The sequence below is a fragment of the Pinus tabuliformis genome, chromosome 7 (assembly GCF_031772625.1).
Source record: "Pinus tabuliformis cultivar Carrire ecotype Pingquan chromosome 7, CPIR1, whole genome shotgun sequence".
NCBI lineage: Eukaryota > Viridiplantae > Streptophyta > Pinopsida > Pinales > Pinaceae > Pinus > Pinus tabuliformis.
The window spans coordinates 656,673,319-656,745,407 of NC_142293.1; the positions used below are offsets into that span (position 1 = coordinate 656,673,319).

Genomic DNA, 72,089 nt, shown 5'->3' on the forward strand with positions numbered 1-72,089 from the left:
TGTCCCTGCTTTTATTTATTTTGGCTATGAATTCCCTCAGTCTTCATATCAACAAGGCTGTAAAAGAAAATAGGTGTCTCCCGATGAAAATATGCAGGAACATTTCACTCTCTCACAATCTTTTCGTAGATGATGTTATAATTTTTGGCATTTTATGCAAATTCACATGGTTGTGTTACTATGAAATTCTTCAAAATTTCCAAAAGGCATCTAGTTTGCAGATAAATAGCTCGAAGTCTATTATTTATCACATTGATATAAACCAGGAAGAGCTGGCCTGGTTATCTGATCTCTTCGGTATTGAGGTGCAATCCATCAGTAATGGAATCAAGTACCTGGGTTTTATGTTAAAAGCAAACAGATACTCAAAGATGGATTGGCAATGGATACCTGAGAGATACTTCAAGAAGATATAAGCTTGGGAGTATAGATGCCTTTCTTTGGCGGGGAGAGTTATTTTGGCGCAATCAGTTCTAAATCAGTTGGGAGTTTACTGGGCACATCTGTTTTTCCTCCCCGCGAGAATAATTCAATCAATGAACAACCTCACCACAAACTTTATCTGGGGTGGACAAGTGGGAAAAAGGAAATATCACCTCTCGAAGCTATCCTTCATTTCTTTGCCAAAAAGCATGGGTGGATGGGGTCTGTTAGACCTGAGGACTTGGCCCTTCTATGCAAGACTATGTGGAGGGGGATATATGAGGAAGGGATTTGGAGCAACACAATACAAGAAAAGTATCTGGGCAAAAAGAACATATCCTTTTGGTTCAAAAAAGGAAGGATAGGATCCTCTCATGGATCTTCAATTTGGTTAAGCCTCTGTAAAATTGAAAGACTGTTCCTGAAGAATCTAATATGGCGCTTTCAATCGGGAAAAAAGATTATTATAGGAAAAGACAATTTTCTGAGTGGCACAGAGGAGATCAGCGTTCCTGAATCCTTTCTGACTTTTCTTGGCAGGAAAGGCATCTTCTTTTGGGATGGTCTGATCACAAGATGGCAAGGCCCAATCCCTATCTGGTGTGATGCTAAATGTTTACAAATGCCGGCTGAAATCGCTCTGATATGGGATCATATCAGGACAAGGCTCCGGAACTGTGGCATATTCTGCTCGTCCGAGCACGACTGTCTTATATGGAGAAACTAAAATGGGATGGGTTCCATTCGGGTAAAAGACATTTATCAGAATTTGATTAGTCGTAATCTGTCCTCATGCAATATCTCCTTCCCGTGTATCTTCTGGAAATCTGGGTGTCCATCCAAAATGGTCTTTTTTGCATGGCTGTCCTTCCATAATAAGAATCTCTCATGGGAGAATCTAAAAAAGTGTGGATGGCAAGGTCCGAGAATATGCCCCATTTGCATAACAGCAGAGGAAGATAACTTTCACTTATTTCTAAATTGCAAGGGCTCTCGTCAATTATGGTTGCTCTTGGAGAAATGTTTTGGTATCCAGCACATGTCTCATGTTTCGATAAATGAAGCATTTCTATGGTGCAGCAAACAAAATGCCTCATGGAGAACAATTTTTATCATTACTTTCTGGTGCATTTGGAAGTGGCAGAACAACTATATCTTCAATGAAAAAAGGGTCCCTTTTATGGAAATCTTTTTCATCATTAATGCTCACTATGATGAAATTCCGCATTCCTCTCCCAAGCAGAGGGAGCAGGTTGGTAAAAATCTTTCACAGGTATCTTCTTCTTTGCCTAGGGCGTTTTTTGATGGTGCTGAGCAGAGTAGGTTATGTGGCTGTGGTTTTCATATTTTAGCAACGAAGACAATCTTTTCTCTATTCATTGGAATGGGGGGAGGGGTACAAATATGTTGGCTGAGGCGATGGCTCTCGCAGGTCTCTTGAGCTTCTGTCTCTTTTTAAATTTTCAAGATGTTTCTATTTTTGGTGACTCAAAAGTCTTGGTGGATTATGTCTCTGGGAAAAATTCCATCTCCAGGCCTCATCTTGTGGGGTGGCTAGATCGGATCAGTTTTTTTGGAACTCTCGAAAATGTGGCACAGTGAATTACATCTACAGGGATCAAAATCAAAAGGCTGACTCCTTATCTAAAATGGGTCTCCAAGCAGCTCCGGGGTTTTGGCATCTTCAGGTTTCCTCTGGTGGAAATACCTTTCCCATACAGGAATTCTTCCCTCCTGACATCTAGCTTTCTCTATTGCAGATCGTTGGTTTCTCTCGGGTCTTCTCTTCTATTTCATTTTTCTCCTTGACTTTTCTACTTTTGCTATATATGATGATGCTTCTATGTTTCGTGTTTCGGCTGAGCAGGCTTCATCTCAATCTCTCGGCGCATCATGGTTGCATATGTTTCTCCCTGAAAGCAGGCTGTGGGATACTATGTCCAGTTCTTGTTTTTTTGTTTACCGTTTTCTCTTGATATGGTCTCATCATGGCGAAATGTTTTTTTGCTCTATCTCCGCGGTTTTTATAGGCTTGATCTCGCTTTTTCTAAATATGGATCTTTTTATGCACAGTTTCAGATCTTTTAGGACATATTCTAAGTTCGAATGAATGTACATTTTGACTCTTTTATATTTCTTATATAAATACAATTATGTTTTTTTCTGTCCTGAAAACAAATATGAACATTGAACTCTAATTCAAATGCAAAACCAATAATTATATAAGTGTAAAGTCTTATCTGTTTGATAGCCAAAAGAAAATTTATAGATAATTTTTTTCTAAAAGTTAGATAGTAAGAATGTTTGAATCCTATTTTTGACTATGGAAATGATTTCAATAACCCTTAAGACATCAAAAATATTAAAACTGAACCAGAATTTCCAAAAAAATATCAAAATTATGTTAACATGTGCATTGTTTTACCCTTGGGCTTTAAATTTTCATCTTTAATTAGGATGTGGACCGCCTTTGCGCCTTTTCCAAGGCAGATTCAAGTTGGAAAAAATATGGCGTCCCTACCTACACGAAATTCCTCTATTATTGCTTTTACTCCTCATAGTGTCAAAGCAAAGGGAAAAAAAAGAGCAGGATTAAAAAAAATGTTTTCATATTTAATTAGGATGTGGACGGTCTTAGTATGTGATTGTGTTGATTTTTAAAGATTCGTGCTTTTTCCAGGTAGGATTCAACTTGATTTCTTGAAAAAAAATATAGCGTCTCTACCCTGCACGGAATTCATCCTTTGCTTGTTCTCCTCAAAAGGGAAAAGAAAAGAGCACGGCAAAAAAACAGTTTTCATCTTTAATTAGGATGTGGTCGTCTTTTCGCATGTCTAAGTAGATTCAAGTTTATTTCTTGAAAAAAATATAGTGTCTCTGCCCTACACGGAATTCACCACTTGCTCTTCGTCCTCAAAGTCTAAAAGCAAGGGAAAAAAAGAGCACGGCTAAAAAACTGTTTTCATCTTTAATTAGGATGTGGACGGCCTTCGTATGTGATTGTGTTGAATTTTAAAGATTCACGCTTTTTCCTAGCAGATTCAACTTTATTTCTTGAAAAGAAATAAAGTATAGCGTCTCTGCCCTACGCGAAATTCATCTTTTAATTCATCTTTTGTTTTTTCTCCTCAAAGTCTCAAAGCATGAAAAAAAAGAAAAGAGCACGGCTGTGGACGTCTTCTCGTATGTCATTGTGTTCAATTTTAAAGATTCGTGCCTTTTCTACGTAGATTCGACTTTATTCCTTGAAGAAAATATAGTGTCTCCACCCTACACGGAATTCATCTTTTCCTTTTTCTCCTCAAAGTCTCAAAGCAAGGGAAAAAAAGAGCACGGCTAAAAAACTGTTTTCATCTTTAATTAGGATGTGGACGGCCTCCGTATGTGATTGGGCAAGCAATATTTCTTATGCTATTGGGTATTCAATGCAGTTTAAGAGTACCATGATGAGACTTCAAGTTGGCCAGCGATCGCCTAGCAACTTCACCATACATGCATGGGTATGTAATGGGACAGCTCTCCGGCCGGGAAAGGGCTTCAGCTTCCACTGGAAAACAGTGGATCAGATATCTCAAAATGCAAACATTTTTAAATGTAAAATTCAAGGAAAATTTTGCACCTTTAGAGATTTTATTCCTTTGGACTAGTATTGGTAGATCCATAGTTAAATGGATTGAGGTTGGTTTTGAGCAACACACTAAAAAAAGTTTTAATTATAATATTTTTTATTTTTGCTTGTTTTATATAATTTATAAGTAGTTGACATTGAAATATTTTACTTATGATTCATATTTTCCACATTAAAATGTTAATACAAAGAGAAAACATCTGTAAAATTCTATACATTTCTATTTCTCTCTATATATACATTGAATATTTATTTTTCTATATATGTATATTTTATTATTTTCATTATTATTAATTTTAAAATACTATATATCAAATACATATTAAACATGGAAAGAATTACAAATCTCCTTCATACCTTGAATATTAAAGTCCCTATAAGTACCTATAACTAGCACAACCACATTTACGTAATGTGGTTGATATATACTATACATCTACAACCACATTTACCAATGAGTTTTATATATATCTATAGGTTTATATCCACCATCCACCACATTAATAACTATTCGGTATATAAACATTATTTTGTATATTAATATAATATTAGTCATTACATAATTCTGTTAATATATTAAATAATTATATTTAAAACTATAATATAATTCACTTACTTATAACATAATAATAAATATGTATTTATTGCCACCATTATATTATCATCAATAATTATTATATATTTATGAATATAATTGTCAATTTTTTTATATAATTACTTAGTGTATATTAATAATATACACAGTAAATATGTAATAATAACATATTATAAAATTTCGTTAATATATCAATGGTTATAACTCAAACTATAATACAATTCACATATAATAGTATTTCATCATTATTTATAATATGTATTTATCTCCCATCAATAAGTGAATAATTATTATATATTTATTAATATAACTATTAATATCTTTCATATATTTATTTAAAGTAAATTAAAAATATCAAATATATAGATTATATATTAAACTAAAAAAATATTATACTATTACTTACAAATAATAAACTAAAGGGATTAATAATATTATAAATCCAAGGGATCCAAAATCCAATAGACTAATATTATAAATCGAAAGGATTAGTAAACCCAAGGGATTAAATTATAAACTCAACGAATTATTAATATTATAAACCCAAGGGACTAATATTATAAACCCAAGTGATCAAAAAACCCAAGAGATTAATATTAAAAACACAAGGGATTAATAAACCTTAGAAATTAATTAAACCCAAGTGATTAATAAAGGCACATAATTATTAATATTATAAACCGAAGCCATTAATAAACCCAAAATTTTAATATTATAAACCAAAGGGATAAATATTATAAACATAAAGGATCAACAAACCAAAGGAATCAATATTAAAAACACATGGGATTAATAAACTATATGAAAATTAACATTTTAGACCTAAGGGATTAATAAATTCATGGGATTATTAATATTATAAAACCAATGAGTTAGTAAACCCAAGGGATAAATATTATGAACCTAAGGGATCAACAAACCCAAGGGATCAATATTAAAAACGAAGGGATTAATAAATCCTAGGAATTAATATTTTAAACTCAATGGATTAATAAACCCACGGTATCAATAAACCCTAGGGATTGTAAATATTATAAACCCAACGAATTAATAAACAGAAGGGATAAACATTATAAACCTAAGGGATTAATATTAAACCCTAGAACTAATATTTAACCCTTAATATTAGGGTTTAATAAACCCAAGAGAATATTAATATTATAAACCCAAAGGATTAATATTATCAATCCAAAGAATTAGAGAACTCAATTAATGTTAAAACCCAATGGATTATTAATATTATAAACCCAATGGATTAATATTATAAATACAAATGATTAATAAACCAAAGGAATTGATAAACTCAACAAACTGATATTACAAACCGAAGTGATTAATAAACATTCGGAGTTAATGTTTTAAACTCAGAGGATTAAGAAACATAGAGGATTAAATTATAAACCCAAGGAATTATTAATATTATAAACAGAAGTGACTAATAAACCTAAGGGTTTAATATTATAAACCCAATGAACTAGTAAACATAAGGGATAAATATTATAAACCTAAATGATCGACAAAGGAATCAATATTAAAAACAAATGGGATCAATAAACCCTAGGAATTAACATTTTAAACCCAAGATATTAATATACCCAGGGGATTGATATTATAAACCCAATGGAATAATAAACCTAAGGGATTAATCCTAAAACCCCAAGTTATTATAAATCCAAGGCAATAATATTAAACCCAAGGGATTAATATTATAAACCCAAAGCATATAAACTGAAATATAAATATTATAAACCCTAAAATAAATATGGTTGACTGTGGTTGACCATGGTTCATTTTCATATCGAGAAAATATTTGTCACAATGTGGCGTTCGACCATGGTTGACCATTCTTGAGCATGATTGATTTTCAAATCGAGCCAATCTTTGTGACAATGTGACGTTGGGCCATGGTTAATTTTCATATTGAGAAAATCTTAGTCACAATGTGACATTATGTTGAAAAAGGTGTAACTAGGTTCAGTCTTCATAATGAAATGATCTTTGTAAATGATGAAATAAAAGAAATGAAATTATTTTTGTATGCCTTGTTGCGTTGGTTTCATTAGCAATAGGTTTATTTGTTAGTGGCTCCCATTGAGAGCCTTAGGATTTATTATTAAGTCAAAGAGTCAATGTCATGTATGAAGAAGCTCTTCTTGAGCTTATGTTTAATGTATACAAGTCTATAGAAATGTCAAGAAGCCCTCCAAATGATAAGCACAATCCTATTCGCCATGTCGGCCTGTAAAATGAATAAAAAACAGTCATGTCGGCTCAAATGAAGAGACACAATGGTTCCCTCTCTCATGTCGGCTTATATACAAGGCTAACCACTATATATAGGCGTGAAAAGTATCTGTATTATAGGAAGGATAGGAACTCGGATCCTTTGAAATCTTGGAAAAGTACAGTGGTTCAGAAATATCGGATGAGTACAGTAGTTCAATGTTGTGGATGAATAAGGATCTATGTGTTTCTCGGTGATGTCTTGGTGTAGGGTAAACCCGACATATACCCATACTTAGCCAAACTGATGCCAGGTTACCCAACATATACCCATAATATACATATTAACAATGCATACACACCTTTGTACCAGGTATTTAACTCTTCATGGAGTCAAATATTCAACCATCACTGGTTACGACCCATTTATCAGTTCCTGTGCATAGGAACTTCAATCACCCCACCTGAAACCTCCTATCGGGAATTAAAAACCCATGAACCATAGTCCATATATATATATATATATATATATATATATATATATATAACCATACTCCTTTCATATGCCTTGGTTACATATATATTATCGCATGAAAGCTTTATCGTGCTTTTCCTTATAAAATCCCTTTATAAAGGAAAAATGCCCCAAAATATGTCTTCCTCTACCTTCTGTATGACTATCGCACAAAACCCAAGGTAAAACCTCATCGCAATCGGCCATCGCAATGTCCAACGGTCATACACATATGTACCATCACCCCTCCTCTGACTTCGATATGACTATCGGATCATTTAAGCCTTAAAAGGCTCAGCAACGCTTTATCGCAATAACAAAGAATACACAGGAAATACACGAAGGACTCTGCTTCGAAACCTTATAGTGGATTTCAAATAATATTTAGTTGCATTCATATATCGTTGGGTCTGCTCATCGTTGGACTCTCCACCACGCCATTCTCCATTCTCCGATGCTGATACCTCCGATCACCGATTATTGCATATTGGTGATATCACTATCGGTATATCGCAACGCTCCATTCCATTGCCAGCCTTACTCCTTTGATTGTGATTTAGTGATCCAATCGTGTCCATTGATCTTTGAAGATCCAACGGCTGCTGAGCATCAATTCTTTATTTCTCTGCTCATCCCTTTACTTAGAATTTACACCATTTTAAATGGTTTCTGCGGCTCTTTTGGGTTTTTCAGAAGTTCTTCCTCCTTCGCTATTCACTGCAACTCTTCCTTCTAAGCTTCCTTTGGCTGGACTCCTTAGCGAATTCTTGCTTTGCAACTCCTCTCCAAAGAAAACTCTGCCTTTCACTTGGATTCAATGATCGCTATATGATTCCTTTGAATAATCTTCGTTCCTCTGCGTCCTTCAGAATTCTGCCTGCAACCTGTTGCAGAGCCTACAAATTCACAAGTAATTCATACATGAAATACTTCTTAAGCATACTGACACAGACAGGAACCAATCTTGCATATATTAATATAAAAGCACAGATTACATTCGAGACACCTTAGTCTCACGCATGCCTGATTCTCACATTAGTGGCCTCTTCTTACTCTGCCGGTAGCCTTACATATATTTATATGGAAACTTTGGATTAGATTACTATGAAGGACCTGATCAATCCTCTAACAAAATCCCTAAAACTCGCTACATGCATACATATGTGGCAGATAAATAAATCTCCTCGAGACTTTATCCATTCCATCTTTTTCTCTGTTTTAAAACAGAAAAGTCCCCTTATCGGCTCAATGGTCCACTTCTACTCTAATTAATTCCTAAAAACTCTCTCTTGCTCCTGGAGACTTGGATTTGACTTCTACCACTCATGTTCTCATTTATTTATTTTGAGAGCATTTACATATTCTCCCATTATCTAATTAAATCACACTTAAAGGCCTAAATATTGCATTACTTGATACTTAGGAAAACTATTTCCTAAAATGCATGACCCCCTATGTTTACTATTTACAATGATTTTCCTTGGGTTGAATGCTCCTGCATCATGTCTCAGCCTCCTCATAGTCTTAATGAAGTAATGTCTTGACATACTAAGATGTAGTCCCATTTTCCACATATGTGTTATGAAGATCTCTCAGTAATATACTCTTGGCATACCTTTGTCTCAACATACAGTCTCGACATTCTTGTGAAGAGGAGGATCTTAAACTATCACTCTCTGTCTCAGCATACATTTAAGATGCAACTATAATTTGAGCATAGAAGTAATCATAGTTAATACATAGTCATAAGCATGATGAAGATCTCGGTATATATACATATCTTAGTATAAATATCTCGATGTTATGGTGAAAGTCTCAATGGAGGAGCATCAATGATCTTAGTGGAAGAGTAGCAATGATCTCAATAAAGGTGTTGCAATGGTGCAACTATAATGATCTATGCGGTGCAATAATGATGACCTCAGTGAAGCAACAGTGATGATGATGATCTCAGCAACGATAAAGAAGAGGATTGGTGTCTTGGTCTTGGAGTGGCCTAGTAGGTCAAGGGTAATTGTCTTGGTTTTCATCAATTGGAATCTCTATAAGAAAAATTTTGTGTATTGGGTTTTCCTCTCAAAGAGTGAGAGGTTTTAGCCCTAGCAGAAAGCCAACATCTTGTGTCCTTGTCTCTTTTGTTTTGGTAACTATTTGATGAACTAATAGTACACTCTAATAATAAAAAGCGAAGATTTCGCTAATAAGAAAAAGTTAAAAATACCTCACAAATAATTATCCTAGTGAGAAGAATCTTATTAACATAATTTGCCCTAGATTCTTCAACATGGTATCAGAGCTAAGGTGCTGAAGTCAAAGGAAGGGAGGCAAAAAGAGATATTCAAGGATCATTTTTCAAGAAGGGCATCAAAGAAAGTTGAAGGGTTTTGTGTTTCAAAACCTACTTCAAGGATTGAAGGATCAGTCTACAACAACAGTATACAATGGCAAGGGCTTTTGTCTATATAATTAAGGAGAAAGTCTATAACAACAAGACAATTTAGTCCTACAGCAAGGTTGATTTGGATCCTTATCTAGAGTTCTAGGATCAAGTAATCTCAGTCAAAAGATGAAGCGTTTAGAACTCGAGTACATATCAACAATTTTGGTGTCTCCCACAGTTTCGATCTATGTCATACAATGATCTCAATAATAACATGATGGCATCATACTAGTGACAATCACTACCTCAGATTGAATCATTTTCTATAAAGAATACAGTCTTGACAACTCATATTCATGATACTCGATGGCATATTGAAGTAGATCATCTACAACATAGCGCTCAGAAATAGGTCTAGGTACTATAAGGTGATCATAGAAAGTAAATTTGATATTCTATGATTCTACATGATGATGAATACTACAAGGTGCACATGTGTGACAACAAGAATTCCTGGATGTCTTTCCGAAAAAATTATTGGGCTTCCCCAAAAAGAGAAATTGATTTCAATATAGAGCTAGTTCCAGGAGCTACCCCAGTGTCAAAATCCCCTTATCGAATGAGTATGCCTGAATTAACAGAGCTTAAGATGCAGTTACAAGAGTTGCTAGATAAAGGGTACATTCGCCCAAGTGTATCAACTTGGGGAGCCCCATTGTTGTTTGTGAGAAAGAAAGATGGGACCCTGCACCTATGTATCGATTATAGGCAACTAAATAAATTAACTATTAAAAACAAGTACCTGTTTCCAAGAATCGATGATTTATTTGATTAAGTCAAGGAAGCGACTAGGTTTTCTAAAATTGTTCTACAGTCAAAATATCATCAAATCAAAATAAAAGTGTGAGTAATATGCAAGACAACATTTTGAACCCATTATGGTCATTATGAATTTGTTGTCTTACCGTTCGGGCTTACTAATTCCCCGACAACTTTCATGAGTTTAATGAATGGTATTTTCACCCTTACCTAGATAAATTTGTTTTGAGTTTTACTAACGACATTATTATATACTCAAGGAACTTAGAGGAGCATAAGGAGCACCTTCGAATAATGTTGAAAACCTTAAGAGAAAATTAACATTATGCTAAGTACAACAAATACGGCTTTTGTGAGGATCAAATTCAATATTTGGGACGAAACAAGTGAGTGAACACAAGCTATTAAGTGACAGATAAAAACAAATAAACATAAGTACCTTATCATTGTAGGATAGCTGCTATGATTTCGAGGAGGGAGGCTCCAAAATGAAGCTAAGGAAAATTTTTGGAGGGTGATTGTAGCTGCTACAATAGGACTTTATAATAGGCTTGTCCAAATCCCGAAAGAAAAATTATTCTATCATGGTAGTGGTGGATAAGTTGAGAGAAAAAAACTCATTTTATCCCTATCAAATACACTTACAAAATTGTTGAAATTGTAGATATATTCATGAGGGAGATATTTCGGTCATATGGCATGCCAAAAGTAGTTAATTCCAACCAGGATGTAAAATTTACTTCTGAATTTTGGAAAACCCTTTTACTGGGTTAGGCACTCATATTCAATTCAATACAACATACCATCCACAAATAGATGGGCAGACCAAACGAGTTAATCAAGTCCTAGAACATATGCTATGAATGTATGTGATGTAATAACCAACCAAATGGGAGGAATACCTTCATTTGGTTGAATTTTCATACAACAACAATTATCATGAATCTTTGAAAATGAGCCCTTATGAAGTGTTTTAGGGAAAAAGGTGCAGAACACCTACAAATTGGAACAACCTTGAAGATCAGTTAATCCTAGGGCCTGATATGCTTGTGGAAATGGAAAAAAGAGTGAAGAAAGTTTGATAGAATCTGAAGGTTGCCCAAGATAGGCAAAAAACATATGTTGATTAAAAAAAAAACTTATAAAGAGTTTCACGTAGGAGAGCATGTATACATGCAAATTAAACCCAAGAAAAGTAGCTTAATATGGGGTGGAAGTGCACAGTTAGCGGATCAATATTTGTGTATATGAAGTGTGGGTGTAAATTTACGAATAATGAGAGTAAAGGTGTGCATTTGTGTACCTTCATCCAGACTCAATTGTATATAAAGAGAGAACTATGATATTTCAAAAATTGTAGGTAAAAGAAGTGACTTCAATTTTTTATGCAACGAATTTCTAGGAGGGATAAAGAATCACACTTGCAATGGGCCCTATCATGGTACTAATCATGACTTCAAGGCATGTAACACAAATTATCATTTTGAATGGGCTATATCATGGTACTAGGTGTATCAAGTTACTATTATAAGACAACACAATTATTATGATTATTAACTCTCTTTCTTCAAGTCTTTTTTTTAATTATTAGCCATTCTCATAATTTTGATTTGTTGGAAGTAAAATTATTTAAGCTTGCTATTAGTTCATTTTCTTTACATTAATTTTTTATATAGTTTTGAAAATTATATATATATATATATATATGAGTCCTGTTATTAAAGAACCCATGTTATTGAGATGTCACTTGTCCAATTCTTTCAGCATTCTCGAGGTCAAGCTCTGCAGTTGATCCGACAAGAAGTGATCCCTTTGGGTGGATTTTCCTATTCCAAATATTCCATGGACGTAGCATTCACTGATCTCCACGGTTCATCAATTCTTTCTTGCCATTGTTGGAAGAGTATATTGATGGGATGTAAATCCTTAATGTTCTTACAAGTTTCTTTGTGGCCTTGATAACTTCCATGGATTTGTGGAATACCTTTTATTAAGGGTAAAGTAAACAACCAAAGATGAGAGCTAGGGTATCCCACTAGGCATAGAGTAAACAGTGACACAGTGCTATGTTAAGGCACTCCATGGTGTAAGGTCATTGGTTTGAAACTCTGTGGGTAAAAGTCCATACATGCTAAGGGTTGGTGAGGCCCAAGCCACGTGTGATCCCTTAGTAAATTTGATGACTTAGATGCCCCTAGGTTGAGGCTACTCAAGCCATAGGTTAGTCAGGCCAGTCACAAAAACTAGCAAACAAAAAGTTGAGAGCTAGAGTGTACTAAGATTGTCATTGGCAATGTCAAAGCCAATATGGGAATCAATTTAGGCATCATTGATATGGGCATAGCTCATAATGTTGGTGGAAAAGTAAATTTCATTTATAAGGAGTTGTTGATGATTTTCAATTATGGGTGAACACTTTCTTAGTTTGAGTTTTCCTTTTTTTCTTGCTCATGTATTTTGGTATCTACCTTTGTTATTTTACATAACCTATTTTTTTTATATTGTGGGGTTTAAACATCTTCCGTATATGTTTGTAGTAAATTATGAATCAATATTGTCCTTGTTTTATGATATGAGCATTGTTGGATTGTTTATTTCAAAATAAGAGAGAATAGACATTTAAAACGTTCAATCAATTAAAAAATTCCTTACCAAAGAACTAGCTTAAAGCTATTTATTTTTTTTCATTTGAGTAACAAGAATGCATGATCAAATTAACTAGAATTCAAACCTTCTAGATCCATCTTTGGTTCCAGTCCCTTATCGCATCATAATATCCTTTGCCCTTATATATTATTATAGGGTCATATTGTTATTGCACAATCAACTTTGTTCAATAAAATTAGGGCATTGTAATTTCTAGCACTCCTAAAAATTATATAGCATACATTGCATCAAGATCTATATAAATCTAAACATGAAGTGTGATGTGTAACTCTCACCCTAGCCACTTACCTTTTCATTATGATGCACCCATTGAGGCAATAAGCTGAAATATCCAAAATAAAATAAAATTAGTGAAGTGCTTTTTCAAAAAGGCCAAAAGTCTTGCTTCTCATACAATTGGACAATCAAAATTCTTGTTTTGGATATAATTGGACAATGGAATTTTACTTTAGTATCTACAACATGTTGGAGGAGGATTTGCTAAGGGTTAAGGAAAGATAATGGAATTTTATTTGGTATCTATAACATGTATTTTAGTAGCATAGATCTATCTTAAGTATGAATCTAACATGCGCTGAGAGGGGTCAAATTTCTTTAGGTGCAAACTTATTTTAGAATGTAAAAAACAATGTGTAACATTTCATTGTCTAATTGTATTTTTGAATGCTATAGAGATTACATAACTTAAACTTGTATGTCCAAAAAATCTTTATTGGATTTGAACAAAAATATATATATACACTAAATTGTAAAATACTAACACCATACCACTTCAAACTTTTTATTTTTAAGTATAGTTCAATATTAATTCATATTAAAATATTATTTTCATAACTCATATTAGATATTTTATTGTATACAATAGTAAAGTATTTTCTTTTAACATTTTTTTTTTCATATACAGATATCTATGAAGTTTCAAATACCATGGGTTGTCAAAACTTGGAACCCAATAACGAAGGTTAAAATTTCATATATATATATATATATATAATGTTAAAAAAATTATTTTAATGTTGTGTATAATAAATATCTAATGTGAGTTACTAATAAAATATTTTAATATGAATTAATATTCAAGTATGCTTAAAAATATATTAATATCTATATTCAGGTTTCTGTGATCCATAATAAATTAAGCAAAGTCTTTCGGTAGAAATCACATAAGAGAAATTTTTGGCACTTTGCTTCACACTGGTTGTAAAATGAAGATATTTTGTGAATTTTATGAATTAATATTCCCTTAGACTTAAGAATATATTAATAACAAACAAAAACCATTTTAATGTATGTTGGTCTATGTTGGTTATAGCCAACATTGCTTTTCTATTTAGAGAATATTTTATTTTTATTTTAAGAGGGACACGCGTCAACTCCAAATTGAGCTCAGACATACTTACACATAGCCCCTTGTTAGAGGAAGATTTGTTAACGGTTAAGGAAAGATAATGTTAGTTTATTTGGGTTTCTATAACATGTTGGAAGAGGATTCATTGGGGGGTAAGAAAAAATGATGGAATTTTATTTGGAAAAGATAATGGAATTTTCTCTAGGTTTTTATAACATATTGGAAGAGGATTTGTTGAGGGGTAAGGAAAGATGATGGAATTTTATTTGGGTTTCTATAACATCTTGGAAGAGGATTTGTTGAGGGGTAAGGAAAGGTGATGGAATTTTATTTGGGTTTCTATAACATGTTCAACTAGGATTTGTTGGGAGTTAAAGAAAGAGGCAAAGGTTTTTCTTCAAACACAGTTGGACAATGAAATTTATTGGGGTATCTATCACATGTTGGAAGAAGATTTCTTGAGGGTGAAGAAAAGATAATGGAATTTTATATGGGTTTCTATAAAATTTTGTTGGAGACTGATTTGTTGAGAGTTAATTAAAGAATCCAGAAACCCTAAATGTGACATTTAAAGCACTAATTCTAAAGAAAAATCCTTTGGAATCTTTCGAGGACTATAAACTAATTTCTTAATTACTCAATTTATAAGATCATCACAAATATCCTAACAAATAGCTTGAAGAATGTATTATCATAGTTCATCTTGGAAGAATAATTTGGATTTCTCTTCAACCAAGAAATTCAAAATGTTATAGGGTCATCTTAAGATGCTATAGAGTCATCTTAGGAAATGAGAAACTATGTGGTAGGAATGATCCTTAAATGAGATGCTCTATACAATGGAAGTTTCATGAATCTTAGAAAATGACACTTTGTCAAAATCAAGATATTTTCAAATTTGTATATGTAAATGAAAATGACATTTTGTCAAAATCAATATATTTTCAAATTTATACATGTAAATGCTTAGTGTTTAAATTCATAATATATATATATTTAATTTTAAGCTAAAAATATTTTGTAGAAGACCAATAATAAGATGTTATTTTTTCTTCATTATTCTTTTAATTCAAAATCAACAACTTAATAATAAAAAATTTCACTTATATTTTTTAAATATTACATCTTATTTTTTATTTTATTTTTAAATAATTATAATACTTTAATCTAATTTGTATGGTTTTCACCTTCTCACATAATTGTTTTTTTTTGTCTAATTTTTATTTTCGCTGATTTATCTTCTTCCACTTTTATCTTAATATATAAATTAAAAATAAAAATTATAACCCATTTTGAAATTAAAATTTAATATTAAATACATATCAAATACAACATCTCTATATACGACTTTAAAAGCATAGAGACATACAATACTTTGCTTCACAATGATCATCATTTCTCTCTCTTTTTTATTATCGATTACCATCTGTTTTAATTTTCTTAAGCCTTCATAAGCGAAACCGTTTCTCTCACTACTTATCCATAATAATCTATTTTAAATATGTTCAACTATTATCTCTGATCAAAGTATAATTTCTTTTAAACTGGTCAGAGATTCCATAAGCCAAACGCTGCAATTTTTGTTAAACTCCAAATTTACAATGCCGTTTGAAGGATGTTCAACTATCAACTCTGAACTTTTCTTAAATCAAACTTACCTATACTTTCTACTTTACAAAGTATCATAAAAAGCACACTGGCTCCATCGATTCAAAATGCCCAACACTTTTCTAGTATGATTGTCAACCTGTGTCTTACTGCAAAAATATAAATAAATGCTAAAGAGAAACCGAAATAAGATCCCTCCAAGAATAAAATAGGCCAGTAATTCCATGTGATTCTGTCTTGTTCCTTGATTTTGATGATCAGAGATGGCAGATGGTCAGTGGAAAGAGAGCGCCAGCGGTGAACGTGAAAGGATGGCGTGAGGTAGGTTAATGAATTAGGGCCAAAAGTGGGCGTAGAAGCCATGCCATCTGAGATCTGCAAGAAGCTTTTTCGCATTTTGCCTGGCGATCTTACCAAATCTGAACCAGTGGTAGTTCCACATGGATGGGTGATTGTAGTGAACCTCCACAAAGAGCTCGTCCACAATGAGAGGCATCTCTGGATCACTGAGCCATCACCTCAGAATCAGCCACTCACTTCCCTCGATGTCCATCTTTACAACCACTGTATCAGTTGCTTTCAATCGAAACTCCTCTTTCATAAACCTCATTATATTTATGACATTGTTGGCTTTATCATCTCAGTTTGACACAAAGTTGTAGTGTAGCTGGATTCGATCCACCATCCACTGTAGAGGTTGGGGAGAGGACTTTACAGTGAAGGAGGAGAGATTCGTTTGTGCCACGTTACTCTCTTCGTCAAAACCAAGCGGCCTCGTCTTTTGCAGGAGCTTGGATTCGACTTCGAAGGCGTGAATCTCAATGAAATCGAAGGGGTACATGCGAAGAAACCAGGGTAGGCTGGTGCTGAATGCATTAACACCCAGATCCAGTAGAACCCGTCGCTGTCTGCGTTGGAGATCGATCGCCTTGGAAGGTAGAAGCCATGGCAAGATGTGCATTTTGTCCTCCACATCGTTGGATAATCGGAGGGCAACCAATAAATCCCATGCTATAGGGCCTTTATTAGTCTTTAAGAGTACTTTTTTCTCTGCAGGGTCAGTGTGAAGTACACCTCTGCATCTGCGGATCATTATGCATGGGGACTCCCGTCTCTTCTGTTTGTCGGCAAAAAAATAACGCGACCAAATTATTTCCGGTGACTGCTCCATGACCATACAATACCGACGAGAACGCGGCTCATGGCCATAGCATACATGATACTGCCCATAAATACCAGGGTATACAATACAATATACGCATTAATGACAGGCTAATTTGAAATTTGATTTTGAATTTATTTACCCGCTCATTCGATGTTCGAATTTGAATTTATCTACCCGCTCAACCGATGTTCTTAGCAGCTACTGCAAGGAGAACATGTTGTTTATAATCTACACAGAAAGTTTCTTTGGCATCTGCGTGTCTTTTTAAAGCACTCGGCACTCTGGTTTCTCATTTTTACGATAATAGCGGTTATGAATTCTAACGTTGTTCATGAGAAGGTGTTGAAGCTTCTGTGTGGACTCCAACGAATTTTAAGGCGGATAGCCAGACCGTCTATTGGTTGCCCAGGCGGATAGCCAGACCGTCTCGCCAGTGGAATCGATCTCGGGTCTGAGTCTTTTGATGTTGAAAGGCGTGTTGACTATCGTGATGGCGAATTCGGTTCGTTTGGCAAGCAGCGTTGCGAGCTCCAGGAAGGGGATTATGTGGCCTTGAGCCATGAACGGGAACATCACCACATGGTGCTTCAACTCTTTGTTCGTGCTTCTGGTCAAATTCTCAGTAGGGGAAGGTGTGGCAAAGTCCATTGCAGGTAGGAGATAGAGGAAGGAAAATAGAATCCGTCGGCTGTGCAGGCAGGTGGGAGAGCTTGCAGCTCCTGCTCAATTATTAAAATCCACAAACGTGACGGAGTGCGAGGAAAGAAATCATAGTTGAGCGAAACGGTAAGGTCGTCACTAGAGTTTGTGGTTGGGCAAATAATAGGTACCACATAGAGAGTAACAGCTCTCTCATCAACGGGGGCGGAAGAAGGCGTTTATTCAGTCGATGGCCCCTCAGAGTTTCGTCGTCTCCTATTATTGGATCTTGAGCCTGTAATCTGACGTTACACATTATTTTCCTTCTATTACGCTTAAAACTTCTAGCTCTCACTTGAACTTATCCAGCAATAACCGGCATTTCAAGTTTGGTAAATTTTTAAGTCTTTTGGTGGACTAAAGTTTTTCTTCTCCGCTAATTTATGGGGATTATCATAATAACGCATTCATTCATGGTCCAGATTAACTTTCTTTATTATTCTTAACACTTATTTTATTTAATATAAAATAATAAATATGGAAGGTCATTTCTAGTAGAAAACTCTAACTTTCTTTATCATTCTTAACCATTTTTAATTATATAAAATATAAAAGTGTGGAAGCTCAATTGTAATAGAAGACGTTCTCTATGTTTATTGTTTCGAAGTCTTTTTAATATATCTATATATATATATATATATATATATATATATATATATATATATATATATATATATATATATATATATATATTATATATATATATATATATATATATATATATATATATATATATATATCTTATCGTTATTTGTATTTTTAAGTTATTATTTTAATTTATAATAAAAAATTGCAATAACCTTAGGTGTCTTCTAATTGTTTTAATTCACATCACTAAACTTTTTTATATCTAAATTATATGATTAAACTTTGTTTAAATTAATTTTTTATAAAGTTTGATTAAAAATTTACCATGTCATTTGTTAATTGACACTTATGAGGATTAACGAGAATGAGAAGACTACAAAACGTTACACATACACTTGTCATGGTAGTGGAAATGTGTATTTTGGAATAAGTTGTTGTGGTAGTGAAAATGTGTATTTTGGAATAAGATGATTATGAGTTTCAAAACATTGATAACCCGTGTCCAATTCCAAATAACAGAGGTCAGTTTCATTAGTGTGTCCATCAATTTCACCCCTTCATTATGTTTTATCTACTAGAGCTTAGCTCAAACCCCAATCAATCAAAACCCAAATTCTCTTTGCTATTAAACAGCGAGGTATTTTTTCCATGTGAGAAATTTGAAAATATGAACACTCACTTTTGTAGAGTAAAAAAGATTATATGAAACCCTGAATTAAAATATCATCAACCTATGATGATGAAAACCTTTAATTTTTTCCCTAGATATTGCAAATGTCAATTTGCATAAAGTAAAGATACATATACGATGCAATGTAAAATGTTCTAATAAAAGTAAAATAACTTTAGAATTTTTCTGCAATAAAGATGTACATATTGTGAAAAGTAATTTGAATCAATGAAAAATATAAAAACATGAATATAATCAATGAATATGAATATAAACAACTAACATGAATATAATCAATAAATAGATATTGACGAATAAAAATATATATATATCATTAGTAAAATTTAAATATAATCAATAAATAGATATTGACGAATAAAAAAATATATATCATTAGTAAAATTTATTTTGTCCATGAGTACTATGATACAAGCAGATTAGATCCTTTTAATTTGTAAATTAAATACAAAATACATATTTGAATATGAATTATCGCCCAAAACATAATATTAAAAAAATTGTAAAAAAAATCTAACACACTTTAAAAAAAAAAAATATCTAATAAAAAAAATTAGATTAGCTTTTACAATTCTATGTTATATATATATATATATATATATATATATATATATATATATAATAACAAGTTCATTATTTAAATAGTTTTGAGCTTTCTTAGTCATTTTAAGACTAATACTAAGATGTTTTTTTTTCACTATTGTTAGTTTTTAAAGCATCTAGAGCCCGTCTAAAAAAATTGTACAGGTTATTAAGTAGAAATCAATTCCTCAGCTTCATTTAATTTTATGTTATTAAATATTAAAATAAAAATATATATATATATATATATATATAGATAGATATATATATATATATATATTTGGGTTTTATAATTTTCAATGATTTAGATGCTATATTATTTAGGTTTTTTCCTTATGTGTTTTCTATAAATTTAAGTTTTTATATTTTTATAATATTAATTTTTTATAATTTCATTTTATTTATGTTAATCTTAGGTTTTAACAAATATTAAAAAAAACGCTTTAGGTTTTAATACATATTATATAAAACAAAATATTATTAAAAATATGTTTATAATCAGATAATTTATAAATAGTTTATTTTATATTTTTTATATTAATTTATAAATAATTTACAATTAGTATTTCATAATTTTATAATATTCATTATCATAAATAATAATATTTAAAACATTATTAGTACTAATATTATTAATAAAAAATATTAATAATATCTTTAATACAATATTAATTATGTTTAAAAATAATCATGTTTTAAATATGTTTAATAGAATATTAATTTTAAACATGTTCTAATCATGTTTAATATATGTTTTAATCATATTTAATACAATTTTAATTTATAATCATGTTTAATCGCTTTAATCGTGTTTTAATTTTTGGTTAATACATGTTTTAAACATATTTAATACAATACTAATTTTTTTAAATTACTAATATTTAATATTATTAACATAATAACATTAAAATCATTAATAATATTTAAATTCTAACACTAATATTAATTATATTAGTAGTTATATATATATATATATATATATATATATATATATATATATATATATATATATTATAAATATTAAATATTAGAAAAATGCATTTTTTATTTGATTAATATTATAAAACTAAGAGATTAATACTATAAACCTAAGCGATTAATATGAAAACCCAAAGATTTGATCCTTTACGTTTATAATGTTAATCCTTTAGACATATAATGTTAATCCCAAAAATTTATAATATTAATGCCTTAGATTTATAATATTATTAATAAACTTTTAAAATAGTTTATAAAAAATTTATATTTTTATAATAGTTATTATGATAAACAAATAATATCTTTTGAAAAAAACATAAATAAGGCCATCCTTCTGCAAATGCAACCAGACTTTGTCACCCACCTAAAACTTGTATGGAACCCGATGTTGATCATGTCGCTGCTTGTACATGGTATTTGATTTCTCCAGAATGTCATGGACCTGCTAGCAGATATGTTGGATGTGCTCAATGAAGTTGTTTGCCTTATTGGCTTCCGACTGGACATGAGCCGAATCTACCTAAGTAGCTGCAAATGGTGTGGCCGCATCAATGGGACATAGTGGCTGGAATCCGAAGCCCACCTAAAAAGGGTTGTGGCCAGTCGAACTATGGAGAGCCCGGTTATAGCTGTGCTATACAAAGGGGAGGCTCTCATCCCATGTGCGTGGATGCTTTGAGTTGTACATGCACATAATGTGTATGATCATCATGTTGAAGACCTTTGTCTGGTCACCAGTTTGGGGATGGAAAGTTGTGGACTTAGTGAGCTTGGTGTCCACCATCGACCAGGGACTGGACCAAAATGTATTAAGGAACCTATTGTCCCAATCTGAGATGATAGACTATGGGATCCAAAGTGTACCCATACTCGTTCAAAGAAGGGTTTAGTAGTGGCTTCTGCTATGATATTCTTCTTGTAGGTCGCCATAGTGGTCATCTTCGAGAAACTGTCGACGACCACAAAAACACAGTCATTGCCATGCTTAGTAGAAGGAAGGACCAACATGTAATCCATGGAGATGGATTCCCAAGGTCGACTTGTAGTAGGCAGCAAAGTATAGAGGCCTTGCTTCTTGATGGTCGGTTTGGAAATGGAGGAGGCAGTGCAAGATCTGATGTACTTCCTGACATCCTATCGAAGATTCGGCCAATAGAAATACTTTTGCAATACTGCTATCGTTTTCTCAACCCCGAAATGCCCAGCGGCCTGACTATAGTGCGCTTCCCAAATCAGCTTGGCTCGCTCGCTTGAAGGAACATAAAGGTGTCCCAGGTGGCATAACAGGGCATCTTGGAGGTGAAAATATGGAACTTTTTGACCCTTCAAGAGCATCTGGTATGTGTGGCTGAATTTTTTGTCGCTTTTGTAGAGAAGTGGCCAATCATAAGTCTCGTGCCCACAAGACTCGAGCACGTTGGTTAATGCCATGAACGGTGGTCGATTGAGCCAGTCTGCAATATTATTGGTGTCGCCCTTCTTATAATTGATATTCAAATGGAACTGTTGCAGGTATGGGGACTACTTCAAATGAAGATCATTCTGCAACTTCCCTTGTGTCTATATGAACTGCAGGGGTCGCTGGTCTGTGTGGATGATCGTTTCCTTCCCTAAAATGTAATGCTTCCATTGTCGGCAGGCTTGCACAATGGAATACACCTCTTTCTCATAAGTGGGATACTTCTGGACTATGTCTGAAAGTGTCTCACTGTGATATGCCATTGGATGCCCTCGTTGAGTAAAGACTACCCCAATAGCATAGTCAAAGGCATCTGTCGCGATCTAAAATGGTTGTTGCAAGTCTGGTAAAGTGAGCACTGGTGCAGAGAAGAGGCGATGTTTCAAGTCTGTGAATGCCTTCTGTTGAGATTCAGACCAAAATAATTTTGCTTTCGCTCCTCCCTTGGTGACTTGATTCAAGGGCCAAGTGATATGAGAGAATCCCAACATGAACCTGCGGTAGAAATTGGCAAGACATAGAAAGTTGCGGAGCTATGTCAGAGTGGTTGGGGCTAGCCAATCACGAATGACTTGGATCTTGGCTAGATCCACATGCACCCCTTGTTCATAAATAATGTATCCCAGATACTGAACCTGGGTCATGCCAAAAGTACATTTCTCCAAATTGGCACACAGCTTGTGTTGCCGCAGTGTTTGGAGAACCTGTCGAATGTGGTGGAAGTGCTCTTCCCAACTCCGACTGAAGATCAGGATGTCATCCAAGTATACCACCATAAATGAGTTGGTGAATGACCGCAAGATGTCATCCATCAGCCTCATGAAGGTTGCAGGAGCATTCGTCAACCTAAAAGGCATAACCAACCATTCGAAAAGGCCCTCGTTGGCTTTGAAGGCAGTTTTCCACACATCGGAGGGTTCGATTAGTACCTAGTGACATCCAGACTTCAAGTCGATCTTGTTGAAATATTTTTCCCCCTTGAGTTGGTGCAGAAGGTCATCAATCCATGGGATCGGGTACCTATTTCGTACAAATATCTTGTTCAGCGCTCGATAGCCAATACATAGTCTCCAAGTCCCATCCTTCTTCTGTACCAAAACGATCGGGCTCCCACAGGGTGATGAACTCGGTCGGATGTGACCTTTTTGCAGTAGCTCCTGACTCTGCCTCGTGATTTCATCATTCTCCATAACGGATCATCGATAGATTGGTCCATTGGGCAACAATGCACCTGGGGTCAGATCGATGGAGTGCTTGATGTGACAGTGCAGAGGCATCCTTATAGGGGAGGTGAAGATGTCCTCGTACTCTTCCATGACCTTGTCCATCTGTTGTTGTCGTGCGAAGGGGCATTTTCTGGAGGTCGTGGCCACTATCTTCTTCTTTCCCGAAGGATGTATCATTAGGAAAACAAATTTCTCGGTTTTGGAAATGAGCTTACTGCATTGTTTTACAGTAACGAAAGAGATGGTGGTAGGTGGTGCTACCTCCGGTATCCTGTACAACTTATTTCCCAAAGTAACAATAACAGCGCAAGGCCTTGACTCATACATAGCATGTCACTTCCACAAGTATGGTTGGTCTAATAATACATCACAAACATCAAGGGGAGGAATGTCACATAATACCTCATCCGTGAAGGGTTTGATGTTGTATGGAAGGTGACACTGCTAGATCACGCGAAGATCCAGTCCTTGGTGAAGCCACCCGATGGTGTATGGTTGTGGGAGTACTATGGTCTGTAAGCCCAGCTGCCTCACGACCTCTACCGAAATGAGGTTCTTTTGGCTCCCGTTGTCGACAATGAACTATAACAAGGAAACCTTTACCCACATGTGGGAGTGGAAGAGGCATTCCTCCTCCTCTGGATCTTCGGGTTCCTCCTTTTGGATCTTCATGGTGGCAACGATGGTGTTGGGCTCTGCATCGATAATCTGCTTCCCTTTCTCATTCCCCTTGTCACGTTCTGACTCAGAGTCGGAACATGCAACCGATTATGAAGCCTTCAGCTCGGCCACCAGTGACTGCTTGGCCCAACACTCGCTTGTGTTGTGATTGGAGCTCTTATGGAACTCGCGCAATTTTCCTGTGTCCTTCTTCAACTTCACAGTGTTGTTCTTTGCTTGTGGCTTTGGAGGGTTGTCCTAGGCCACCCCACCTTGGCTTTGTCCTTTGTTCTGCAGTTTGGGGGCACCTTTCTCTTGCTTCGGATTCGTAGATCCAAAGTCTCGCTTCTTCTATTTAAACTTCTGCTTGATATTGACGGCATATCGATACGTTGTGCCAAGCGAGGAGATGTCTAGGAACTCCATATCATTCTGTATGTACCTGTGTAGGAAGTCGTGGTACTTGAGTACCAAATGTTTCTCAGAATCCTTGATACCAAACTTCGTGCGAAGGGTATGAAAAACATTGGTAAAATCTGGCACATCTTGGTCCCTTCCCTGTTGCAGCGTTATCCACTTTTTGTATATATCCTCATAGCTCCCGACAGGGTAGTACACCTCCTTGATGGCATCCCAAAACGAATTCCAAGTGGGTGCGGCTGAAAAAAGTGAGGTCTTATTTTAATCCACTTCTCACTGTAGGTTTCCCACCAGTCCTTGACGTGGGGGGCGACTTTGAGAAGAAAAAAAGTAATCTTTTTCCGGCTGGAAAAATCATGAATAGAAAAATATCCTTCTAGCAGATTTAACCATTTATCTATAATGTCTGCATCTATTTGACCCTCAAATATGGGAATTCCAAAGTTTACTTGTACCTTAAAAGGAGTGGAGCCTCCAGAGTGGCTGCTGGATATGGATACGCCACCGGTGGGCAACCGTTGAAGGATCTGGGCAAAGTTATCCATCATCACTTTCCTTTGTTTCTCGAGGGCCTCCTCAAGCAATATTTTGATAGGATCTTCTGCCCCCTCGTCTTTCTTTTATTCCCCCATGGGCGGCCATTGGGGTTTGCGAGGTTGATCTTGCAAAGGTTCAACCAGATCGAGCCCTAACTCCTTATATCTCGACCTCGTTGGGGACATGGAAAGAAAAAAACAGAGAAAGTGTAGACCGTTATGATACCATTGATCCAAATTTAAACAGGAATGCAAAAATTACAAATATAACCATAAATACAAATATGCAGTAGAAATAACACTTCATTTCATTAATATCAAATACTGAAATATGCTTACAAACCAAATGGAAATAAGACAAGCTCGAGCGATGGTAGCTTATCTTTGAGAAGAGATGTGGCGACTACATGCCTCTGAACTGTGTTAAAATGAGGCTCAAAGGCCTATTTATTATTGAGAAACAATGGAAAACCTTAAACAACCAAAAACCTAACCATAGCAGATGAAGCACCAAACTATGGGCCCCGACTGGGTAAATTGGTACATCAACTTCCCGGGGTCATACCTTTGGCATACGATCTCTGTTTGACGCACCTAATACCTCGTTAGAAAGATCTATCCTAGGAATACAACTTTTGAATGACCAACATCAACCTATGACCGATGTTGGTCCCAGTTTTCTAAAAAAACATCGTTTAGGGCCTCAAAGCGGCTCCGGAAGTTCAGGACCCGAAAAACTGCCAAAAATAGTAAATTGTGCTACAAATAAGGAAACTGAAAAACTGAAATAAATAATGGTGGGGGTCCAAGTGGAATAGGTGGGTGGCCACCAATATTGATCCAAAATGGATCTAGTTTTTCGTCCATATCAAAGTCTTTAAATGCAGATGAAAGTGGGATCAAGTGGAAGTTCTCATCGATACGATTCCAACGGTGCATAAATCCGAGTCCAGATGGAGAAGTTAGAGCCAGTCAACGTTTATGGAGAATTAGGGCAAAAAAGTCAAAAGTCAAAGGTCAACCAGGTCAACGGTCAACGGTCAACCAAGTTAATGCCTACGTCAGTAGGGACACGTGTCAACGTGGGAATGAGCCAACAAGGACACGTGTCAACCCGGGAATGAGCCACGAGTCCTGGATGATGTCAGCAGAGGAGGTGACGTGGAAAATTGTGATTGGTTCATATGGGCCAATCCAGTGCTGACACATGGCAGCCCGAATTTTTCCCAATTTGGCCTCATTTCCAAAATTTTGGGGATCAGGGAGGATCGAACCCCTGACCTCCTAGAGTGGCAACGACTTCACCGGAATTAGCTCACCGGTTGGGCTATCACAGGCCTTGGTAACAGAAGCGATGAGTTTACATTTATTGTGTATCGGATAAGGGTGTTGGAAAAAGGTCAGACAGTCGGGGTCAACCCCACGACCATCGGACCTTTGATTTAATGTTATCGCATATATCCCACATTCACTGAAAATATCAACCACATATGGTATATTAATAGTATTAATATAATACCATATAAAACATGTATAACCAACGGAACAACGGAGTAATATATCGCATATCCAATGTATAACGTATCCAATGGCGGAATGGTCGTGCATGGGTTTCGAACCCTCAACCTTCCAAAATTATATATATATGCAACACTTTAACACACCTCCACTAACCATCATGTCAACAATTCGGGCTTGAAACAAAGTCGAACTAATTTTTTAATAAACAATGCAGGTGCTGAACCTGCCATACCACTAGCGTGCAGTCTGAGGTGGTTTTGCACAGGCCAAGGTGGTTTTTGCCAAACAGAGGGTGGTTTTGCAGGGACAAAGGTGGTTTTGGACCATCCCAGGGGGTTTGGAGGTCACATTGGCCAAATATGGTCGATTTTATACTCGTTTGACTCGAAATTTCAAGTTGAATGCAGTGGCGAGGTCCATTTTCTCATTTGAGACTTTGTTTTTGAGCTCATACCCGTAACGACATTTCGAAGACAAAATAAAGAGGTTAGCATTGGAAGCTAAGGGACCAGGAGATGTAGCCAGAAAGTCTGGTGAACTCCTTTATTAAATTTCGTTGTGTTGATGTGTTTGAATGTGTTTTAAAATTGTGTATGTGTTTATGTTATTTGCAATATTTTCGATCCGTTGCACTAAGTAACATAAGCAAATTCACACATAGTATATGTAGGTTTTAACCCCATATAGAAATTACCTACATACGAATTCTAAAACATAGAAAATAAACAATGCGAGAGCATAACACATAAAAGACATATACACAGAGATTTTTCCCCTGGATCCCAAAACCGGGACTACCAGCTTGATTCTTCATTATGTTCCTTTCAATGTTATAATACATATTTATAAATGTCGAAGCATCCAATACCATGGACCAAAAACCATCGCGTCCAAAACCATGGACCAAAAATCATGCACAAAACCATAGGTAGATCCGCCCAACCTAATATAGGGTCAAAAAAAAATCTTGGGGCGCTGCCCCAGACCCTGTAGAGGGGGGCTCCGCCCACCCTCTAACCCCCCGGTTCACTACGTGCGCTAGTTGTGGAAAGAATAACACAACCCAATAGTCTATAATACCTTTTTCATTAACGGATCAAGTGGTGTAAGAGCAACAAGGTTTTTAAGGTTTGAAAAATTTGTGTGAAGATTTGAATGCTTACTAGGTTGAGGTTTGGACGAGGTGAAGGTGAGCTTGTTGAGGCAAATCCAGAGATTGGAAGGGTCTTTTCACATAGAAGGATGGCAGAAGAAACTCCACTTGGATCAGAATCTCAATTCTTGGATAGTTTCATGACGATACATGCAATGGTAGAAGAGATGTATCGCGAGTTTAAGAAGAATAAAGATGAAGGCACTTCATCACCTAAAGATCAAGAAGATAAGGGAAAGGGAGGAATGCTTCCTCCACCATCTCCTCCATCATCACCATCATCGTCATCATCATCCTCTTCTTCTCATAAATCTAGTCCTTCTAAGAAGAAAAAGAAGAAATCCTCTTTGATCAAATTAGATGTAAAATTTGATTTGCCAATTTATGATGGAGAACTTAACACTGAAAAGCTTGATAATTGGATAAGACAAATTGAAGTGTATTGCAGGGTGCAAAAAGTTGTTTCAAAAAGGAAGAAGATCCAACTTGCTAGTCTTCGATTTGGAGGAACCGCACTTGTATGGTGGGAAGGCAAGATGTTAGGGTCCCACCCTAACCCCCTTATTTATGTCATGGGATCACGTCATAGTCACGAGTCAATAAAGGCCATATTAATATTTGTAAGTGGTTAACCCGCAATTAATGATGGGACCACAGTTAGTTGCAAATGGGCGGTAGTATTAGATAGATGGTATTAATAAAACCCACGGTATTGGCCCGTGGTATCGCATGTATGAGTCATATATAAAGGATAGAGACTCCCTGCGAGGAGTGTCGTGTCTTGTTTTTGTAATCGAGCTCTGCTCTTTGATCGAGTTCCATGCCAGACTTTAGAGTGAGAAGAAGCTTGATTCTTTGATGGAAGAAGAGTAAATTTATTCTAAGGGAGCTACTCTATTGCAGTAATGAGGAAAACAACATGTAATTCTAAATCACACCATATCCTAATTAACCATTTAAACATCTATGCTAAGCAGAATTGCTAAATCAACACTAACCTAATGTTGCTATCTAAGTTACAGAAGTAAAGAGCATCAAACCATACTAATGTGTAGGTAAGAAAACCAAACTAAATCTGTTTTCACTTTTTTTTGTTTTCTTTGGTAAAATCAAGCATGCAATTTAATTGTTCTTGTGGATGTGATAGGTGGATGGGAGGTGGTTGAGGATGGCTAGAAGGTTTAGGTTGTGGTTGGATGGTGTGGAAGGGTCCTAGGAGGCTTTTGTGACTTCCTAGAGGTTCCCCATCAATTCGGCCTCAAAACATGTCGGTTCAGGAAAACCTACAAGATGTACTAGAAACCTACAGGATGATCCTATAGGAATTACAGGACCGAGAGCTAATTGTGAGGTGTTGGGAAGCTTGGAAAGGGTGTGTGATGAATGGGATAGGGTGTTAGAAGGTCTAGGAACACTCATGAGTCAATATCCAAGAGAAGAGATGGCTAGATTCACTCAATGTTTCTAGGGAAATTTCAATAAAAAAGGACAAAAAACTAGTGAGGGTGATGGTGGAACAAGAGATGGTTGAGGTGGATGAGGTGGGAGATGGATGTTGGTGATGAAGTCTAGACCTCCTGCTGAAGTACCTGCAGTGCTTAAAACATGTGTGTCTTCCAAGAACTATACAACAAGATACATTTTCATAAACTAGAAAAGCATGAATCAATTGCCCACATGATGCATGAAGAAAGTGCTGAAGGAAATGAGAACATGAGTGAGATTGTATTGTAGAAATAGAGTAATGGAAAAAGATGACAATGAAATGAACCAAGTACTGAATCAAGATAACAAACTCCAAAGCTGATGCAAGAACTAGAAATCTATGTTTTTGGGGTTGCTGAAGGGTCTCTTCCTCGAGTCATGGTCCCAGAGGGAGGAGGTGGGGCCGAGACACCTGTTGATAACCTTACGGTGATTTTTTACACATCCTCTTCTCCTATTCTATCCTCTCCCATTTTGTATCTATACCCTCTCCTACATCTCCACTTTTGAATTCGACTGTTAACTCTGATGGCTCTAATGGTGACACTGTCCCCTTATCCAGTTCAGATCCTAATCTGGTTCAACATACATCCCCTTTGGTTTCTCCTCTTCCTGGGTCATCCATTCCTCCTACTCTGAATCTCCAGTTCATATCTTCTTCTCCCGCATCCCCTATTTCCCCGGACTGAGAGTTGGAGGTACTGTCATTCTCTGATTCTGTCATTCTAGAACCATTGTCCTGATTTCCTTTGGACAATTCATCTTCTTCAACCCCTATGGTTGCTCCATCACAATCCCAGAAGAAGAAATCTGTTAAATTTAAGAAGTTGTCGTCTTGTCTATACTCAGACACACCTCTGAACGGTTCTGTCCCATCATCTTCACACTCTCGGATCCTTGGAGCGGACGAGCCCGTTTCTCGTTCCCCTTGATGATTATTCTATCCTTCAATATTAAGGGACTGGGGCCTGAGCATAAATCTCTCTCATTGAAAGGCCTCATTCATAGAATCCAACTAGATTTGATTCTTCTGCAAGAAACCATGATTATTTTTAAACATAATTAATATTGTATTAAAGATATTATTAATATTTTTTATTAATAATATTACTACTAATAATGTTTTAAATATTATTATTTATGATAATGAATATTATAAAATTATGAAATACTAATTATAAATTATTTATAAATTAATATAAAAATATAAAATAAACTATTTATAAATTATCTGATTATAAACATATTTTTAATAATATTTTGTTTTATATAATATGTATTAAAACCTAAAGCATTTTTTTTTAATATTTGTTAAAACCTAAGATTAACATAAATAAAATGAAATTATGAAAAACTAATATTATAAAAATATAAAAACTTAAATTTATAGAAAACACATAAGGAAAAAACCTAAATAATATAGCATCTAAATCATTGAAAATTATAAAACCCAAATATATATATATATATATATATATATATATATATTATTTTAATATTTAATAACATAAAATTAAATGAAGCTGAGGAATTGATTTCTACTTAATAACCTGCACAATTTTTTTAGACGGGCTCTAGATGCTTTAAAAACTAACAATAGTGAAAAAAAAACATCTTAGTATTAGTCTTAAAATGACTAAGAAAGCTCAAAACTATTTAAATAATGAACTTGTTATTTTATATATATATATATATATATATATATATATATATATATATATATATATATATATATATATAACATAGAATTGTAAAAGCTAATCTAATTTTTTTTACTAGATATTAATATTTTTTTAAAGTGTGTTAGATTTTTTTTTACAGTTTTTTTAATATTATGTTTTGGGCTATAATTCATATTTAAATATCTATTTTGTATTTAATTTACAAATTAAAAGGATTAATCTGCTTGTATCATAATACTCATGAATAAAATAAATTTTACTAATGATATATATATTTTTTATTTGTCAATATCTATTTATTGATTATATTTAAATTTTACTAATGATATATATTTTTTTTATTCGTCAATATTATATTCATGTTAGTTGTTTATATTCATATTCATTGATTATATTCATGTTTTTATATTTTTCATTGATTCAAATTACTTTTCACAATATGTACATCTTTATTGCAGAAAAATTCTAAAGTTATTTTACTTTTATTAGAACATTTTACATTGCATCGTATATGTATCTTTACTTTATGCAAATTGACATTTGCAATATCTAGGGAAAAAATTAAAGGTTTTCATCATCATAGGTTGATAATATTTTAATTCAGGGTTTCATATAATCTTTTTTACTCTACAAAGGTGAGTGTTCATATTTTCAAATTTCTCACATGAAAAAAAAAACCTTGCTGTTTAATAGCAAAGAGAATTTGGATTTTGATTGATTGGGGTTTGAGCTAAGCTCTAGTAGATAAAACATAATGAAGGGGTGAAATTGATGGACACGCTAATGAAACTGACCTCTGTTATTTGGAATTGGACACGGGTTATCAATGGTTTGAAACTGGTAATCATCTTATTCCAAAATACACATTTTCACTACCACGACAACTTATTCCAAAATACACATTTCCACTACCATGACAAGTGTATGTGTAACGTTTTGTAGGGTTATCAATGGTTTGAAACTGATAATCATCTTATTCCAAAATACACATTTTCACTACCACGACAACTTATTCCAAAATACACATTTCCACTACCATGACAAGTGTATGTGTAACGTTTTGTAATCTTCTCATTCTCGTTAATCCTCATAAGTGTCAATTAACAAATGACATGGTAAATTTTTAATCAAACTTTATAAAAAATTAATTTAAACAAAGTTTAATCATATAATTTAGATATAAAAAAGGTTAGTGATGTGAATTAAAACAATTAGAAGACACCTAAGGTTATTGCAATTTTTTATTATAAATTAAAATAATAACTTAAAAATACAAATAACAATAATACAAATACAAATATATATATATTAAAAAGACTTCGGAACAATAAACATAGAGAACTCTTCTATTACAATTGAGCTTCCACACTTTTATATTTTATATAATTAAAAATGGTTAAGAATGATAAAGAAAGTTAGAGTTCTCTACTAGAAATGACCTTCCATATTTATTATTTTATATTAAATAAAATAAGTGTTAAGAATAATAAAGAAAGTTAATCTGGACCATGAATGCATTATTATGATAATCCCCATAAATTAGCGGAGAAGAAAAACTTTAGTCCACCAAAAGACTTAAAAATTTACCAAACTTGAAATGCCGGTTATTGCTGGATAAGTTCAAGTGAGAGCCAGAAGTTTGAAGTGTAATAGAAGGAAAATAATGTGTAACACCAGATTACAGGCTCAAGATCCAATACTAGAGACGACGAAACTCTCAGGGGCCATCGACTCAATAAACGCCTTCTGCCGCCCGCGTTGATGAGAGAGCTGTTACTCTCTGTGTGGTACCTGTTATTTGCCCAACCACAAACTCTGGTGACGACATTACCGTTTCACTCAATTATGATTTCTTTCCTGGCACTCCGTGGCGTTTGTGGATTTTAATAATTGAGCAGGAGCTGCAAGCTCTCCCACCTGCCTGCACAGCCGACGGATTCTATTTTCCTTCTTCTATCTCCTACCTGCAATGGACTTTGCCATGCCTTCCCCTGCTGAGAATTTGACCAGAAGCACGAACAGAGAGTTGAAGCACCATGTGGTGATGTTCCCGTTCATGGCTCAAGGCCACGTAATCCCCTTCTTGGAGCTTGCAACACTGCTTGCCAAACGAACTGGATTCGCCATCACGATAGTCAACACGCCTTTCAACATCAAAAGACTCAGACCCGAGATCGATTCCACTGGCGAGACGGTCTGGCTATCCGCCTGGGCAACCAATAGACGGTCTGGCTATCCGCCTTAGAATTCGTTGGAGTCCACACAGAAGCTTCAACACCTTCTCATGAACAGCGTTAGAATTCATAACCGCTATTATCGTAAAAATGAGAAACCAGAGTGCCGAGTGCTTTAAAAAGACATGCATCTGCCTTAGAATTCGTTGGAGTCCACACAGAAGCTTCAACACCTTCTCATGAACAGCGTTAGAATTCATAACCGCTATTATCGTAAAAATGAGAAACCAGAGTGCCGAGTGCTTTAAAAAGACACGCAGATGCCGAAGAAACTTTCTGTGTAGATTATAAACAACATGTTCTCCTTGCAGTAGCTGCTAAGAACATCGGTTGAGCGGGTAGATAAATTCAAATTCGAACATCGAATGAGCGGGTAAATAAATTCAAAATCAAATTTCAAATTACCCTGTCATTAATGCGTATATTGTATTGTATACCCTGGTATTTACGGGCAGTATCATGTATGCTATGGCCATGAGCCGCGTTCTCGTCAGTATTGCATGGTCATGGAGCAGTCACTGGAAATAATTTGGTCGCGTTATTTTTTTGCCGACAAACAGAAGAGACGGGAGTCCCCATGCATAATGATCTGCAGATGCAGAGGTGTACTTCACACTGACCCTGCAGAGAAAAAAGTACTTTTAAAGACTAATAAAGGCCCTATAGCATGGGATTTATTGGTTGCCATCGAAGCGCGAAACCTCTGCGGAAATTGTTACGATTGTCGAGCTTCTCAATGAGATGACCTTTTACAGGACAGGCAGCAGCCTCCTATCCACTTCATCTGCCGCCATGGATTCTCAACCTGATCTTCATCTTTGTCCAAGAATCCTTCTCTCGTCCCGCACAACTCATCGCTGTTTCTGGCCATGGCTTCCCATTCATTATGCTTAAACACTTGCGCAGTGAAGCCTTGGCGTTTGCAAGCCACAGAAACGCCAAACTCAATGCCAAGAAAGCCAAATCTATGCTTGTGGTTCACATAAATATCAAGAAAAATATATGTGGACAGTGTGAGGACCAAGGCATAGAGCAGCCACAGATGAATCATTTTCCTTTTTCTGGTGTCTCTGAGAAAGAGAAAAACAGATACATTGCAAATTTTCACAATGAATGCAGATAAATTCAAATTTCAAATTGATCTACTGGTTGGCACCCACCCATCCAATTCGTCTGACATTCGAGGCCCTGCAGGTCGCGTCAGTATTTTCCGGTGGAGGCTGGAGTCCTTTCCCGGCCAGAGAGTTGTCCCGTTACATGCCATGCATGTATGGTGAAGTTGCTCAGCGATTGCTGGCTGACTTGAGGTCCCATCATAGTACTCTTTAAACCGCATTGAATACCCAATAGCATAGGGAATATTGCTTGCCGAATCCGCCGGCGAGAGAGATGTCATAGACTCATAGCTGTTTGATGTTGGGGATTTGATTGAGACTGTACTCAACCATAGTCGCTGGGGGTGTAAGTCCTTCACAGTTTAGTACACCCTCGCATTGCCCGGTTGTGCAAAACAGTGTACCCCAGCACTCCGCTGTTGTGCAGTACGCACACCCAGTGCGCCCCCAAATTCTGCCAGCTGTCTGACCGGCAGTGAGTGGAACAGTCCACGACTGTCCTCTGTCCAGCCGCATCCCTACGTCGGCTATTTGTTTCCCGATTGGCCAAACGGTGAATTCGCACTCATTCAGGATCTCTATGGGCACACCTCCTGCTCCTGCGAGAATAACAAATACAGTAATAAAATTGGACTCTTGAACATACACAAATATCCAATTTGCAGTTATTACCCAATTTGTAGTTACCTTTTAAAAATCATGTAACAAATTGCTGGCTGACACAGCATTATAAATAAATGATTGCCATACTGTTCATAATTTCATGGCTACAAAACCTTGAGTCTCAAAAGAGGTGTATTGAGGAGACAGTGCGTTTACTTAGCTTTTAGTTAGTGAGATTCAATACCAGAAATGGGGGAAGAATTGGCAGCGCCGCAGAAGACGACCGTATAGTTACTGCCTGCGGAGCAATTGAACGTGGCCGTGGCGTTATCAAGTGGATAGCTGTAGGCCTGGGGGCATTGTGTCTTGAAGTAACGCGAATAATTAGTGGGACGGCAATTATTCCCGCCATAATCCCCAGTGCAGCAATATTGGTATGTATTGTAAACAGTGCAGCCGCTCATGCATGCGCCCGGCACCTTCAATTCTGCTGGACAATTGGCAGTTATGTTGCTGCTGCAAGCGATCGTTTGGCACTTAGAGTTAGAGGGTTTGATCGAAATTGGAATGTTGAATCCGCCAACGAGAGAGATGCGATAGAAGTCGACGTTCTCGGCTTCATTGAGACTGTACTCGACCATAGTCACTGCACAGTTTTGTACACTCCCACCCGTGTTGTTGCATTCCCCGGTTGTGCAGGGCTGTCCGAAGATACACCCAGTCCTCCCCCAAAATCTGGCACTTGTCGAACCGGCAGTGAGTGGAGTCGTCCACAAGCGTCCAGTGTCCAGCTCTCTTACGACGTTTGTTTGTGTCCCGCCTACCCAAACGGAGAATTGGCACTCATTCAGGAACTCAATGGTCACACCTCCTGCTCCTGCGAGGATAACAAATACAGTAATAAAGTTAGACTCTTCAACATACATAAATATCCAATTTGCAGTTATTACCTTGTATAATCCAACTGCATAAAGTTGCCATGAATGCCAGCGAAACTCTCTTTGCGCTTTTGCACTTAGTACCTTGTACAACGCAACAGGACAACACCGCCATGAATGCCAGAGAAACTCCCTTTGCTCTCGCCATTGCAAACGCTGTGACTCAAAACATTTCCTCGGCGAAAGCTATATAACGCCTCCACAACAACAACGAATTTTGAATAGTTCTAGTTTGAATTTTGAATAGTTCTAGTTTGACGCCTCCGGTATTAGTAAACAGAGACATCGCTATATTTAAGCACATACTACATCGTTATATTTAATCACATATCAACATTGCTATATTAACTCGCCATTCATCAATCTCCCCCTTCAACACGAGCCAGGTGTGTTTCGAACTCGAGACATTCAGCGCTCTGATACCTTGTTAGAAATACTATTGCCGTTACACCAAAACCCGCAAGTATCATATACAATACTAGATTTAAACACATATCACGAAACACATGAAGAACACATGAAAAACGTTGGATTAACACTGCCATTAATAAAAAGCGCAACATCCATAAGAACAACCAATTTTGGATAGTTCTAGTTTGACTAATAGTATGAGTCATTCACAAGTAAAACGACGACCAATCTTGGATAGTTCTAGTTTGACTAACCGTAAGAGACATTCACAACTAGAGGCGTGTCTTCCACGGTTTCACAGGGATTCACAATTAAAAGCGCGTTATCGCAATCAGTAACCATCCCACGGTCTCGCATAAGACGCCGTGTCGTGCGGTGGTTGATCAATACTTTCTCCTGCGCCATTGACAATTGGGTCGATTAATAATCACGATTCACACCTGAAGGTATATTATTAGTCTAGGTTTATCTTATTTTAAAGTTGGATTTATTAGGTGTTGAAGAAATTAAATTTTGAAAACAATTCCTAATTGTCCAACCAAAACAACCCACCACACACGCTTCCTTTTTATAAAATGATATGTTATATAGTTAAGCAAAATTAAAATTTATGAAGAAATTTTTCCAAAATAATTAAATAAAAATTTATTTAATTTAGTTCTAAAATGATAAGGAAAAAATTATTTTCGTTTAAAAGTAAGTTCGATCGGTGATTGTTTTGATAGTGAGTTGTTAAACCTCAAGAGGTATCGGGTCTAAACCATATGGATCAGCCTATATATAAAAACAAAATTTAAATTTTTTTAATATAAATATAAAAATTATATTTTTTTACAAAGTGAAAAATATATTATAATTTTGTTGTCAAATCAGCAGTGGAGACAACAATCATTAATTGTTATCTACTAATATAAGTGGAGTCAATCAATGTTATTCGGTTGTCAAACAAGTGGTAGGGACAACCATCACTAATCGTTATCAGTGGGGACAATAGTCACTAATTGTTATCTACCAATATAAGTGGATTCATCAATATTATTCGGTTGGCAAACAAGTGGTAGGGACAACCATCGCTAACCATCACTAATTGTTACCAGTGGAGACAACAGTCACTAATTGTTATCTACCAATATAAGTGGAGTCATCAATGTTATTCGGTTGTCAAACAAGTGGTCACTAATTGTTATCTATCAATATAAGTGGAGTCATCAATGTTATTCCGTTGTCAAACAAGTGGTAGGGACAACCATAAAGTCAAGAAAGAATGAAAATCATAAAGGTAAAAGAAAGACTTCGAGTCAATTAAAAAAAACTAGTTTAATAATATTAAATTAAATGAAGAATATAAAGTACGTTTATATTTTATCATATATTAAAAATGAAAACTTTGTGATCTGAATTGGTGTGAATATTTCAAGTAATAATATTTAAGAAAAGGATGGTTTATATTTTATTATATAATTAGAGAAAATGGAAGGCTTTCCTATTTCACTTTTGTTGCGAATATTTTCAAATTGAAATTTTCTTATCTTCGTAATTAATTTTTTTTATGAAATGTGTTGTTAAGGTATTAAAAGTATCGATTATAGTATGTGAGATAGAGAATGTAAGTGAATAGGCGTGGTTGTGTAAGTTTTTTTAAAATGATTAATAAAACCATAATAAAGAATTTGGTTTTATAAAAAAATATTGGTTTTATAAAAAAAAAAAATTAGAATAGAGAGGGAAAGGTATAATGAGAATAGAGAGGAAAAAGTATAACTTTTCGTTAGAAATTATATTAGGAATTTTTGTAAACGTGTTTTGAATAATTTAGTGTAGTTAAAGAAAGTAGAAAATTTTATGATTATAGTTGGTGTGAATATTTCCAAGAACAATTTAATTCATTTTAATTATGGATTTTCTAGGTGTTGAGAGACATCAAATCTCTTAAGGTGCAAACTCCTTTTAGAGTGAAAATAGATTTGATCATTTTGAGTGCTTGGTAGATATGTGTTAAGATGGATTTAGGCTAGTCTTTAAAGAGTATTTCCGCCTTCCAGCAGGTTATATTCCCCATGAATACCATGGGTCAAGACTATGATAATAGCACGGTAATACCATGGCTTAACATTATTTTTATTTTAACTTATGGTTATTTTTGTTTTCATTTTGTACTTTATTTTTGTTTACATAACGTGGAAGAACATTACAACATCTCTTTCATACTGGGTTAGAGAGTGCATAATTTTTAAATGAGCTTCTTATTTCCTTGAGCAAATCAAGTGGTAATATACTTTAATCTGAACATGGAAGCATGAAGTTTCCTGCCAATTTCCTCTTCCTCCAGTCACAGCATTATTGACCATTCCCATCCCTCCGTTCCTGTTCGAAAAAAGCGTTTGGAAGACTGCGTAACTGAGTTGATAAGAATCCTTTAGTTGGGACCCAATTCTTTATGTAATTTGGTAGTGGAGCCGTCCAATTGAATAGACCATTCGTTTCTTTTGATTGCGACCTGATCTCAATGTGCATAACAGAGTTGGCTGGTTTCTCTTCTTATTTTAGTTTCTGACTAATATCGTTAGAGATTGGATTCATATTTTAGTTTTTACAAAGATTCCACATGATTTTATGGACACGATATCGATATTTTTAAAGGTAGGTGGTCTCTTAAAATGATGGTTGTGGTTCTTGCAACCTACCTTTTGGACGTCCTTTGCAAGTGATTGGACACTGTCACATGTTAACCATGTTATAGCTGCTTCTTTCTTTTTAATTTTTTTCCCTCTATTTAATTATATTTGTATATTGTTTAAAAGGCTATATTTTTTAAATAAATTTATTTTCATTATAAGTTTTATGTTGATTTAATTATATTTGTATATTATTTTTAAGAATATATTTTTTAAAATAAATTTATTTTCATTATAATTTTTATGTTTATAAATGTTTTCACATTTAATTATAAATGAAGAGTTTAATTATTAGAAGGGGAAGTATAATGAGAATAGAGAGGAAAAAGTATAACTTTTCGGTAGAAATCACATCAGGATTTTTGTAAACGTGTTTGAATAATTTAGTGTGGTTAAATAAAGTCGAAATTTTTTTGATTTTAATTGGTGTGAATATTTCCAACAACAATTTAATTCATTTTAACTATGGATCTTCTTAGTGTTGAGAGACATCAAATCTCTTAAGGTGCAAACTTCTTTTAGAGTGAAAAAAAATTTGATCCTTTTGAGTGCTTGGTAGATATGTGTTAAGATGGATTTAGGCTAGTCTTTAAAGAGTATTTCCCCCTTTCAATAGGTTATATTCCCCATGAATACCATGGGTCAATAATATGATAATAGCACGGTAATACCATGGCTCAATACATTATTTTTATCTTAACTTCTGGTTATTTTTGTTTTCATTTTGTACTTTATTTTTTATTATTTTTGTTTACATAACATGGCAGAACATTACAACATCTATTCCATACTAGGTTGGAGAGTGCTTAATTTTTAAATGAAAAAGAAAAGGGTTTTTTTATATTTGATTGTGTAATTAGAGAAAATGAAAGGCTTTCCTATTTCACTTTTGCGGTGAATATTTTCAATTTTCTTATTTCTCTGTTGTTGTTGTTGTTATTATTATTATTATTATGTAAATTCATTTTGTATTTCCTAAATATGTAAAAAACTCTGACAACTCCAGACGTTCGTAGTTCAACTAGGACACTCATAATCTGTCTCAATCTACCAAGGGATGGTGATAATGTTTGAGAAAAATGCATCAACTATTGGAAATAAGCATGCCTATCTACTACATATCTGCATATATAAAGGCTACAAGCATACATCATAAAAATGATGAATCTGACAATGTGAAAGGGGCAGGATCTTTGGCACTAGAACTTAGAGGAGCTAGTGGTTTTTCATCACACTAAAGGTGACTTTCCAAGTGAGAAATTATGGCATCCATTCTCTCTAAGCACAAACATTGATACCTTTGTACGCGCTTAATATCATTCAAGGGAGTAAAGATGTTGTACTAATCCTCTTTCTTTTCTTTCCGAATTCTGCCCAGTAGGGTTTTAAGCTGCTAATGTAGGGTGATAGAATTGAGGTATTGTTTCCATTTCCACTGATGTGTCTAGGGTTAGGAACCCATTCGCTAACCTTATCAAGGCTACCAGAATTAAAAAATGATTGATGATCAACTGCGGCTAAACTCAAGACGGTGTATTTTAGCACAAATTTTATAGGGGGTAGCCAAATTGTATATGGAAGCAACTTCCTATACCTCAACCTAGGCATGAGTTCTTCCTTGAGGTCCACAACCTCCCCTGCCTCAACGACTACACATGAAGTGCCAAGGCATGATGTTGAAGAGAAAGTTGAAGTAGGTGTAGGGGACAAAGAACTGGATATCAAAGAGGAAGGACTAGAGATAAGGAAGGCTTAGCAATAGACTAGTCCAGGGACTGAAGGGAAGCCCGAGCAGAGAAGGTCAAGATAGAGAAAAGAAACTAGAAGACAAAGAAGCAATAGGTGGCCTTCGAGCCTAATAAATATTTAAATGATGGCTTTGGCTCCACAAGACTTGTATTTAGGCCCTAGAGACAACAACTAACTACCTAAGACTGATACCAATAAAAGAGCCACACGAATGAATTTTTTTTGAACTAGTAGGCTTAGATTTTACCCAAAAATTCATGATCCAGGCTATCAAGTGCTGCGAGAATTATCGACATGAAGGAAGGGGTAATTGTTATCAATTTGCAATCTAGGTATGGATAGTGATGCAATGAAAACCATGCAACACCATCTACATAAACACCCAGGTCCTTGAGGAAGCTACCTCGCTTGAGCCTTAATTACCCCATGACCCAGATGCCATGCACCATCACTATCCAAACACAAAACCAGACTATTGCAAATTTGAGGTTAGGGACAGAGAAGTGTCAGACTAAAAGGCTTCGATAGAAAGTCTCTAGAAAAGTGGAAAGGACTTCATGCAACAAATCCCAAATAAAACAGTTCTTAAAATTTGAGAAAACGTTCACACTTAAAGAAATTTGATCCTCTCAATCATTGATAAATCTAGGGTTAAAATTGATATATATATCTATATATATCTATATATATATATATATATATATATATATATATATATATATATGAAAAAACAAAGAATCTTTATTGATAAAATGAGATCTTACATATTTCATCAACAGAGAATCAAAATCAAAAGTTGCCCAAGCGAAGGGGACAAAGCCTACCGAAATAAACAAAGGAACAAAACAACAAATTGCCATGAGAAAATTAATGGATTACAAAAAACATAAGCTTGGCCAAAGCCCATACTGAGTCACAACAACAACCGAGGAACCAGACAGATTATAGAAAAACATTCATAGCTCAAACGAGCCATAGAAACAAATGGATCCATTAGTCCATCGCTCACAAAACAAAAAGCCAAGGACACATTCCATCTCTTGCTTGGATAAGCCATCAACCTCCATGTTTTTTTCTTTGTACACATGGAGGGAAGATAAATAAGAGAAAGAAGAGCGGAGGGCATCAATATTAGCCATCCAATGATGAAGTAGAGGAACATCTAGAGCTCCTCCCTTGTAACTATTCAATGGAAATTTTGGCATCTCCAACAATCCTAATAGAATCAATGGCCATCTAGACAACACTCTGGAGTAAACTCCTCAGTGCCAAAATCTTTTCCCTATAGTTAGTGCCATCATCCCCATTCCAATAAAATCGAAAAACCCTCTTGGGACAAAGGTCAATGAGAGCTCTGCAACCACATCGTCCCCTAGTAGAAGCATCATCGAAGAATTCAATAGGGAAGTGATTCCCCATATCTAAAAGTCGAATTGTGCTTTGAGGAGACTTAGGAACCTAGGGGCTTATCTCAAGAAAGTAACCAACAATCTTAGCTTTGGCAGAAATGCAGTTAGGGTACCTATCCTTGAAGATTGTGTCATTCCTAGACCTCCATATCCCCCAAATAACATACATGGGGAGCGCCCTATATGGTCTTAGATTCAAGGACCAAAACATAAGACACTAAATAATGGAAGACTAGTTCAATCCAACCCTCAGCTTCAACAATCTTGCCACATTGTCCCAAATGGAATTTGCAAAGGGATAGTCCAGGAACAAGTGTATAATGTATTCGATGGCAGAATAGAAAAAATGGCATCTTCCTAGGCCTTGTAGACCCCTTATCATCAATTTCTCCCAGGTTAATATGTGGTTAAAAAGGGTTAACTAGGAGAAACATTTGATCTTCAATGGAGTATCCCATGTCCACATGGGCATAGTCCATTCATCAAAGGAAATGAGAGATGGGGTACTAGAAATGAAAGAGTAAATTTATTTGACTTCTATGTTGCCTCCAGCAACTTGGCCACCCCATGAAAGAAAATGGAGAATTTCAATTAAAGTAATCCCTGCCTCAATAATATTGATTCTATAAGACTCCCATTTAAGATCCAATTCGACATTCGGACCCAAATCCCAAGAATTTCAACACCCTACAAGATTATTCTTTCCCCATCATCATATAGACACTCAATAGCCTCGTCATAATATTCCACTTTAGTCCTTTGAATGAATAACCATTCCATGCCCAAAAGTTTACTATATGAACCCAAAGGAAACAAATTTAGATGTGTTGATGTAGGCATACCATTAAGCTCAAATGTGCAAGATCTCACCCAATGATGAAATCTTCTCTTGGCCCTTGTATCCAACTACAACAACCAAGCTTTTGCATGCACTTTTTTATTCAAGCAAAACTTATCCACTAGGTCAAGACTAATATAATTATAGTTATTTGTAGGATCAATAAAAATAGAAACAACTTGATCATTAAGCTTACCTTCCATCTCAATAATGGATGCCTGATGATCTGCCTTCCTATTATCCAATGATGGATAAATCTGAGGAATATTTTGACCAACATATCTAACTATATGTGCTTCCTCAGCATTGTAAATATGAGGCCTGCCATCCTGATGTGAGGGGAAATATCTCCCGTGTTTCTCTCTGCCATAAGTCAAACATCTCAAAGGCTTCCTACCATCTCCCTTGTTCTTCTCCTTAGGCTGAGACCTATTTCCTCTGTCCACAGCATTAAACTTCTTATAAGGTACCACAATCTCCTTGTCACCTTCATATTGAGGTATTCCCCATTTCTTAAGTCATTTTCATTTTAGTCTTCTTGTTCCCTTTCTAATCACGATTAGGATGTGACTTTCACTTTGACTGCTCATAATAGAGCTTCAGTTTTTTAATGGCTTCCTTCAATGACCGAGGGTCATCAAACTCAATCTAGTCTTTGAATGCTTCTGGCAACCTACTAATGAACCTTCGAATCTTTTCTTTCTCATCCTTAAGATAAGGCACATACCTAACCAACTCTAGGAACCTTCTTGTGTACACATATATGTCATAGAACCCATCTTTAAGTCATAGAACTCCTTGGCCCTGTCATGATAGTACCTTTCAGATAAGTACTTCTTATTGAAGAGTCTTAAAAACTCATCCCAAATTATCTCCTCTTCTCTAATGCCTCTAACATTCTTCACATCTTCCCACCATATATTTGCTTCTAATTTTAGAATGAAGGTAGCTATCTTGGCTTTCATGTTCACTGAATAATCATGTAATCTGAAGAACATCTTCATTTCAAGTATCCATGCTTCTGCATCTTTTGATATTTGCATCTATCCATCAAATATAGGGGGCTTGGATTTCATGAACTCTTCTGTAATTTATCTCCTCTCACTCCTGCTATAAGGATGATGGAAGTGACGATGATGGTGTCTCTTGGAACTAGAACTAGAATGAAATCCATAAGTACTTCCTCTCCTATCTGTTATATCCAAATATTTTCCACCTATGACTATTTCATGTTTGTCCAACCCGTGTTCTCCATGAGATCTATTGCCATATTCCCCATTAGTATTCTCCTGTTGTTGATCATTGATGCCCATATGTCCCTCCTTATGCAAATACAAAAGACTCTTAAGGATGACTACATTAACTTCTTCTTGCTTTTCCTGAGCTTTAGCAACCTTTTCCTGTGCCTCAATTAACTTGTTTTTATCTTCCTTGAAACTTCTGATCTCCTCCCTCAAACTCGTTGCATCTTCTAGATTAGGAAAATACTCTTCTCCTTGCCACTCAATTGACCTTTCCCATTCCACTAAATTCACATGAGGCCTGTAAGGGGAGTGATTTGCACTACAGTCCACCTTTTTTATCTTCATCTTTGATATTTATTTCCTACAAACATACCATGTTAGATAAACCAAATAGAAGACATAATCAAAATCATACCTCAATGTATCTCAAGGGAGTCTATCCCATCTACACAAAACAACCCAAATTAGTACAATATATATACATCACATGCATACAAAGTCATACATAAATGTCATGACCATAAAAAAACATAACTTGCATGCATGGATTATGAACATATACAAAAATTGACATGCACACATAAAAATATGCATTTAGCCCATCTAGTCCAAGTGTTTGAACTTGGAAGCTCTGATACCACAATATAATGCCTCAGCTCACATTTACCCACTTTTACAAGCTCTCCAGGGTAAACATGAATGGAGTGTCACTCTGATATGACAATTCTTCCAAGTCTAAGTCATGGAAATGGAGCCTAAAAATTGAAAAGAAATTTAACATTCCTTAGAAATTATATATCACTTAAGAGCCCAACAACCACTCCAAGTGATCAATCCTTGTGTTGGAACTCATTTTCACCAATTTGACACCCTAACCACACCCATAACACAACATCCATGTGATTGGATGGATAAAACTACACTAATAAGCTTGTCTCCATGCAATTATGACCCCAGATCCCCTATTCTGCCAACAGTTGCAAAAAATGTGCTACATGTTTAGGGCTAGCCTTGAAGCTGATACCTAAAAGTGTCCAGAACATTCCAGAAACATGAAAATGATGATACAAATTCTAAATAATAAAAACTTGAGCATGATCTTGACTTAGACATTCCTAATACATAATATACATTCAATCAAATAAATAGTAAGCATAGAAGCTAAAGGTCAATGTTGACACCTAATCCGAAACGGATGAGGTGAAGTTGGACAGTCATCTAGAAGTTGAACTGATCCGTTTTGTATATGTATAAATAATATTTGTCTAATGAATAAAATCATAAGTTCTGTCTTGCGCTCAATATCCTCTGGAGTTAACCTGGCCTGACATGGTATCAGAGCCCAGGTCCCAGTCCCAAAATAGTGTAACTCCTCTGCCAGGTTTCTGCTGCCTCATGAAACCTCTGTCCTGAGCGCTGCTGAAGACTGCGCCCTCTGTCCTGAGCGCCTCTGAGACTGCGCCCTCAGATAATGAGTAATTGATGTGCGTTTTTTGGTGAGGAGTCGTTTTTTTTTGGTATTGAACGCATAGAAGCGTTTTCCTTGGCATGCTTGACGATTTCTGTCACAATTTCTCTGGGATTGATCACGTCCTTTGAGAACCTCAACGTTTTTACTGTTAACGCTTTGCTTAGACTCTGTTTTTTGAGCATTGATAGGGAAGACTTGAGCGTCGAGTTGAGCTGGTTCATATTAGAGCTCTCTTTCTTCATCCTGAAAACATTTCCGCTCCTGATTTATATCGCTTCTCTTCCCTCTGCAATTCAAATTGATATCGATTCTCTTCTCTCTGCTATTCAAATTGTATGCAGGTGTGTGTCGCTGCATTTAAAAAGAGCCAGGTTCACTGGTTTTCTGAATTCAAATGGATAAGGCTTTATGTATGCGGTGACTGCGTTTTTAATAGAATGGTGACTGCCTTTTTATAAAAAGAATGATGACTGTGGTATTCGCTGCATTTTGTTTGACTGCTCCTATTGTTGCACGCAACAAGCACCCGTAACCAGGATTCACACCCATTGTATGCACAACGGTTTGAGAACCCGTGGGCGCCAGAACTGCACAACGGTTTGAGAACCCGTGGACTGTGGTAAGAATGGTGGAGATGCGGGGTATTCCAGAAATTGTTGGTTGAAGTTATTCCGATTTGATTATTTTTTTGAGAATATTTTAAAATCCGAGATTAAGCAGCAAGATCAGCCGAAGCGTCTTTGACAATTCCGCGACATCTTGGGAACCCACAGTAGCAAGCTAATTGTTCATCTCTTGAGAAAAACCTGTAATCATATGTTAGCTCTTCCCATTGCTCTATATCCCTTTTTGGCATATATAATGATATGATCTTCTCCACTGGAAATTGCGAGGTTCTGTTGTATTGAAACCGTGCCATAGAATTATATATTAAGACTGATGCCCAGGTTATATAAACTGTATTGAAGACCGATGCTGAGGTTTATATAAACTGCATTGAAAAACTGAGATTCTAAAGGTAGATATATAGAATACTGCAATGAGCCAAGAATAGTAAAATGTATAGAATTACTCAGTAGCATGTGACAGTCTTTGGCTATAAAGGAACGAGTGTCTTAAGATTGATATTTTTTTGAATCTGTGGCATAAGATTTTTTTCCAGCAGAAGTCTTGCTGTGGCATAAGATTTTTTTTCCAACAGAAGTCTTGCTGTGGCATAAGATTTTTTTTCCAGCAGAAGTCTTGTTGTGGCATAAGATTTTTTTTCCAGCAGAAGTCTTGCTGTGGCATAAGATTTTTTTTTCCAGCAGAAGTCTTTCTGTGGCATAAGAAGTTTTTTTTTCCAGCAGAAGTCTTTTATCAATAGAAGTTTTTCTTTAGCAAAGATATTTTTTTTTACAGAATGCATTCAATCATTTCTATGGTCGGAATAGTTCTCACTGGCAAGGAGAACTATTCTGAATGGTCCCGGATGGTAAAACACACCCTTATCTACAATGAGCTGTGGAAAGGAGTGTGTGTCGGAGAAGAAGACAAAGACCCTGTGCAGCCCACATCAGACAAAGAACTCGCCATTTGGGAAAAAAGGAACAGCAAAGCCTTTGCATTGATCGCAACATCTGTAAATGAGGAAGTAAGTCGTCATATTTCATCCTATTCCACTGCCTTTGAAGCTTTACAAAAGCTGAAAGAACTCTATGATACACATTCTACACTTGAAGTTGTTCAGCTCATGATTAAACTCTTCACTCTTGAACTAAAAAATAATGATCCTCTTACTCTTGCATCTGAAATAAAGTCTATAGTGCATGATATTAAATCCACTAAGGTTGAGCTGGATATCTCTCTTATTGCCTTTCTCAAAGCACTATATCCTACCTACTCTAACTATCTTGAGTCTTTACAAGCAAATGGAAATCTTAAAGATATAACCTTTGACACTCTTGTGAAAAAGTTTGCTGAAAGAGAGAAATCCTTTGGAAAGAAAACAGTCACTGAATCTTCTGAAGAGACTGTTTGCCTTGCTCATAAAGAAAAGCATCCTGCTCAAGATTCTACAAGAGGAAGAGGTGGACGAAGAGGAAGAGGAAGATACTTCAGAGGCAGGGGGGCGGACATCCTCAAGCAGAAAAGGCAGATCTGCATTGCATTCGCTGCAAACGAAATGGATCACATGATGCTTCTACATGCAAGCTACCATGGGACAAAGTTGAGCAGAGAAGAAATCAGCAGAAAGGTAAAACTGATGACACAGACAAAGGTAAAGCACCTGAATCCGCTCACTATATTGAGGCACAATGTAACATTGGAGTAAATGAAGATTTGTTTAATGCTTCACTTGCTTCTTCAAAAAATGACTGGTTGCTTGATTCAGGAGCAACCTGTCATATGACTCATAGGAAAGATTTCTTTGAAGATTTCACTGACAATGTTGATGGAGCAGTATACTTTGCAGATCAGTCAAAAATCAAGCCATCAGGGCTTGGCACAATCAGGCTTAAACTGCCTAGTCTTCCAGACTTTCTTCTGGATCATGTTCTATATCTCCCACAGCTGAAGAGAAACTTGCTGTCCCTGGTCCACATCCGCCAGCAAGGTCACTCCATTCACATGTTTGATGGCAAGCTTGAGGTAAGAAAGGCATCTGACCACTCACTTGTCATGAGGGGTATAGAAGAAGAAAGACTTCTTAAACTGCAAGGAACCTCTGCTCATGCATAACATTTCTCATATATTTCTCATCATGAAGAAGGTGCACTTCCATCAAGTTTATTATGGCATGCTAGATTTGGACATTTAAACTATGATAGTCTCTGCTTGTTGAAGAAAAATGGTGTTGCTGGTTTGCCTACAATTCCTAGAAAACATAAACAATGTGATGCTTGCATTCTAGGAAGGCATAGCAAACAGTCTTTTCATGATTCACATTCAAGAGCACATAGGAAGCTTGAACTTGTTCATTCAGATTTATGTGGTCCAATGCCTGTTCCTTCTGCAAATGGCAATAAATATATCATGACATTTATTGATGACTACACCAGAATGTGTTGGGTTTATTTTTTGAAGAACAAATCTGATGCTTTTCAAACATTCAAGAATTTTCATAAATGGATTGAAAATGATGCACAATCTCATATTGGGTCTATTCACACTGATAATGGAAAAGAATATACATCAAATGAATTTTAACACTATCTTCGCCAACATGGGATTAAACATCAAAAAACTGTGCCTTATAATCCTCAACAGAATGGTGTAGCTGAAAGAATGAACAGAACAATTTTGAATATGGTACGATCCATGCTTTTCTTCAAAAATGTAAAGACAATGTTTTGGGCTGATGCTGTTCTATGTGCTGCATATATAAAGAATAGATGTCCATCTAGTGCTATAAGAAACAAGACTCCTTATGAATTGTGGTATGGACATGTTCCTTCGGTAAAACATCTCAGGATATTTGGTTCCACCTGTTATGCTTTAATACCAAAGGTACATAGAAACAAACTTGGTGCTAGAAGTCATAAGTGTATCTTCCTGGGGTATTCAAACACATCTAAAGCATACCGCCTCTATGATGAAGTAAATAAAAAGTTTGTTTTATCTAGAGATGTCATTTTTCTTGAATCATCCAAATCTGACAGTGTTGTTGAGCGGCAACTTGATCGCTTGGATAGATTCACAAAACCGAAATCATTCCAAGAGTTTGATAATCAGATTCCACATCTTGAAGGGGGGATTCCTATACTAGATCAACATGTGGAATCTTCTTCTGAAGAACAATCTCCCCTGCATGACACTCCAACAACGGATGATGCTTTAAGTGATGTAATTGATAGAATTGGGAGACTTAATCTTGATTTAGTCCCAACTCAATCAACAGAACAACCTGGACCATCTCAGAAAGGTCCCCCAAAGTGGCTGACAAAGACACTTGAAAGTGTTCATCCTGATGAAATTCCAAAGTGGCTGACAAAGACACTTGAAAGTGTTCATCCTGATGAAATTGGAAAAACAGGAACCAGAAATACAAACCGACAAGATGGAGGTGATGTAGATAACTCTAATTCACCTGTTGATATGGATATTACTTATGATTGTGAATTGAACTTGTCTACAGATTTTGAACCAACTTCCTTCAAAGAAGCTGCTTCTCATGATGAATGGAAAGAAGCGATGCAGAAGGAGTATGATGCCCTCATAAAGAATGGCACTTGGAAGCTGGTTGATCCTCCATTTGGAACCAAACCAATTGGCTGCAAGTGGGTCTACAAGAACAAGTACAAAGCTGATGGCTCACTTGACAAGCACAAAGCTAGGCTTGTGGAAAAAGGCTTTGCACAGAAGGAAGGGGTCGATTATGAGGAATTTTTTGCTCCCACAGCAAAATGGGCCACCATCTGGACACTCTTTGCACTAGCTGCTCAGAACGGTTGGAAAGTCCATCAAATGGATGTAAAAACTGCATTCTTGAATGGAGATCTAAAAGAGAATGTTTTTATGTCCCAGCCTGAAGGATTTGCTGTGAAAGGACATGAAAATAAAGTATGCAAACTTGTGAAGTCCTTGTATGGCCTCAAACAAGCACCACGAGCCTGGTATGAAAAGCTAACTGAGCATCTTCTGAAACTCAACTTCAAACATTTTGATCTTGATGATGCAACTTTATTTGTCAAGAAAGTTGGCAAAACAGTTGTATATCTTGTGGTATATGTAGATGATCTTTTAATGACAGGGAACAATGAAAGCTATATTGCATCCATAAAGAAAGAATTAGGAAATTTTTTTGAAATGACTGATTTGGGCTATGTTCATTACTATCTTGGCATTCAAGTAACCCAACATCCAAAGTCCATATTTCTTTCTCAAAAGAAATACATTGGAGATTTGTTAAACAGATTTGGCATGACAGAGTGCAATCCCCTTTCTACTCCAATGGAACAAAACTTGAAGCTCACATCTATTGAAGGAAAGGAATTTGAGGATGCAACAAAGTATAGACAGCTTGTAGGAAGTCTCATCTACCTCACTACTACCAGACCAGACATTTCATTTGCTGTTGGAGTCCTCTCCAGGTTTAAGCAAAAGCCTTGTGAGGGACATTGGTCTACTGCAAAAAGAATTCTAAGGTACTTGAAGGGAACTCAAGACCTTGGAATCAAGTATACACATGTGGACGACTTCAACTTGATTGGATACTCTGATTCAGACTTCGATGGAGACAAAGAAACTGGGGTATCTACTTCAGGATATGCTATGAGTCTTGGATCAGGAGCTGTCTCCTGGAGATCATGCAAACAATCAGTACTAGCAGATTCCACAACAGAAGCAGAATACGTGGCAGCAGCTGAAGCAACAAAAGAAATTGTGTGGCTCAGGAAAATTCTTGAAGATTTGCAAGTAAAACAAATACAATCTACTCCAGTCATGATTGATAACACATCTGCAATAAAGTTGGCCAAGAATCCAAAGTTCCATGATCGTACTAAGCACATCAATACTAAATATCATCTGATCCGACATCATGTTGAGGCCAAAACAATCCATCTCCGTCATTGTTCCACAAATGAGCAAATTGCAGACATCTTCACCAAAGCGCTTGGAAGAGAAAAGCTTGAAAGATTCAGAACGATGCTTGGACTCACCAACATCCCTTCAGATTAAGGGGGGGAATGTTGACACCTAATCCGAAACGGATGAGGTGAAGCTGGACAGTCATCTAGAAGATGAACTGATCCGTTTTGTATATGTATAAATAATATTTGTCTAATGAATAAAATCACAAGTTCTGTCTTGCGCTCAATAACCTCTGGAGTTAACCTGGCCTGACAGTCAAGAATGAATATATGATCATGAAATTATAATATTCATCTGAGAATCACTAAGGAGGCTCAATGCCCTCTGAAGCTAGCTACAACAACACTTGTTTACCCATGCATTCATCAACCATTTGATAACTCCTCAAATCATGAACGAGAGCCATAACTTGAATACATAATAGAACCATACATATAACCAATATATACTCAGAATAGAAACCATGAAAAATTAGTCATAAGATCAACATAATAACTAGAACATATGCTCATTAATATGAATATGGAAAATAATACATATTAATATATGTAAATGCAAACCAAGTTAGGGAATTCCATGTACGACCTGCCCATAGACTGGGTTAAACCAAGTCTCTCTTTCACGCAATCATCCCTGTGCCATATTCCAAGCATGAATATGGGATCATATAGGTTTAAACAAATTTGAACCAATCTAGGGCTTCCATAGGCCCAACCACCTCAAATATCAACCATGGTGATTTCACCTAACCAATCCGAAAATCACTAACTTCAACTAGATTGGTATCTTCTCAAGTTATCCATGGCAACAAGGATTGTATCTCAACCCACAGTCATATAGAACCCAAGCTATTACAGGGCTCCATAGAACTACCATCTCATCCCATATCCTCTAGGGAAGCCAAGTTTTTCCAAGGCTCCAAAGGTTCTATCCCAATCCGTAGCCATAGGGCACCTGAGAACAGATAAAAATCCAAAAGGGGGAACCCACTACATCATGGCTATTGAAGAGATGGAAAGGCAAGGTTGAAACCACTTTTAGTTTTGGAAATCACCATGAAAATGACATCATATAACCAAGGAACCACATGCATGTATCATGCATCCACAAACCAACAACAAAATCACACATGCAACCTATTATCTACAAAGTATCCCTTGTTGTAGCTTTTGATCCGACCTTATTTTCCACTGACCACCAATTCCTTACTCGTTCTTTACTTTCTTTCTCCAATTCCAAGTGAATGCTAGAATGCTCCAAGAATTCTCTGAGTGTGTAAGAGTGTAAGAGATTAAAGATAAAACTAGCACAAAAGTGTGAATTGTTTCTTTTATGCCTTTTTATCATTGAGATCTCATTTAATTTCATTTTCCTTATTTTTTCCTCTAATTTCCTTTGCATGCATATTTGTGTCTCTTCACCTTCCTTTTCTCCTATTTTCCTTATTTCTCATAATTAAATGAAAATGATTGTATCTTTTTCATTACCAATTCCTTTTCCAATTTCCATAGCCATAAATAAACTACAAGTGATTACGAGTATAATGTTTTCCCAAGATTTAACTTGGAATACATGTACCATGACCTTGGTCTTATTTTATTTACATGGAAATATCAACCAGGGGCTATTATAGCAAGAGGTAGAAATTATTCATCTTGTTATCCTAGTTGAACTCCAACTAAGATAGTAACATATTTCATAACCCAGGATTCATTAAAGATTTTTTTACACCCCTTAAAATATCTGATAGTTAAATCAGTGGATGATGTCATTTCTACTGCTTTTGCTAACATGTCTAGTCCAATTTCCTTCTTAAATTGAAACTGTTTCTCCACCAAGGCAAGTTGTTTCCTTAACTCCTCATTTTCCTTTTTCAAATTTTTAATTTGATAGAGAAGATGGTCTATTTTAGCTTTAATTGGTGAGGGAGAAGCCTCTTGTCCTTCTGTCGACTTTTATTTTTCTAGCTTTCCTTCTTTATGATGTTCCTCAAATCCTCCCTCAAATTCTAATGTAGAAATAATATCCTCAAATATAAAGGCATCTTATTCTATAGGGATTTATTTTTTCCTTCATTTTGTTATTCCTTAATTCTTTCCTTGAATTATAGTATAACAACATGGACTTCAAATGTGGAGGGGTCTTCCTCTACATGCTTTTCCTGTTTCCTCTCCTCCTACTATTCCTCAATCTTCTCCAATTGAGTTGTAATAGTATGTTTGTCAAGTGATAGGGTATATTTTCTTGAAATAGTTACTCACACCCTTTTCTTATGTTGAGCATGGAGCCTGATTATCATCTTGATTGTTCAGAGGTTTTTTGTTTCAACCGCGTTGGATCGTTGTTCCTAATAGGGTGGAAGGCCAACCATTTAGTCATCATCAGGGGAGTCCACGGGGTTCGGGGGTGGGGGACGATGAATTTTATGAGCCCCACCTGGTGGGGGTTCGAGGGAAGTGCCCTTGAAGCTAAAAATAGATGAAAAATTGCCTTGTAAAATATTGTAATTTCGTATTCAATTTGGGTCGTTCATTAGGCAGATGATATGACAGTAGAAGTTATGTTAATCTAGGTTTTTTCCACTAGAAGGAAACCGTCAATTTATATGAGGGAATTGTATTGCGTCTATGTATGATTATTCTAAGTGGGACAAGGAAAGGAGCTTGTGTGAGGGTGAAGAGGAAATTACAACAGATTTGTTATAGGTTGTATCTCTTTATTTTGCTAGATAATATAAAGGGAAGGACTGGTTGTCTCTCCATGGACGTAGCCCAAATTTGGTGAACCACATATATCACTGTCTCTCTTGTTTTATGTGTTTCTATATTTCTTTCCATAATATTTTAAGTATTTCATTGCTTCGTTAATTAATTTCTAACATCTTGGGGTCCTTCCACCAATTGAATTTTTCAATTTTCTCTTTCTCACCTTCACTTTTTCTATGACATCCCTAGTTTCTTTAGAAATATTTGTTATTTCAGCTACTATTTTAGGCTTTTTTTCTACTTTAGAAACAACTTCTTCTAGTCTTTCTTCTTCAATAGGGCACCCATCATGGCCCTTCTCTAATGATTAAAAACTACTATTTTAGGCATTTTCACTGCTTTAGAAACAACTTCTTCTAGTTTTTCTTCTTCAATAGGGCACCCATGATGGCCCTTCTTTGATGATTCACTAGACACCTCAACAGGTTCCTTTGTTTGTTCCCTTTTTCCTTCTAAATATGTACCAACATAAGTCTTAATAGAGCTCCACCTCTTAGGATTTTTACAACTAGGTATAAGAAATGTATTAACCCTACCTTGCTTATAAGTTGCAACTGTTATGCTCTTAGAGGATGTGGCTACTTTTATTTTCTTAGAGGTTGCAGTTGTTCTACTCTTGGGGGTTGTAGCAACCTTACCTCTAGAGGGTGTGGCTTCATTACTCATAGGTGTTGTTTCAACATTCTCCTCATGCTCTTCACTCTCATCATCCTCTGCAATAGCAAAAGGTCTTTCTATTAGGACATGCCATGAATTCCTTGCTGCTATAAAGAGTGAACTATGATTAAATTAATAAGTGCATGGTTAGTCAAGTAAGTTTTCAGATGTTTCAAATGTCACACTTCCTCTTCCAAGTGTTGTAAATATTTCAACAAGTAAGATCACAAATTTATTAGTTTCCATGTCCTCAGGTGTTTTAGTAGTTGAAAATGATAATTAAATATGATCACAAAACGACCCTCACAAGTAGTAAATTTTTGAATGAAAAGGGCTACATATTCCCAAGGGCGAGGAAGAGATGTTATGTCAAAACGATTGGCCTTATTTCTCAATTCCTCTCCTTAAAAATAAAGTCTTGGCTGATGGATTTACCACCTTTCTTGAAAACCACCAAGTTCCTGTTTGTGGTAACCTTGTTACACTTGCGATTACTTCCTATGTAACAAAAATTCAAAATCCTATAAGTTCAAAGTGTTGTTCATTTGAGGCTTAAGAAAACTCCAGAGAAACCAACTCACTAAAACCTTGTAACTTCTTAAAATTACTCAACCAACCAACATATTGAAAATTTTCCAGAGCCTCTGGGTATTGTAACAACATATCAACATTATTTGGTTCATGCCTTACCACTACTCCTGCCATGGTTGCCCAAGACTATAGCCACCCAATGCTGATAGAGACCTGTTATAGAGTTTCCTCAATTGACATAGATGCTTGTTAAGGAGAAAATATCGAGTTGTTGGAATTGACACCAATTACTCCATTTTTATTACCAAATCGGGTTCTTAATATGGAAAGGACTTCACTTGATTGCAAAAATTTCTAAATATAATGATAAAGGTAGTAATGGTAAGGGTAATGATGGAAATGATAACAATAGTTACCTCAATCCTATTATACGTGAGGGTAAAAGGTAATGATGTCTACAAAGTCCAATCATACATTATTATAAAGGGTGAGGTGAATGTCCATCAAATGATTAATGATTAAGGTGAAATCATAGTGCATCGTTTAATGGTATGATACACTTATCCCCCATACTTATTGTAAAATTCATCCTCGGCATATGTACATTAGGGTAATGTTGTCACTTCTTAATTACAAATCCCACAAATAAATGACAAAAGAACAAACATGTCCTTGGCTTACTGTTATGATGACATGTGACTGTGCCAGCCAAATGATGTTGTGAAGATCTCATTGTGGCACAAATTCAAAAGTGAAATTTTATTACTATGATGAGATGAAGGATGCATTTTCTAGCAGTAGATACTGTATCAGTTCTATACCAACTTTGAAGCAGCAATAATATCTCCAAAAAGGGTCTCCAACTGTAACAATGATGTCAATAAGGACAATATGAAATTGTAAAACAATGATGACATGAGGTCATATATTTAGTTGTAACAACAAACTATTAATCAAAGTTGAACTATATGTACAAAATGAGTCCTAGTTTTGACCTATAATGACAAAAATTAAAAAAAATAAATCAATGATTAGTAAAAATTATTACACTGTTTTTATAGAGAAAAGATGTTCATTACCAACAAGCTGGTTTTTTACCATCACAATCATAGAATAGTGCCCCAAAAGGGTTTTCACCATTGAATATATTATACACACACACACACACATGTCATTATTTATTTATTAACGGTTTTCAACTTTACCATCCCATTGCCAAAGGCTTCTTCTACCTCATAGGGACCTAACCACCTAGTTTATTGACTAAATCCTAGTCGCCTTTTTGAAACAATTTCTTTTTAATGAACCTATCATGCCACTTAGCACGCTACTGCTGAATAATATATGTTCGTTGCACAACAACCAATCAATTTTTGTCTAACTCATTTAGTTCTTTCATTCGTTGTTGTTGAGATGCAATCAAATTTAAATTTACTTCCAAGGCAGTCCTCAATGTTTTATTATCAAATTCAATTGGAAAAATGAGATTCTTACCAAAAACCAATTCATAAGGGGAAAAACATGTGATATTTCTCCAAGTTGTCCTATAAGCCCACAATACCTCAGGAAGTCTCTCCAGTCCAAGGATAATTTTAGGGGCGAATTTTCACCCTGTGGCGGAATTAATGGGTTTTAAATTTTTAGTGGGCGAATATTTTGTATCATAGTACATTTTTACAAATCACCTCAAATAGCCCACCTTATTTTAAGGGAGAGGGTAAAAAAGGTAAATTTAGCCCTTGAAGTTTAAGTGAATCCATTCGCCCATTTTCAAGAATAGGTTTTATTTAAGTGAATCCTATGGGCCAAATACCATATTTATAAAAGAGGTATGGTAAATTAATAAAAATATAAATAAATGAGAGGTATGGTAAATAAATAAAACATTTTTTATATTTACTCCATAAGTCACCTTATATACATGTAAGGGTGTAAACAAATAAAAATATAAGTAAAGTGGAGGTATGGTAAATAAATAAAACATCTTTTTATACTTACTCAAAAGGTATGGTAAATAAATAAAAATATAAATAAACTAGAGGTATCGTAAATAAATAAAACCTCTTTTTATATTTAGTCCATAACCCTCGTTCTATTTATGAAGGCTCAAGAAAGAGGTTTTATTTAAGTGAATCCTATGGGTCAAATACCATATTTGTAAAAGAGGTATGGTAAATTAATAAAAATATAAATAAACGAGAGGTATGGTAAACAAATAAAACTTTTTTTTTATATTTACTCCATAAGTCACCTTATATTTACGAACACTCAAAAAATGGGTTATATTTAGGTGAAACCTATGGCCAAAATACTATGGGACAAATACCATGAACTAGATTGTTATTAATACCATGCAAAAAACCATTATTAACCCTAATATTAGAATTAATAAAAATAAAAATGGCACATGGTATTGACCCATGGTATTCACCAAAATGGCACATGACCCATGGTATTCACCTCGAATGTAGCCTATTTAAATGGGGGAATTAAACCAGCATGTAGCCTATGCTAAGATTCACTAGGACTTTACAAAGTTTTATTATTTAGTGAAAGACTCGCCAAGATCTTACAAGATTTTATAATTGAGTAAAATATTTGCCATGCCTGGTGAGAGATTTTCCAAAAAATTATATATACATATTATATTATTGATAAAATCGCCTTCAATTTTTCTTATATACCATGGAGATTCGCCCATTTATTATATTTATAAATTTAGGGGGGGTTCTTAAAATTTTCCCTGCTCTCCACCTAATATTTTATATGTGCTACCATAGTTTTTGTAAGAATAGATTCAAGTACTTTATTAGTATTTTCCACCTTCCCATTTACATGAGGATGATAAGGTGAGGAAATCATATGATGAACTCCATATTTTCTAAAAATAATCTTGTATTAGCCGAGAGGTGAACTGTGCTCCTCCATATATTACTATTTCCCTTCACACTCAATATGATGCAAAAATTTCTTCAAACAAGAAGTATGAAACCACACAATCCGTTTTCATGGTAATTTCCCTTGCCTCTAACCACTTGGTAACATATTCTGTGCAAACAAGAATGTAACCCTTCTGCTAAGATAGGGGATTGATCGGTCCCACAAAATATAATTCCAATCTCTCAAAAGGTTCCACCATTAGTTTGGGTTGCAACAACAACTCATCTGATTATGTTGGCTGACCCATTCTCTAGCAGTTGTCACAACATTGAACATACCTCTTTGTATCTCATAATATGTGATGAGCCCCAAAAATGGACAATTATTTGGGCTCATTCAACCTCCTAATTTGACTTAATCCACCATACTCATTAGTTTATTGCATGTTTTTTATTATATTTATGTTAATAGAGTGAATTTGGTTAGTCATTATGCCAACAAGTCTAATGGGTGCTTTGTGTAGCCTTTTTGGTCAATTTGGAGACAAAATTGAAGGTCTTAATGAGCACTTGGCAGCCAAATTCGTCGGAAGACAAGGGAGAGGATTTGTAGGAAGGTGTCCCCTTCATTTATGGGCCCTTACCTCGAATTCTCCACCATCATCTCGGAGTTCAAGGGCCACCGAATCAATCAGCACAAGGGCAGCTAAGCAAGTCAAGTAGGACTGCTGTTAACTCCAAGTTTTGGGTAGCCGAGTCCCTAAAGTTTAGGAGGACTGTTGGGTCCTCAATTTGTATAAATAAGAAGGCTTAGGACCTCATTTTGGTTAGCCAGTGGATGTTAGCTAGTTAGCCAGTAGATAGTTAGCTAGTGGTTAGTCATTTTGTAGCCAATAGTTAGCTAGTTTATAGTTCGATTTGGATGCAATACATTAGCTTTGCTTTCAGCTCATTTGCAAGTTCTTCTTGTGGATAGTTTTGATGTAACTTTTCATTTCTTGATCAATAAAGATGAATCCAGCTTTGCACCAGCTCAAAATCTCTCTTGGGAGGCTGTAGCTCTTGGGGTTGGGCCCATCTCAAGCGCCCAGTACCTCCTTCGTTTATCTTTATGTGTTTGCTGCGTTCTTAAAATAAAATCGGCTATTTAGATTTAGATCTTGCTTCGTTATTTAGATTTCTTTTGATGGTTAAAGTAGCTGTTTATGTTTAGAATATGTTGGTAGGATAATAACAAGAAAAAGCTCCAAAAAAGCGTCAGCAAACGCTTTTGGTTTCACCTCTTCCTTATTGGATCAGGGGCTGGAGTTGAAGTAACCATGCTGTCCCAAACAAAAACACTTTCTTTGCTTCACCATGCAATCATTAGTGTTTGAATCTCGTTCGTAGAACTTGATATCAGTTTGGATGCATGCTTAGGTTTATGATCACTTAGTTTCATAGTTGTTTCACATGGTTTCACTGCAAATAAACTTCTGTTCATTTCCTTTTGCTGTTAGGTCAGATTAGAGTGAAGTAACTAGGTCTTAGGTTTTATAACTAGATCTTGGTTTTCTTGCATGTCTTTGTTTGTTCAGTTTGAAAAACCACTTGTAGAGTACCTGTTATCCTTCCTTACCTGCACATACCCCATCCAACCTACCTGTTTCATCCTTCACTCAGAACCCTTACCTTACATTTACCTCATTCGCTTGCCATGATTCTCATCTTCTTGTGCAACATCGTTTCATCCCTTCTTGGAACAAGTCCAGCCATCTACACCTTCTCCTCAACTCCATCCTCCAAGTCTTGAACTCCCCTACACCCCTATTTCACCTCCATACTCATTCCTCCACCTTTTTCCCTCCATCCATGCTCCAAAATTCCATTACTAAACATCCTGTAGAAGAATTACAGAACATCCTGTAGAAATCCTAAACATCCTGTAGAACCCCTGCAGACTTCCTGTAGAAGCTCATAAACATGGTTTCTTGGCAGCCAAACTTTGTGAGACTCTCTGGAAGGGTGTTAGGGACCCCTTAGACCCTCTCTGAACCTTCCCAACCTTTCCCAAGCATTTCTCCTCCTTGATCCACCTCTGCACAGTGAAAAGCCAGTTAAAAGCACATGCATGATAATTCCAACAACTTAATCAAAAATACAAAAAGATGTTTTATTCAAATAGAGATAACTTAAACACATGTATTTTACCTGCATAGAAGTAATGGCATCTCTTTCAGTAGTTTGCATTCACATCTTTGCATCAGTAGGACTAGCTGGTAGAATTAGGGTTTGCTAGGGTTTGCGTTTCTTTTTGGGCTTTCAGTTTCTTTCCGCAAGTAGATTAGCTTCCTTTGAGCTAGCTTTCATCCATCAGTTAAAAAGCTTCTTCTAAGAGCTCATAGAAGTTGGCTTGAGCCCCTAGCGGACTTGTGCCAGCTGACCAAGTGACAGCTACGGCAAGAGCTAGTACTTGTGCATACAGCACCGTCACTTCCAAGTTTGTTACGAACTACCGGGTTGATAAAATTAAAGAAGGGAGTTCCAGGAGTTGTAGCATTATTGCTACAATACTGGGGCCCACCATCTTTTTGGCGCCGTTGCCGGGGAAGCGTCAGAGTATTGGTGATTGTCGCTTTTCTTCTATTTTCCACTACAATCTTTTGCTAAGTAGTTTATTTCATTTCCATTATGCAATTTCGCTTATGCAAAAGTAGATTAGCATTTCCCACTTTCATAGATTAGCATTTCTCGCTTTCATAGATTAGCATTTCAATTCTGCAATTTCATTTCTGCAAGCGTAGATTAGCATTTCAATTCCGCAAGCGTAGCCTAGCATTTCACTCCTGCAATTTCATTTGAGCAAAATAGATTAGTCCTTTCCTGCTTTCATTTCAATTCCGCATTTTCGTTTTAGCAAGATAGTTAGTTGCAGTTCAATCTATTTTAGTTTTGCAGGTACAAGAAGAAAAATACAAAAAATCAACCAAAAAGATTTCCTTTCATGCCTTGTAGGAGTAGAGATAAGTTAGAAAAATGATTTCACAACACCCCCCATTGCTTCACACGGCCAACCTTCTCTCTTCTTCGATGGCTGTGACTAAGAAGAAACCTTGGATGGACATCAAGGCATATTTAAAGAACCTCTAGGGGAGAAGAAGAAGAAAACATTCCTCTAAGCGAATGGCTACAAGCAGAAATGTTGGGAGCAACATCTTGTCCAAAGATGAATTTGAAAATCAGATCAAAGATTTCAAGAGTGATATGAGGCAGTTTCTTGCCATGCAACTGGATACCTTGCGGATCCAATAGAAGCAAGAGGAAGCCAAGAGGGCTTTGGTCATTTTTTGTCCTAGGTGCACTAGAAAGCATCCTAGGAACGAATGTCCATTGTACTCCATAGAAGTGTGTTTTGTTTGTGAAGAATACCATCCTATAGATCAGTGCCCTTCCTTACCCAGATTCAAAGCTGCATACCAGAGAGCCAAAGGAGCCACTGAATCACTCTGTTATATGAACCAAAGGAGGTCACATGGACCCATACCCTACCAGCAGGGAATGCAAGGTACATCCCAGACCTATTATGACCCCTATCAAACCACTTCCATACCCTCTTGGGGTCCCCCTTCTCATCCTTCCTGGTTCACACCTCCTCCTTGTTCCTTCACAGATCCATATTATGCCCAACCAGTTGCTCATTCGTTTCACTCTCATGCTCAACCACAGCCTCAGTGGAATGCACCTCATCAAGGGTGGAGGCCCCAATACAACACTCCTCTTGCTTCTTTTCCTCCACCACCTGCTCATCCACAACCATCGCCTCCTCCTCCACCAAGGCAACCCCAAATGCCTACCCAACCACAATGCCATCCATCTCCATCTCAATTTCACACCTCCACTCAACTACCCGTACCATTTCCAAAGCCATACAATGGAGTAGCTCAACCCAATTGCAAAGTTGAGGCACAACATGTCCAAACAACTCCTCTTCAGCTCAATGATCTTCACCATAGCTCAGGAAAAGCATTGCAAAAAAGAGATCATCTTGAAAGCATTGAAGGATCACATCCAGCAAAAGAAGATTCAGAAGAGGAAATCAAAGAACCATGGGCTTTACTTGATGAAGAGAAGACATCAGAATCAGAGATAAAGAAATATCCTTCATGGTTACCATCCAATCTTCCACGTATTCAAGAGAAAGATCAGCAAAAAGAGGAAGATGAGGAAGTCATGTTAGAAGGTGACATGAAACATGATCCAGATTAGCAAAAGAACCAAGGATATCAAAGCCATATTAAGACATGGTTCCAAACAGTCACTAAGTTGCAACAGTACTCTCTTCCTCAGCTATGTTTGATCCGTTCAAGGTCAGATCATTTGGTCTCTGAGATCTGGATACCTATCCAAGCATGCATTTCGAGCCTCCACATCATTTTGTCTCTAATCTCGATGTGCACATGGCTCCATTGGAAGTATTCTTATACTTGAGAACGATTTTGTTTTTCAAGTAGGGTAGGGTAGAAAAAAGAAAAAATAAATAAAAAAGAGAAAAAAGAAAAGAAAAAAAAATGAAAAAAGAGGAAAATAGAAATCTAAGGTGAAAACCTCCTCGGAGGCGCCTTAGATTGACTCATTGATTGAAAACCTCCATGAGGCGGTCAATGGGTTGAAAAAAAAGAGAAAATAAAAGGGAATAAGATCTTTGGGTGAAAACCTCCCTTGGAGGCGCCCAAGGCAGGCAATTAGGGTGAAAACTTCCATGAGGCGCCCTAGTTGTTTTTCAAAAAAAAAACAAAAGAGAAAAAGAAAAAGAAAAATAAAATTAATTCCATTGGCTAATTGCAGGTTGCAAGAAGGACGTTTCATGACAGGAGGAGCACTCAAATCAAGGTTAAAGGAATTTTTCTTGTGCCTTCTACAGGAAGCTCTGTATTTCTACAGGAAACATCCTGTAGAACCTTTGGATGAAAAAAATTCAAGTCTAAAATGGAATCTGATGGTGGGAATCTGTTGATTAGGCCTACAAGCACTTGTGTGTCCATCCCTTGCCCTTCTCCATCATTTTTTCCACCTCATTGTGCTTCTACAGGAACTTCCTGTAGAAATTGTGGGAAACTAGACATGGATTTCAAAAAGTGGTTTGGCAAACATGGTAGCTTCCTCAATGGTTTAGAAGCCCTCATGCAATCTTCCAACTCCTCCTCCATCATCTCCATACCTGCATCACAGCCCAAGCTCAGTTTTTCCTTCCATGCAAACATTTGCAAAAAGCCTTGAGGCAAAAATCCATAGAACAAAATTTGTTTTTGCCATAACTTGAAAACCATGCATCCATTTGACAAACCGTTTTATGGGGAATTGTACAAGGGTGATGGAAACATGCTTGAGCAGTTTCAGCCAATTCTGGTGCATGGTTTCGAAGAAATCAGCCTCCATCACCATCAGCCATTTTTGCATTTTCTCCATAACCGTGCATCCGTTTCAAAACCTGTTTCATGGGGAGATGCACATTGGTGATAGTAACCTACCCAAGCAGTTTTAGCTGATTCTGATCCACGTTTTCCGAGAAATCGATCTCTGAAATCTTCAGCCATTTTCCATTTTTCTCGAAATTCGTGCATCCATTGATCACGATTTTGCTATGGGAGATGCATCATGATAATAGAAACATGCTTAGCAAGTTTCAGATCAATCCGCTTTACCGTTTGGGAGAAATGGCGAAAACAAGTTCTGGTTCTGTGACATTGCAGCAGCAGCAGCTTGAAGGTGCAGATTTGAACGTGGAAACAAATGCATGTAGCTTAGATCTGGTCAGAGGACACCTGCACAAGGAAAAGAAATCAAAAATCATCATCCAAGCCCTCATGCAACCAAAGGATCCAAGCATGCAGCAACAGAACATGAGCATGCAGCAACAAAAAGCTTCACAAGCAGCCGTTTGACTTCAGGTACGTGACTAAACCTTTTTCATCTATTGCATGAATCTAGTCTAAGCATTGCATGAACGAATGGAATGGTGAAATTAAGCCATGAATGTAGCAAGGCACCCAGTTCTCTAGCACTCATGAGAAAATCACGCAGCATGCGTGGATAGTCATTCACGTGGAAGATGAGAAACACAGGCAATGGAAGATTTGTTGAACTTCAGTGCACAGGGCATCAATTGATTAACAAATAGAAGAAGACATGCAGTTCATGATAGCACAGCAGTTCATATGGGCCAGCACACGTTTTTGCCACCTCACTCCACCAAAAATCACGCAGAATTAATGAGCGCTCAGCCGAAACTCATAGACTGTTGTTAACTTGCACTTGCATCATTTTCAACTGAAGTATACATCCTCTGCTTCCTCAAAATGATTAACCTATCATCCTTCGCTAATTGTTTTGGCCTGTTCAAAATTCTCCAGCATACCAAGATTGTGCAGAGGCACAGAGACATCCTATGGAATCTGGCTAACATTCTACAGGAAGACGTTTTACAGGAAAATACAGCAGAGTCTTCCAGGGCAGAGTAAGCTGCTTGGTTTTCAGGCGGAACTGGGGTGGAGCTCTCTGATGAGATTTGTGTTTGCACTCGCTTCTCATACATCTCAATCTCAATCTGAAGCTGTTCCCAATAGGAACTGATCTCTCTTTCATCTCTCAGCTCGAGGAGGCTAAAAAGATCACCAAGTTGCAGAGTTGGGGGAGGCTTATAATAACGAGACATCCACATCTGTTTTGGGTCCATCTGAGTCCTACACAGTATAGACAAGTACCCAGACGATGCTCAGGTCTGGAAACCAATTGGGTCTTCCGAATATTGATCAGATCTGATTTTTCAAGCCCTCTCCAGCTATGGCTGAAACACAAACATGGACGAGGCGGGGCAGTAATCCAAAGCTTGAACAAGAAGTTATTGACATACCTCCAACCCCAACAGGAGATGGAAAATATGGTGCATTTCCTGTGTCCCAGACTATTAAAACAGCTCTCGTTATTGCAGCTTGGTACTCTTCCAATATTGGTGTGCTATTGCTTAACAAATGCCTACTTAGTTTTTGGATGCAGATACCCAATATTCCTCACAATGTTGCACATGTGTGCCTGTTCATTTTATGGTTTTCTGGCAATTTCATGGTTAGAGATTGTACCAATGCAGTTCATCGTCTCCAGGAGACAGTTTCTTGAGATATTGGCACTGAGCTTCATTTTCTCCTTCTCGGTTGTTTGTGGCAATATTTCTCTGCGCTATTTGCCAGTCTCCTTCAATCAAGCTATTGGGGCAACAACTCCCTTCTTCACAGCAATATTTTGCATTTATAATAACATGTAAGAGGGAGTCTTCTGTGGTTTATATGGCCTTGGTGCCTGTGGTATTTGGAATTGTTATTGCAAACAACAGTGAGCCATTATTCCACCTTTTTGGCTTTTTGGTTTGCCTAGGATCAACTGTTGCCAGAGCATTGAAATCAGTTGTTCAGGGGCTCCTGCTTACCTCCAAGGCAGAGAAGCTTCACTCTATGAATTTTCTCATGTACATGGCACCAATTGCTGCGCTGTTATTGCTTCCTGTTACTCTTTTTGTGGAGGGTAATGTATTAGCTATTGCTATTGAAAAAGCCAGAGAAAACACCTTTATCATATTCCTGTTGCTTGGAAACATGACCATGGCTTATCTTGTGAATTTAACCAACTTCCTTGTTACAAAACATACGAGTGCCCTCACGTTGCAGGTTTTAGGAAATGCCAAGGCCACCATTTATTCCATATGATTGCATATACTTGCACACTCATAACAAGGGTGAGAATTCACTAGGAAAAGCAGCAGGCAACAGAAAGTTAGCAGATTGTTTCTACAGGAAGACAGAGAACTGTTTCTACAGGAAGTTTGGAGAAAGGGCAGCAGAAGGAGAAATCGGCCGAGATTTTAGCAAAGGAGGCCACCAGGGCCATCAAAGATGAGGAGAGAGATTGGTTGCTCAGAGGATGAGCAACACTTTCAGTAGGGGGGTGATGATGAACCCCAAAAATGGACAATTATTTGGGCTCATTCAACCTCCTAATTTGACTTAATCCACCATTCTCATTATTTTATTGCATGTTTTTGATTATATTTATGTTAATAGAGTGAATTTGGTTAGTCATTATGCCAACAAGTCTAATGAGTGCTTTGTGTAGCCTTTTTGGTCAATTTGGAGACAAAATTGAAGGTCTTAATGAGCACTTGGCAGCCAAATTCGTCGGAAGACAAGGGAGAGGATTTGTAGGAAGGTGTCCCCTTCATTTATGGGCCCTTACCTCGAATTCTCCACCATCAGCTTGGAGTTCAAGGGCCACCAAATCAATCAGCACAAGGGCAGCCAAGCAAGTCAAGTAGGACTGCTGTTAACTCCAAGTTTTGGGCAGCCGAGTCCCTAAAGTTTAGGAGGACTGTTGGGTCCTCAATTTGTGTAAATAAGAAGGCTTAGGGCCTCATTTTGGTTAGCCAGTGGATGTTAGCTAGTTAGCTAGTAGATAGTTAGCTAGTGGTTAGTCATTTTGTAGCCAATAGTTAGCTAGTTTATAGTTCGATTTGGATGCAATAGATTAGCTTTGCTTTCAGCTCATTTGCAAGTTCTTCTTGTGGACAGTTTTGATGTAACTTTTCATTTCTTGATCAATAAAGATGAATCCAGCTTTGCACCAGCTCAAAATCTCTCTTGGGAGGCTATAGCTCTTGGGGTTGGGCCTATCTCAAGCGCCCAGTACCTCCTTCGTTTATCTTTATGTGTTTGTTGCGTTCTTAAAATAAAATCGGCTATTTAGATTTAGATCTTGCTTCATTATTTAGATTTCTTTTGATGGTTAAAGTAGCTGTTTATGTTTAGAATATGTTGGTAGGATAATAACAGGAAAAAGCTCCAAAAAAGGGTCAGCAAACGCTTTTGGTTTCACCTCTTCCTTATTGGATCAGGGGCTGGAGTTGAAGTAACCATGCTGTCCCAAACAAAAACACTTTCTTTGCTTCACCATGCAATCATTAGTGTTTGAATCTCGTTCGTAGAACTTGATATCAGTTTGGATGCATGCTTAGGTTTATGATCACTTAGTTTCATAGTTGTTTCACATGGTTTCACTGCAAATAAACTTCTGTTCATTTCCTTTTGCTGTTAGGTCAGATTAGAGTGAAGTAACTAGGTCTTAGGTTTTATAACTAGATCTTGGTTTTCTTGCATGTCTTTGTTTGTTCAGTTTGAAAAACCACTTGCAGAGTACTTGTTATCCTTCCTTACCTGCACATACCCCATCCAACCTACCTGTTTCATCCTTCACTCAGAACCCTTACCTTACATTTACCTCATTCGCTTGCCATGATTCTCATCTTCTTGTGCAACATCGTTTCATCCCTTCTTGGAGCAAGTCCAGCCATCTACACCTTCTCCTCAACTCCATCCTCCAAGTCTTGAACTCCCCTACACCCCTATTTCACCTCCATACTCATTCCTCCACCTTTTTCCCTCCATCCATGCTCCAAAATTCCATTACTAAACATCCTGTAGAACCCCTGCAGACTTCCTGTAGAAGCTCATAAACATGGTTTCTTGGCAGCCAAACTTTGTGAGACTCTCTGGAAGGGTGTTAGGGACCCCTTAGACCCTCTCTGAACCTTCCCAACCTTTCCCAAGAATTTATCCTCCTTGATCCACCTCTGCACAGTGAAAAGCCAGTTAAAAGCACATGCATGATAATTCCAACAACTTAATCAAAAATACAAAAAGATGTTTTCTTCAAATAGAGATAACTTAAACACATGTATTTTACCTGCATAGAAGTAATGGCATCTCTTTCAGTAGTTTTCATTCACATCTTTGCATCAGTAGGACTAGCTGGTAGAATTAGGGTTTGCTAGGGTTTGCGTTTCTTTTTGGGCTTTCAGTTTCTTTCTGCAAGTAGATTAGCTTCCTTTGAGTTAGCTTTCGTCCATCAGTTAAAAAGCTTCTTCTAAGAGCTCATAGAAGTTGGCTTGAGCCCCTAGCGGACTTGTGCCAGCTGACCAAGTGACAGCTGCGGCAAGAGCTAGTACTTGTGCATACAGCACCGTCGCTTCCAAGTTTGTTACGAACTACCGGGTTGATAAAATTAAAGAAGGGAGTTCAAGGAGTTGTAGCATTATTGCTACAATACTGGGGCCCACCAATATGGTGGGCCAAAAATATCCCATTTGCAACACCTTATGATTTGTTCTCCTATCTGCAAAATTCCCTCCACAAGGTCCATAATGATAGGCCTTAAGGATCTCATGGATTTCATCCTCCCTCACACACCTCCTAATCTATTGATCTAAACCAATGTGAAAGAGGTTTCCATCCACCCAAAAATATTTGGCACTTTATTGTACAATCTTCTTTCTTTATCTAGGAGAAAGGTCATGAGGTAGCTTTCTTGTAGTGAAATAATTAGCAATATCTACATACTAGGGTGAATAAGTGGATACTAAAACTAGATATTCATCTAGAAAAGAATCTTCAATAGGAAAATCATCAGTAGCATTAGTTAACATAGAAATAAGATATGTTGCAACATTATCTTTTCCAGACTTATCTATGATAGTAATATCAAATTCTTGGAGTACAAAAACCACCTAGTAACCATAACATTTGTAATAGGCTTGTTCATTAAACATATGATGGATGAATGATCTGTATGCACAAATTTTTTGTAACCAGTGATATAGTGCCTAAATTTACTAATAGCATGTACAAGAGCAAGGAATTATTTCTTTGTAACAATGTAATTTACCTCCACAACAACCAAATTCTTGATGATGTAATAGATGGTGTATGGTTTGTTTCCTTCTTGCTGACCAAGCGCAACTCCAATGGTTGTATCAACAACTTCTGTAGAGATGTGGAACAACATATTCCAATTTATTCCTATCAAAATATAATTTTTTGTTACACATCTCTTCAGATATACAAAATCACTATTACACTTATGAGTCCATTCAAACTCCTTATCTTTTATTAGTAGGTAAAATAAAGGTAATGCAATTTAAGAAAAATTCTCTATAAATTGCCTATAATATCCTACTTCCTCTAAAAGGCTTCGTACCTCTTTTTGTGTTTTATGAGTATGGACACTTAAAATTATCTCTACCTTCGATATATCTACTTTAATACCTACACTAGAAAGTTAATGTCCTAGAATAACACCCTCATACATCATCATATGAAATTTTTCAATGTTGAGACAAAGGTGTGTTTGAATGCAATGATCAAGTACTTTTTCAAGGCTATTCAAGGATTCATCAAATCCTCTTCCATTGGGTGTGAAATCATACATGAAAATTTCCAGACAATGATTAACCATGTTAGCGAAAATTCCCAATACTAGCCATTGAAAGGTTGCAGGTGCATTGCACAGTCCAAATGGTAAGACCCTATAACCATAAGTACCCTAGGGACAAACAAACGTAGTTTTTTCTTGATCTTCAAGGGAAATTTGCATTTGGTTATAACCACTAAATCCATCTAGAAAAGAAAAGAATTTCTTATTGGAAAGTGTGTCTAGAGCTTGACGAATTGAAGGTAATCGAAAATGGTCCTTTTGAGTGGCCTTATTTAGCTCCCTCTAATCCACACAGATTCTCTACTTCCCATTTTTCTTACGAGAAATGACTAATGGAGATACCCACTAACCATTAGAAATACGATAGATTAAATTTTCATCCAAAATTTTCTGGTGTTCTGAAGTCCTTGATAATTCCATTTAAAGCCAGATTCATTCTTTGTTGAGGCTTCCTAACAATATACAATCCTTCCTTTAAATAAATATGATGAGTACATAAAGTAGGACGGATACTCTTCACGTCTTTGTAATCCCATGGAAAAGATTCTTTATATTCTCAGAACAAGAACACTAATTTTTCTCTCTATTAAATAGATAAATTAGTGTTAATGTTAAGGGTTCTTCTAAGCTCAATTCTCATTGGTATGCTTTTAAGGTCAGAGGTAGTAGGTATACCATGTGTAAAAAGTTCATTAAAAAGTTCTTCCTCGTTAGACTTATCTATTACAACATTCAAAAATTTTGATGTACAAGGTGTGACAAGAGAGGGATCGCTAATGAAATTATTGATAACATCATATTTAGTCTCGCTTTTAAAATTTAAAGCTTTAGTTATAGTGAGTACTAGATAATCGTCCATTTCTTCCAACTCAAATTCTGATTCGAGGGGGTTTTTAGATTCACATGTTGGTTTGGTAGAGGGATAAATGACAAGGTTCTTGGTAGTATATCCATCTAAGATAGTCATACATCTAGACCTACATCTTATATAAGAATTATTAGTAGCTAACCATGGTATTCCTAAAATCGAAGGATGTTAACCCAAGCATGTTTTAAGATGAAGCACCATAAATTCTACTGGATAGTGCCAAGAATCAACTGAGATAATAACACATTCTAATAGCACTTTAGGTTATATTTTATACCTATCTGCTAACTCTAAAAAAATAGGATTTTACCTTAAAATAATAAGCCCAAGTAGTTATGTTTCTTCCTTAGTTATTATATTGATGGCATCCCTTAAATGAATCAAAGTATTAGGGAGGATTGTTCTACTAATGTGAATAGTAACACTGGGATTTCCGAGGTCCTCATATTTAGCAGGAACATAATTTCCTAATATCAACTCAGATAATTTACCAATGACATGCATAGTAGGAGGGTCCCTAGGTTTTCTACCTGGATTTTTACCACACAATTCCTTAATTGTTTTAGCATAAATGGGAACATCCTGAATTGCTTGAAGCAAAGGAATCCGAACATGAAAGTTTTTCAATTCTATTAGAAAGTCAAATTCTACTTGGAGAACATTTTTAGCCTCAACTCGTATTTCAGGATAAGGTGGGCTCAAATAAGTCTCACTTTTAGTAGTTGTTACAAGTTTCACAACTAGGGAAACATATGTTGTTACAATGACATTAGTTTTTATGGGAGAACTATCTATAGTTATTGTTGTTATAGTTTCTTCCGTTGTTTAAACACTATGCACACCATCAACTGTTACAACATTTTATTTTGCTACAAAACCTTGAATCACATCTCCTCCCCCTAATACGTTTTAGCCCTAATTTTATATTATGATAGGGGGAAGAGTGTGGGTTACTGTCCTACCTAAGTGAAGTTGAATTTCATTGCATTCTACCAGTGAAATGCAGTAACTAGGAAAGAATGATGATTCTACCTATTGTACTGCCTTATTATTATGGTAGGATTGGGTTGTCGAGGAAACTGAGGGCACAATAAAGGAGCACTCACTGGCACATTGGAAGGGAATTGTAACTAATTTTGGATTGGTAATTTCATATGCATATGGTTTGGGAGAGTAGGCCCATGCCAAGGTTGAGTCCATGAAGAAACATGCCACTGAAGACATGTTATGAAACCAGCTCACAAAAACATAGAAAATAAAGATCAACGCCTTAGCATCAACCTCTTCAAGGGGAAAACCTCCTTTAGATTACATAAATGAACAATTCTTGGATGATACAAATGACAAAACCTCATTTCTATATCTAGGAGTCTAAGGGGTCACAATATAATCAAATCTGACATAACAATAATAATATAAGGGCACAACAACAATAATAGTGGGCTTCTATGGGGCATAAACATAACACTAGGGGGACAACAGGGGCACAACAATAACAATAAGGGCTACAATGACAATAGTAATGGGGAAATAACTAGTTTTATAGGGACCTAAAATGCCCCTCTCCTTCAAAAAAGTGTTTTCCTCAATGCTTGAGTAGTTTTGGATGCTTTTGTATAAAATTCTCATCCTCCCATGTGGAATCTTCAGCGGGTAAGTTCTTCCACTTGACAAGATACTCTGAAATTGATCGATTTCGTAGCTGTCGAGTTCTTATTTCTATGACTGCTTTAGGTCCCAATATGATTTTTCCTTCCTCGTGAAGTTCTGGAAATATTGTTTGAACTGG

The 72,089-nt window shown here is 36.2% G+C and overlaps 3 pseudogenes across 1 annotated transcript; 1 reads left to right on the top strand and 2 right to left on the bottom strand.

Annotated features, from left to right (window-relative positions):
- Positions 1-16,539: 16,539 nt before the first annotated feature.
- On the bottom strand, positions 16,540-34,677 carry LOC149249138 (uncharacterized; annotated as a pseudogene).
- Positions 34,678-34,681: 4 nt separating this feature from the next.
- Positions 34,682-36,132, bottom strand: LOC149249139 (pathogenesis-related 5 protein Cup a 3 pseudogene; annotated as a pseudogene). Its single transcript, XR_016265124.1, has 3 exons — positions 36,022-36,132; positions 35,244-35,876; positions 34,682-34,995 (listed from the first exon to the last, which is right to left on the bottom strand). The product of XR_016265124.1 is annotated as a pathogenesis-related 5 protein Cup a 3 pseudogene (transcript).
- Positions 36,133-64,959: 28,827 nt separating this feature from the next.
- Positions 64,960-65,876, top strand: LOC149249140 (putative sugar phosphate/phosphate translocator At1g12500 pseudogene; annotated as a pseudogene).
- Positions 65,877-72,089: the final 6,213 nt, after the last annotated feature.